General features: G+C 41.0%; 1 long non-coding RNA gene across 1 annotated transcript; it reads left to right on the top strand.

The window, feature by feature from the left end:
* Nucleotides 1-23263: 23263 nt before the first annotated feature.
* LOC149524163 (uncharacterized) lies at nt 23264-44532 on the top strand. Its single transcript, XR_016349801.1, has 3 exons — nt 23264-23570; nt 39259-39388; nt 42126-44532. It is a non-coding gene; the product is annotated as an uncharacterized LOC149524163 (long non-coding RNA).
* The last annotated feature ends 27557 nt before the right edge of the window (nt 44533-72089 follow it).

Here is a 72089-nt window from a genome sequence, read left to right as displayed (position 1 = left end):
TCTGTGTGTGTTTCACAAAATCACAGAATCATACAAAAATAGCAGGAGAGGCCTTCCCCTGATACTGAAGCCGATGTTCCCTTTTATTTTGTTTGTACTGAGTGGACTGCAAACTTCAGTGAGAACTATGCTTTAGATTATGGGCAAGCATACACTTGCCTAAAGATACAAAACCAAGGGTTGTCTGTTATTCTCCCTCCAAAGTGTATATGTTGCGAGATGATAGAGAGAATTTAGGATGTGACCCAAAGTGCCTCTGGCAGCCCAAATTGAAAATGCCAAAGTCTGGGCAGGCTGCAAAAAGGAGACTTTGATTTCCTCAAAATTGGTGTTTAACACAGTAAGTAGATTTACCAACCAGTATAAATAGTGCTTTTACTCCCTTACAGTGGTAATCAAGCAGCTGAAAAAAAAACCCCACACAGCCCACTTTATTGCATTTGTGTGTCTGGGTCCCAATCAGCAAATAGGTCCAGTATAGTGAGAAGTTACTTAAAACTTTATTCATTACATAAAATGTACTTCTGATCCCCCAAAGGCCTGCCACATTACAAGATCAATACTAATTTAGAACTTACACAAAATATCACCCTGTCAGCCAATCCATTAGTATCTAAATCCAAAAGAGAAAGGGAAGAGAGTTTTTAAATGGTCAGAGAAATTGGATACATACATATGACTTCCAAATCAATATATATCTCAGGTTCTTAGCAGCTTTGCTTTGTTGAGTTTGAAAGGTTTCAGTTCATAGAGAATTTACCCCAGAGGTGAAAAGCAAGACTGAAGACAAAATGGAGGTGATGCAGCTGACTTTTTATATTGTACATTTGTCCCCAGCACATAGGCAAGGAAAATTATTTGGAATGTCCTGTCCATTGGGCTGTCTCTACAGATTCTGTGGGCTCATGGGCACAGTCTCTGGCTTCTATCAATGAACAAAAATCATGGAAGCTGTGACCTGTCCCTAACTTTTTTTTACTAAAAGTAGCTCTGACAAATTGGGGAAGGAGGAAGTTCTAGCACCCTGCTCCCCCTGCAGTGGCTGAAGGCTTCAGAGAGCTCATCACCCATTGGTTAGGAAGGGTGAGGTTAGCTGGGAGGTTCAGCTCCATTCTTCCACAGCTGCTGAGCCACTCTGGGGTCACTCTGCCACTGTCGTTTGCTTATGCATGGATGGTGAGAATAAGGGGAGAGAGGAATGGTTGTGTGTGGAGCTCACTGGGGCCACTGCATATGGGAAGGGACTCTGTGAGCACACATTAGCACCTGACATTTGTAATGGTTTGCCTCCAATTTGCAAAGTTCTTTTCACATCCTATTCTCCTGAGAGCAGATCTATTAATGGGAGAAGATTTGGTAGATCAAAAATCAAACAAGGGCAGTTGCCATTTGGGTAATTGTCTGTGATGTAGACTGTAATTTGAGCACACCATCTTGATAGAAACCATGTCTTGCAAATATCCAAATCACATTAAGGCTAATCTATAAAATGGCTGCCCATAAACTCCTGCTTTATGACCAAGAAGAATTAAGCAAGGAGAGAGTACTCTACAGACAAGATAGACTCTAAGTAAAAGGGTTGTGTATGTCTGGGATTGAGGGACCATGTGGGGTGGAGTGTTGGGTGTGCAGAAGACACTGCTCCATTGTGGCTCCTTCCCAGTATCTCTCGCAATGGCACCGGCAGCCTTAGGAGCTCATCCAGGGGTCTATTCGGGGGTATGTGTCAGACTACACCTTCCCCAGGCTGTGGGTGCTCCCAGGAAGGGGTTCCCCTGGTCAGAGTGCTCTCTCCCATTGCCTGTCAGCAGCAGCAGCAGCAACCTCCAACTGCTTGTTAAACTAACTGCCAGGGAGTGAGGAGTGGGAGAAGTCAGCACTTCAGTTCCATCTAACCACAGTTCCAGATTCAAAGGGGCAGCACGGAACCTGACCAGGCCATTCCCCACAGCTTCTGCTCAAAGGGCATCCCAGAACTAATGCCTCTTTCTATCAAGCTGTGGTGAGCATGTCCTTGAGACCAGAAGCGGGGCCATGTGCAATTTGTCATGGGGTGCCAAGAGTACAACAGGATCTTAAAGGGCCTTTCTGGGTCCATGCAGAGGAAAGAGAGCAGTACACTTTCTGACCTGCATGGCATCTGTCAGATTGCTCTGTGGCCACATGTGCACACAGTTTACAAGGAACATTGTTAGATCATTTGTGACAGCTGTTTGTCTAAACTATTCTGCAAAAACTCCAAGTCCATCAATGGTTACTAGCCAAGGTGGGCAGGGATAGTGTCGCTAGATTCTGCTTGACAGACGAAATGTGGCCAGCAGGGATTGATCACTATGGGTGCGTCTACACTGGGCCACTTATTCCGGAAAATCAGCCGCTTTTCCGGAATAAACTGCGAGCTGTCTACACTGGCCCTTGAATTTCCGGAAAAGCAACGATGCTCTACTGTACAAATTCAGCCGCTATTCCGGAAACCGTACGCTGCTCCCGCTCGGGCATAAGTCCTTTTTCCGGAAAAGCTTTTCCGGAAAAGGGCCAGTGTAGACAGCTTTTCCGGAAAAGCAGAAAAAACGGAAAAAAGCGGTTTGGACGCTGGGAGACCCCGTAGGAGCCGCGGACTTCCTGGTAAGCCCGAGCTGTTAAAGGGCTCTCAGGCTGCTGGGCGCACGTGCCAGGAGCCTGCCTGGGTCAGCTCTGCCGCTGCTGTGCTGCCCAACACTTTTCCTTCAGGCTCACCGCACCATGGCAGCTCCTGCTGGAGAGCCCCCTGGACCCCCAGCGGAGGAGGCCCCCAGGGGCCGCAAAAGGCGGGCCCCATCCTGGAGCCCCAGGAAGCTGGAGGCCCTCATCGAGTTATGGAAGGAGGAGGAGGGTCTCCACGACCTCCATTCCCAGCGTCGGAACGCCGATCTGTACACCCGGCTTGCGCAGAACCTGGCCCAGCAGGGACACCCCAGCCGCAACTGTGAGCAGGTCCGCTCAAAAGTCAAGGAGCTGCGGCTGGGGTATGTCAGGGCCACTGAGGGCAGGGGGGCAGGACCCGACGCCTGCCCATATTTTGAGGAGCTCCACTCCTTTCTGGGAGAGCCCGCCCCTCAAGCCCCACCGGTCCCCGTGGACACCTGCCAGCGGCCACCCATTAACCGTCCCACCGAGCCGGAGGAGGCAGACGACAGCGGCAGTGCATCTGGTGAGGAGGCCAGCGTTGCCACCCAGCAGGCCCCCTCCAGCAACTCCTCCGAGGACGGGGAGGAACCCACTGGTCAGTCTGTGCAGTTTGCACTCCCAAGGGTGGGGGGCGGAGGCTGGGAGGTGGGGAGCCAGGTGCCTGTAGGGGGGAGGGGGAGAGCATGTCACTCAGGCCACGTGAGCTGCACGCTGCATAGCATGAGGACAGCAAGCAGCAGGTGCAACCACGTGCAGCCTGGTGACCGAGCGGCACGTGACCACGGCAGGCAGCTGCAGGCCACGCCTGGGACCCTGCTGCTCACACACATTCGGCGGGACCAGGGGGAAGGGTGGATGCCGGCCCGAACTGGCCAGGGCCCCAGGGACTCAGCCCAGAGCCCGCAGCTCCGGCAAGGGTGCAGAACAGAGAATGGCACACTGTCCCATGCCTGGCTGTGAGGCACAGCCAGCTTCTAATTGGGTAGACCGCAGCGTCACGGTCCTGTGATCGTGGCCCCCACCGAGCCCCTCGCCTGCTCCCGGTGCCTTGGCTGGTTCCCCAAGGGAAGTCCCCACTGGGGCCACACATGTTCCTGGGCTACCGGGCTTGCGGGAGGGATCGTGGGAGGGAGAAGGGCCCCTGACTTGTCCTGCAAGGATGGGACATCCCCCCACCCCCTAGTCACCCTTCTGGTTCCGTCCAGGAGATATCCCACACGAGGGGATCTGAGAGCCCAGACCGCCTCTGCCAGATGTGCTCCCAGGCACTGCATGGGGATGCATCTCGCTCCCTGTCAAACAGCAGTGATTAACCCAAAAGCTTTTCACAGTCTCCACCGGCAGGGAGTTCCACAGCTGCACTAGCACCCTCCCGCCCTGCATGGGGCCAGGATACAGAGCGGTGCTTACAATACCCTGGAGGGAGGACCCTACTCCAGGGGCAGGCAGGAGGGGAACCGAGTGGGCCCAAGCCACACAACTGTGGGGTCACCTGGGCTCAGAGGTGGAGGGCATGCGGTGTGGGGACAGTGGACGGCCTGCCTGACTGACCCATCCTTTCTTCTCTTCCTTGCAGCGGGACCCAGCACCAGACCCTCCATTGCGGCAGCAGCGCCACCCCCAGCAGGCCAACCCCGGAGGCACAGGCTCCGCCAGAGGGACCAGCTGCTTCGGCGCCACGTCCATGCTGTGGAGGCAATCCAGGCCTCCATCGAGGAGCGGGTGCAGGGGGACCTGCAGTGGCGGCAGGATGCCTGGGCTGCCTTCCTGGCCGAATGCAGAGGGATGCGCACCACAATGGACACTCTCACGGCACATATTGTGCATGCCATTCACTATGGCATGGGCGGAGCCCAGGCCCCCGCCATCCCTCCCGTAGCACAGGTCATGCCCCCTCCCATCCCAGCTCCTGGCCCTGTTCCTGCCCCTCCTCCTATCCCAGCTCCTGACCCTGTTCCTGCCCCTCCTCCTATCCCAGCTCCTGACCCTGTTCCTGCTCCTGACCCTGTTCCTGACCCTGTTCCTGACCCTGTTCCTGCTCCTGACCCTGCTCCTGGCTGTGCCCCTGCTCCTGGCCGTGCCCATGCTCCTGGCCGTGCCCATGCTCCTGGCCACCTCCGCGTGCAGCCTGCCCCGACGCGGTCTGCCCAGCGTGGGCAGGCTGGCCCCCGGAGGAGCGTTCGCAGGGGCCGCCCATCCCAGTAACTGCCTCCCCCCGTCCCAGTTGAAGGTCTCCCCCCCCTCCTGTCCCAGTTGAAGGTCTCCCCCCCTCTCCTGTCCCAGTTGAAGGTCTCCCCCCCCTCCTGTCCCAGTTGAAGGTCTCCCCCCCCCCCTTGTAAATAAACAGATCTCTACTTTGCTGTTCATTCCTGTGTTGGGTATTGTGTAACTCTAGGTAGTGTACGAAATGATGTGAGATGCCAAGTAGCCACTTAAATGTAACATGGTGGCAAACTGTGGAGAACGAAATCTGTACTCTATTCACTGGGGGGAGGGGCCTTCGTAAGTGGTCAGTAGTTTGTGGCGCAGAAATAAATGATGACACTTTTCAGTAACATGTAAACCACAAAATATTATTAACATAGATAACAAACTAGCAAGAACGGTTACAAGATGCACACAACAGAGATAATTAAACAAACTCTAGGCACAGGGAGGACGATTGTGGTGTTGCTGGCCACCTCGATCCTTTGGTCCTTCCGGGCCTCAGGAGAGGAACAGCCAAGAGATCCCTCGACGGACGATGACGGTGTTGCTGGCCACCTCGATCCTTTGGTCCTTCCGGGCCTCAGGAGAGGAACAGCCAGGAGATCCCTCGACGGACGATGACGGTGTTGCTGGCCACCTCGATCCTTTGGTCCTTCCGGGCCTCAGGAGAGGAACAGCCAGGAGATCCCTCGAAGATGTCAGTGATGTGAGCCTTCTGCACAAGTCCCAAATCCTGTTGGCTGTTCTTCAGGATGGCGATGGTGGCCTAAACCATAGCCTAACTTAAAAGAAAAACCCTAACTACGCCCGACGCACCCGACGAACAGACTCGATGATGGCCGCGATGTGCTGTGACCCGACGCTTTACTATACTATGGGGGGGGGGAGGTAAGGGGAGGAGGTGGGGAAGGGTAGGAGCTGGGACGGAGTACTCTGGGGTGACCCAAGCGACCCTGCTAGGGGGCTTGGGAAAACATGTCCACCAGGGCCTCTCTAATGCGCACCGCCTCCTGGCGCGCCTGGCGGATGGCAGCTGTGGCGGGTTGGTCCAAGGTCTGTGCCTCAGCTGCCACCCATGCAGGGAGGAAGGCCTCCCCACTGCGCTCCACAATATTGTGGAGCACGCAGCACGCGGCCAGCACCTCCGTTGCATTCTGCTCACCCATGTCAAGACGGGTGAGCAAACAACGGAAGCGGCCTTTTAAGCGTCCAAATGCCAGCTCCACTGGGTTTCGGGCCCGGTTGAGGCGGTCGTTGAACCGGGCCCGGTTCTGGTCCGGCTGCCCCGTGTAGGGCCGCATGAGCCAGGGCATCAGGGGGTAGGCCGCGTCCCCGATGATGCAGATGGGCATCGGTACATCCCCAACAGTCAAGTCCCACTGGGGGAAGTAGGTGCCTGCCTCCAACCTCTGAAACAGTCCAGAGTTCCGGAGGATGCGGGCGTCGTGTGCCCGGCCGGACCAGCCGCCGTAGATGTCCAGGAAGCGGCCCCGGTGATCCACGAGGGCCTGCAGGACGATGGAGCAGTACCCCTTTCTGTTCATAAAGTGGGCTGCTCGATGCTCCAGGGCCCGGATGGCGATGTGGGTGGCGTCCAGGGCTCCCCCGCAGTTGGGGAACCCGAGGGCAGCGAAACCGGCCATGATCTCATCGACGTCGCGCAGGCAGATAATTCTCGGCAGCAGGACGTCATTGATGGCGTGGACAACCTGCAGAAGGGTGCAGAGAAACACAAGGGAACACATTACATACAGCCAGGGGTGAGTGTGCGCTCCCTTGGGTCCCCCCCCTTGATTCCCTCTGTCCACTCTGTACACACACACACACACACACACACACACACACACACACACACACACACCAGGGCCCCCCATGTCCCCCCCACCAGTGGGCCTGTGCAAGGGAGGGATGGCTGAAACCCCTGGGCGACCCAGCCTGGAGTCTTGGATGTCCCTGGGCCTGGAGTGGAGCACCCTCCCCCCATCCCACTCCCCCTGGGACTTACCTGGATGACGATCACTCCAACGGTGGATCTTCCCACCCCGAACTGGTGTGCCACCGAGCGGTAGCTGTCCGGTGTGGCCAGCTTCCACAGCGCGATGGCAACCCTCTTGTTGACGGGGATGGGTGCCCGCAGCCAGGTGGCAGTTCTCTGCAGCACGGGGGTGAGCCAGGTGCACAGGGTCAAGAAGGTCCGCTTTCGCATCCGAAAATTCCGGACCCACTGGTGGTCGTCCCATAGTCCGAGGACCACACGGTCCCACCAGTCGGTGCTGATGTCCAAACTCCAGAGTGGCCGGTATACGGTGGGGTGCTGATGAGACAGGGTTGCCAGGGCCCCCCTGGTGAGGGCGTCCAAGGCGATCTTTGCCTCCTGGTCCATGAACAGCAGGGCACCAGCCTGCAGCATGAGCTGCAGCCAGCGGAACAGCCCCAAGAGGGGCCCGACCAGGCACATGGCCACCCGTGGCTCCATAGTAGACAGAGCTGGGCAAAAAAAAAAACCGCAGGGAAAAGCAGTTGGGGGCCAAAGGGTGGTGTCCCCAAAAGTCAAAGGGCACCCACAGACCTGCGAAGGGTGTCAGTCCCTGGAAGAGGCCCCAAGGCACGGGAGCAGGAGACCAACGGCTGCCCGGCGAGACCCCTTTAAGCACGTGTCTGAACAGCGCTCTGGCCCCGCCCCCGGAAAGGGCTGGTGGCCTTTGCCCTCTTCAAAATGGCTCCGGGCTTCTGCTTTTCCGGAAAAGCGCGCCGCCAATGTAGACGCGCTTTTCCGGAAAAGCGCTTCGTTATGACGATAACTCCGGGGCCAATGTAGATGCGCTTTTCCGGAAAAACTGAAAACAGATTAGTATTCAGTTTTAAGCATTTCCGGAAAATCATGCCAGTGTAGACGTAGCCTTGGAGATTGCCTGTTCTGTTCTCTCTGGAGCACCTGGCACTGATCACTGTCAGAAGTCAGGATATTAGGTTAGGTGGACCTCTGGTTTCACCTGGTATTGTCATTCTTATGTTTTCCTAGGTAATCTGTTCAAATGCTGAACTATCCTTAGAAATAGAAGGCTTTTCCTAATTACTACCTAAATCTCTCTGAAGGTTAAGCTGATTACTTCCTGTTCTAGTTTGTTTGAGCAGCATGTAGCACATTGTGTCCTCAAACCTACCATCATATAAATATTACATAACTAATTATTTTATTATATTTGAGGAGACAAGCTATTTATTTGCTTTTGAGTTTTTGTTTTGGTTTATTGCAAAATGTAATATTCACAATGATATTGTTTTTTCTGGTTAAAGAGAAATGTTCTACATTTACAAAACCTATTCAAATAAATTACTCCCTACTCCAAATACTTCTGTGCTGTAACCCATGGGCAATGCCAAGATACAGCATGAAATCCCAAAAGGGAAACATGTTTTCATACATTTGACAGCTACCAAAATTTAAACAATGTGTTACTCAATAGATGTAGAGAGATTTTTGATTATTTGTCAACAGTGTCTGAGTGGTTTAAACTATATTTCTTCCAGCAAAAAGGGAAAATATGTTCAGTATTCAGGTTCTCACTAATGAAAGAAATGTCAGATATCATCAGAGCAGAGAAATGCACTGTAATATCATGCTTGTGTTTTTCCTACCATTTAAAAATAATACTTAAAAGATCAAAATGTATTTCCATTAATAAGTAAGGTATAGCACAATTTTCATTTTGGACAGGGTGAAGGACTCTTAAATCGTGGTATTTTTATGAAAATGTGGCCAATAAAGCTTACATACATAGTAGATCTAACATTGGCCCTAGTGTGGAGAAAAATGTAGTCATGATAAAATGAGGTAATACAGTAAATAAACCTACTAAATGCATGATTTTTTCTTCATCAAAGAATGCTTATTAAACATGTCCATTATTTTGACAAGAATTTGCTTTAAGTACTGTAGCATTTAGGAATGAAGAGTATGTCCATTATACTAGACTATCGTGTGTTCAGGTTGATGCCAGTTGAAAGATAATTTCCCCTTGATTTTCAGTTAGTTGTCAGATTCGGCTCTTGGTTTACCTGCATTCAATCCCACTGACTTCATTATTTCCGCAAGACTTCAGTGGTGAGTGCTTGTATGTGTCATAATTTGGTCAATTTGACTTTGATTTATAACCTCAGTGTCACAATAATATATCTATACATTATTCTTTCAATGCCAAAAGTATGGAGAGTAGGCACAACTCTACCACAGGTAATTGTGGTAATATGGTATCTTTGTCACACAACAATCTTTCCCAAGATCAGTAAATGGATAAGGAAGAACTAGCTGATGATTTAATATTAGCATTAAGAAGTTATTCTGGTAAACAGAGGGAGCTTATAGAGCCAAAGTCTTTGCCACTATAATTTACCACAATTCCACTGAAGTCAGCAAAGGAGTGCTAATTTACGCTGTCAGAAAGCTTGGCATTTGATTTTACCTAAGATTGTGGTTCAGGAAAAACAACCTTGTAGATATAATATTGAAGCAGTTGTTATCTGAGTTGCAAAGTGCTTGTGATCTGATTCATTTGAAAAATTCCTGGAAATGCAACTCTAAAGAACTTCAGCATTATCTTCTCAAAAACAGGAAAACATCACTCAAAAAGTTTCCACTGTCTTCTCTCTTTTATATCGCAGTATGATACTAAATAGAATGACCACAACAACAATTTTGTTAGAAATGTATCCACTCTTCTTCCTTCAGAAATAACTTCTGGTCTTGAGAAAGATAAGTTGAGTGAGGTAATATATTTTATTAGACCAACTTCTGTAGCTGAGAGACAGACGTTTGAGCTAAACAGCATTTTTCTCCAAGTATGATAAAGATACTAAGAGTGTCTCATCTTTAGTTATGTTCCTTCAAGGCAATTAGTCAAGTTATGTCTGGTTTCTACATTCACTTCTTGTTCCAGATTGATCAAAAGAGGATCAGATTTCTATTTCACTTGTAGTGATGTACATCAGAATAGTTCCATTGAGTTATCCAAAATTAAAAAGAAGACAGAATAAATTCAATAATTTAAAACTCATAGATTCTTTGCCAATGAGAGAGGACTTTTGAATATACATTTGGTCAGTGTTTTAAACATTGATGAAAGAGGAGGTATTTTTTTAAATAAAGTACCTGACACAATGCAGTGAGTCTGTCAAGAATAATACCCTAAGGATCTGAATTTGTGACCTTTCATTAGGCAGATAACAAAAAATAGCATAACATATTCCAAGAATTTCACACATTTCATGAACTACATTATTCAACAAATTTTATACATCTAGCTCTAATTACACTCAGACACGTAAGAGATGGGCCTTCTGTAGACTTCTCTAGCTGAATCATAAACAGCTGGAAAAAAATATAGCTTGCTCCAAAACTTTCCCTTTCAGGTATACAGATAATTGCCATCAAACATGTTTAAAAGTCTGAGAGGGGTACCGCATTAGTCTGTAAGTGCCAGCAATGCCCCTCTGCCATGTATATTGGGCAAACTGGACAGTCGTTATGACAAAGGATTAACGGACACAAATCAGATATTCAAAAAGGTAACACATTTTAACTTTCTCGGGCACCTAATGGATCTAATGGATCTAAAAGTGACTATACTGTTACAAAGCAATTTCAAAAACCAGCTGGAGAGAGAAGTTTCAGAACTTGGCTTCATATACAAGTTTGACACCAGTAATCAAGGTGTGAACAAAGACCTGACCAAGATGGGCCATTACATTCCATACTCTAATGACATAAAAAACTAAGCACCGTGTACGTCTAGCCCACTCTATTAGCCTCATTTAGCATACTTTGACAATATTTTTTCCTATTTTTCCCTTCTCTTTCCCTCACTATCCCCTCTCTTTCTCTGCTATTTATTTGTACCCTGGACCCCATGAAAGCTCATGATGCCATCTACATTTTTGTTAGTCTGTAAAATGCTGCAGAACTGTTTGTTTTTTTTAAAGTTTTGCTATCAAACAGGATTTTGAAAGTGGAAGGAGTAAAGTAGGAGACAACTATAGGATGATCTGAACTGTGTGAACCCTTTATGGTAAAAAATATTGTATACTATACAACATAACCAGGGTTTTCAGTGACCTAAATCATTGGGATAAAAACCATCAAAAGACAAATGTGACTGTCAATGTAGAATAAATCCATGAGATCATTAGCTATTACTATCTGAAGATTTAGTGCATGGATCTTGAAGAAGGATTGGTCATTGCTAGCTCTTAATGACCTAGGAAATTTGGCAAGGCTGTCTGCATCATTGGTTCTGGTGTGTTTCATCTCTCTAGGCTAATGTGCCTTTGGCTAGTATATTGTGGGGAAAAACTGCAGGCAATATTGTTTTCAACAGGAGTTCAATTAGAGAAGGACCATTTTAAGATGTTATTTGGACTCCACAAGGTATCTTGGCAAGGGGACACTGAATAGATGTATGGTCTCTCAGGCTAGGGCTATACTACTGTCTTCTATCGGAAAAAGCTATGCAAATTGCACTCTGCAATTTACGTAGCTTTTTCCGATCTTTTTTGTGGAAAAGGCTTTTCTACCATTTGGCCTAGTCTAGGTGGGGCCAAATGGCAGAAAACCTTCCTCCTTTCTGCGGCACCCTTATGCCTCATGAAACGAGGCATACGGGGCTCCCCGAAAGAGCCCGTTTGCTCTTCCACGAAAAAAAGTGGAAGAGCAAACACATTCCTTGGATGCAGAAGGGTTTTTGCAGGATACCTCTGGTATCCCACACAAATCCCATTGTCTAAACATAACCTCAGAGCATTCCTCCTGTTTGCCCAGAGTCATGCTATTGGGCTAGTAATAGTTGTTTAGGGGACTGCATATCTCAATGCAGCTGATGTCCAAGAAGACTTCTTTTTGTTTACAGGGACTTTACCCTTAGAGGCAGAGGCTGGTGGAGGTTTCTGCTCTAGTGTCTTGGAGCAATATGCATCTGTTAAACTAATTAGTGATATAACCTAGACTATCCATTATACTGGACAACATATGCATTACACCTGGCTTAGTAGAATCACTGAAGCAAACACTGGTGTATCTCATGGGTGTTATTTCAAATGCTCATACTCATATTGAACTTCAATATCGGGTGCTTTTGTCACCCACATGCTTTATATTGCTGCCCCTGACTTTTTCCTTCTATGTCTATGGGAAAGAAATGGTGCGAGGTGACATGGATCTGATGTGGATGCACTGTCTCCACACATTTGCAGAGCGTATGGCAGGACAAATTGGATTAGAACCTTTCAGAACAGAGTATGGTATTTATTAGGGTATGTCTACACTAGCTCATTAGTTCAAGCTAGGTAGGCAAATGAGGGTAACTGGAGTTGCAAATGAAGCCCGAGATTTAAATATCCCAGGCTTCATTTGCATGTTCCCAGGTGTCGCCATTTTTAAATCCCCCTTATTCAACGAGGAGTAACAGTTAATTCGAACTAAGGAGTTAGTTCGAATTAACGTTTAATTTTATCTAGCCGCGGGCAGTTAGTTCGGACTAAGAGGGATTTAAAAATGGCAGTGCCCGGGAACATGCAAATGAAGCCCGGGATATTTAAATCCCGGGCTTCATTTGCAACTCTGGTTGCCCTCATTTGCCTACCTAACTCGAACTAACGAGCTAGAGTAGAAATACCCTTAATCATGTTCAGTAACTGTTTTGAGGCTATTTTTGGAAGCATAGTGGCTAGCCACTCTCTGAGAGCTGAATAGAGCAAAGAGGAATAGAGGGAAGGTAATAAATGCAGGAGTTAAAGGCAGCCCTATGGACTCAGCAGCTGATCAACACAGTTCCAAAAAATGTTTCTTCTGTGAAGGCCGGGTCCCCAGACTCAGCCTTAGGGCAGGAGTGCAAGGCAAATACCTTGGGCCCCACGCTTTTGGGGCCCCATGCTGCTGAGTATTCACCATCCACCAGCCAGGCCCCCGGCCCTGCTCCCCGCATCCTGCTTTGGGCCCTGCAAGCCCTTAGGCCAGGCCTGTAGGTCCCCATGCCTGCTGACAGGGATGTATGGTGAAAGGAGCAGTTACCTTTCAGCCTGGCAATTCAAAAGGGCTCCCTGCAGTTTGATTAAATATATGCAGTTTATATTTGACAGGTTTAGTATATATCTAGGTAATAGAATCAGAATTCTTTTCAGGTCTGGAATTGATTCAGAAGACTTAATTTTCATGGCTGCTTTTATTTTCACCGATTTCAACTTGAGCCCACCTCATTTATACAATGTCTGAAGAAATCTAGTTATTTCAGGTACAACAAGCACTTCTGTTTGTTGAACTTGCAGACCAATAGATTTACTTGTTTTCAGGCTTGATTTAAAATCATACTCCTTTCAGGTCAACCATATCTGGGGACATTCCTCCATATTAGCACTGACTCCCTTCATGTACTCGAATAGGTCTGCTTGATTTTCTCCAGAAGATCTTTGCACTAATAAAGAGTAAATATGAAGAGATATCATTGAAATGGTATAGTAAGAGTAACTTAGCACTCTATTTGCCAAAAACGATTTGAGAACTTAAAGGGGAAATAGTTGAACAACTCTCAATATTAAAGGATATCCTCTAGTAGGTCTTTTTTTCTTTCTCTGAATGGCTGATACAGACGTCTACAAAACCAAGTCAGTAATAAATGCAATTTCTGGGAAATTTATCTAAGATTTAAACATGAAGTTTGCCCTTTTAGAGTCCTTTTTTTAGTAACTGTATGCTACTCCACATAAATTAACCCCTTCTAAATGCTCCTGTTTTCCTACACATTTAATTCATGTAGTAGACATATTTTCTTCAGTTTTAGATTCCATTTGGGAATAGAATATTAATCATCACCATGCTGTCATATTCTCAAATAAGAATTTAAGTATGTTCAGCCTCCCTTCTTAGGGCTTTCCTAAAAGAGCGTACTTGTACAGCTCCACTGTCTTCATTCAGCTTCTGCTCAATCCTGTAATGGGAACAGCATGGGTTCCACACACATCAGTGCCCCCAGAAAGTTAAAATGTAAAGGCTTGTGTGAATTCAATGATGATACCCTTTTGCAGCCTCTGTTTTTTCTCACAAACATACACCTTCTCACTTGTCCTTATTTTGCAGTGTTGACTTCTGACACCATGCAAAGTTGTGCTTCTGCTCCTGTTTCCATACCAATGGGAATGCAATGGCTTGAAAAGGTAACTTCAGAATTTTAGGAAAATTCACGAGATTCTGTACTGAAGTATGAAGTAGCAGCATGGAATTAAATGAATGTAGCCTCTTCAGCAAGGCAGTAAAATTTCATTGATCTCAAGGTTATGATCGCTGCTATTAAAGTCTCTTCTAGCACCTATCAGCAGGGCTCTGAACCTCAGCTCTAATTTTTCAGCTACAGCTGGTTCTGTCTGTCCCACTATGGCGACCTAAGAATTACATGACTTAATTCTATCTAGTTTGAACAGATGTTCATGGATCGATCTCCACAACATTTTTACACTGACTTTGGAGGTAAAGACAGCAGACTTGGAAGCAATCCAGAACCATCTTTGGTCAGTCTTTTTGGACCTATTTTAGCTGAACATGCCTAATTTTAGATTGTTGTGCTTCAAACAGAATTTCACCTGTACTTTTTTTTTTTAAATTCTAGAAGTCTTTGTTATTACTTATTAGTTGATTAGTGTTTGATCACTGCTGTACTTTTGTGTGCCTTTTCCTCCATTTAGGTACTCTCCAAGTGGTTATCTCTGAAGCATCACCACACTAAAGGATAGATTAAGGTGTCCAAATGGAAGCTAAGTGCCTAGAATTTCAGAGTTCATCTTGCATTGTCATATCAATGAAGCAAAAACACCCAACATTCACTCTCTTCTTTTGGTACCTAAGTGGGAGCTGAGGGCTTCTGAAAAATTTGCTAAAAGGGCTTGATTCAAAAGCCACAGAAATGTAATGGAAAAAAAAGTCTCTTAAACACTGGGCTTTAGGTCAGACCCACAGGCTACTCTATAGCTCTTCTTTTTCTTTTCTTAGGTGGGAGCTTGTTGTCTAGGCAATGCCACAGGGCTGCTTCATGTTTCAGCCCCATTATGATATGGGAACTCCATCACTGTGAAGTCCATAAATAGGTGTAGACTTGGGCTGAGGAGTTCATTCCTCTGGCACAATGGAACTTTCTATCATTGGGGTAAAAATCATCTGTGCAGGAGATAGAAAGTTCTTGTGGGGTGGAGCAATAGTCTGACACTGTGAAATGAATTCTCACTGGACCAAAGAGCCACTGTGAGCTTCAGTCATTTCTATTCTAATTCAAAGGTGAACTTATCTTCTTTAATACAGAGCTCTCTCTGCGTCTACTAGAGCTGCCCAGAGGATGACAATTCCATTTCACAATTTTTGAAATGCTGTTTTTATTTCCCTCTCTGTCTACCCTGGACACACACATGCCTTCCAGACAAACTCCAACATCTCTGTCACATGTTTAGATTTCAGGTAAATCATATTTCATCAAAAGTGTTCTGAACAGCTCTATTATATAGTGTGTTAAAAATCAAAACTAAATACTCCTCTTCACAGCATTCTTCTTTGTCTTCACTACCACACTATAATCGTGCAACTAGCTGTGCCGATGTAGTACTCCTGAAGATAAGCTATATTGACATGAAAGTGATCTTCCATCAATGTAGGTGCACAACCTCGCGGGGCGGGGGGGGGGGGGGCAGAAGGGAAGAAGCTATGTTGGCAGGAGAGTGTCTCCAGCTGGCATAGCATGGTGTAGACAGAACATTTAAGTCAATGTAATGTATGGCACTCGGAGAGGGGGGAGTGTTTTTTCACATTTCTGACTGATGCAAGTTGCTTCAACGTAAGCAGTAGTGTAAAGAACCCCTGAGACAACAAACATGTGATGGATGTTCATTACATTGTTTTACGTAGTACAGTAATTCTTCATTTAACACGTGCCCGCTTAACACGTTTTCGCGATAGCACGAATTTTTTTAGGGAACGTTTTTTGAATTACACGACTGTCCCCGGAATAACACGATTTCCCCAGCCAGCCCATTACTGGCGGCTTCCCCTGCCTCCCTGCAAAGTGGCAGAGGGTTTGCTGCTCATCGTGTGGTTCCCCGCTGACTCCCCCTCACCGGATGCAGTGCAAGTCACACAGACCTTTCACAGGAGCATACTCTCAACCCAACCCCCTTTCCCTCTCCTCCCCTCCCCTTTCCTTCCCCAGAGCCAAACACCTCCCCTCCCTGCTGTAACCCAGTCCCCTTTCTCCCCTAACCTTATGTCCCGGTCCCAACAGACACCACTGCTCCATAGTGTTAAATGAGGAATTACTGTACTATAAGAAAGACTCTAATAAATTCATAGCCATGAAAAAAACATCATGGAGAATCATAGAATACTAGAACTGGAAGGGATCTCGAGAGATCGTCAAGTCTAGGCCCCTGCCCTCACAGCAGGACCAAGCACCATCTACACCATCTCTGATATTTGTCTTTCTAACCTGGTCTTAAATATCTCCAGAGATAGAGATTCCACAACCCCCCTAGGTAACTTATTCCAGTGTTTAACCATCCTGACAGTTAGGAACTTTTTCCTAATGTCCAACCTAAACCTCCCTTGCTGCAGTTTAAGACCATTGCTTCTTGTCCTATCTTCAAAGGCCAAGAAGAACAATGTTTTTCTCCCTCTTCCTTATGACACCCTTTTAGATACTTGAATAGAATCTGATCTCTCTCCATGAAATATGCTTTTACCCTATACTAAACTGATTTCATGGGGGAGTGCAGTTTCTGAAATTGGGAGTCCTGACTGAAAGGGAGCTGCTGGGGAGAGAGAGGGGAACACAAGGTTATTTTAGCAGGGTGGCAGTATTGCCCCACTTACTTCTGTACTGTCTTCAGAGAGGTTTAGCAGCTGTTGGCAAGGAGCAGCATACAGGTAAAGGTGGCAATACAATACTGTTCCATCCTTATTTCTAGGCTGCTGCTGACAGTGGCTGTGTCTTCAGAGCTGGACTCCTGGTCAACAGATGCCGCTCAGCTGCCAAGCTCTGAAGACCGTACCATTACCTGTGCAGAATAAAATTGGAATAATTGGAGTTATTGGAGATTCATTAATAGTAAGTGGCTACAGTTACCATGTGGATGATACAAAATTAGTAGTAGAGGGGAAGATGTCTAGAAACCAGCCTTCACTATGCAGAAAAGCTCCACACTCTAAAACAGTTAAGAATCCATCTTATAATATTACCACTAACGTTACAGAAAGTGAATCAAATCCTGAATTTATACAGTCTCAACAGCATCAAAACTCCCATTCATTTCAATAGGATTGACAGGAGAGAATTCTGTGTACAATTGCTAGGCTATTCTCTTTTTGCTATTTCCAAATGAGGAGAAAGAAGAAAGAAATATAGACATATGGAAAGAGAGTGAGAGGCAGCAGAAATAAGAGCATTTTTCAGCATGAGACACAACAAAAAGTGCAGATCTCTGGAAACAATGCCAGCTATAAGTTATTGTTTTTCCATAGGCATGCTGGCCTTTACTAGGCAACCTTTTCTACTGCGATCATCCTTGTTATTAGGCACCTGCATTAAATTGCACTTGACTGGGTTAACAAATTAACCTTGTAGTGTATTTCAACATAATCTATTTGATGGAAGAGGATGACAGATTTTTCTAGTCTAGGGGGCTAGTGGAGCCTAAGGACTTAGGTGCAAATGCAGAGTCCTTTTAATGTCTATATGGCTGTATATATATTAATGTCTGTAATTTAGGTTGTTTTAGATGCTTAAGTGCCTGATTTTAAAGTACTTAAATGTCCAAGTGACACACACTGTGCCATTAGATACCTTCAGGTGCAAAAATTAGTATCAGAATTAAATTACTGATAACTGGTAGTTAAGCAGGTAGTGGGGTTCTTTTATTACTTTTACCACTGTTTTCTGTTGTAATATAAAGGTGTATTGGGTTGGAGAGTTCTCTATTTCATAGCTTACCTAAATTGTGCTTAGTTACATAACTAGTGGTGATTGTTTTTAATTTGTTTTGAACAGATAAACCCAGAGATCATATTTGGGTTTAAGGAGAAGGGATCATGCTAGTTTGTGTATCCAAAGACAGACAAATTTGCTATTCTGATAATTAAAGGGTGTGTGTGTATAAACATAGTCAAAATGTGAGATTTGAGGTCTAACAGTGGCTTACTACTGATTGTTAGGGGATGTAAGTGTGTTTTTGAAATTATTACATACTATTACCCCTTTTGGCCTGAGTAGCTAGTCAAAAGTATAGTCTTGTAGATTATTCCCACTGGAAAGAGAAATTGGTGTTAAAGTCAGATGTTTCTTCAATGTAATTGTGTTTCTTTGTTCAGTACCAAAGCTCTGTCAGAAAGTACTTTGGCCCAAAAGCTCTTTTTAGGCGTTCCCAGGGCTGTCCTCCATCCTTATCAAGGTTGTGTTTGAAGCTGCATTCACTGTTTCTAGGCGTCTCTGCTACTCTCCCATTCAGCTCTATTCATACAATACCAGGCAAAGTGTCTCCAGCCACGTTTTAAATTCTGAGTGGCCGTGGATGTGCCTTTGTTTTGTTCATAATGCTAGTATTCATAAAGGATCTGGTCTGTTTCTACTATTTTAATTGAAGGGCAACAATTACACTCGCTAGCTTCAATGAGTTTAACCTTACCTATAACAATGCTATCTTAAATCAAAAACTGGAATTCAGTTATCATTATGACTATTAAAATCCCAGTAATGATTAAAAGCTTTCTGTTGCTCAATGGATATAAATCCAACAGTTAGACTGGCTGTTTCTTATTATTTCAAACCAAATACCCTGTGTGTTATCCTCATTGCCACATGTGAGTATATTAGGCCAGATTTATACCAGTGTTTCCCATGCAGTGTGGAAATGTACTAGCACAGTCAATCTCCAACAGGTTTGCTGCGATTTTTTTTTTAAACTACATACAAAAACAAAACACCCCTTCCCTTGTGTGTTAATTTGTGTCAGAGCAAAATCACATTCTGTACTTTGGCTCTGTAGGATGAAACTTTCAAATATTAAGCATGTATCACAGTCTATTCTCAAAGTAAGGCTAAGATAGCAAATCTGAGTCCTGCAGAGAAAAGGAGGGAAAGAGAAGTAAGAGGGGAAAGCCACTTTCTGATAGTTTCTCTTCTTCAGGAAGAGATGACCAAATAAGATCTCAATCTCTCTCTCTCCTTATATCTGCTCTCTCCCTCCTGCAGCTTCTGGCCAGAAGGATGGGAGGGAAGGGGACAGAAGCCACTGCACTAGCCTGTAAAGGAAGTGAAGACCCTGCTACAGCCCTCCCTCAGGAAAAGCAGAGTTAAGGTGGGGCCTCTGAACTGTAAGGGTGGGAGATGTGCAGAGTAAATTTTGTTATGCACACCAAAGCATGTATGGATGTGCACCACTAGTAGAAACACATGCTGCTGACTGTGAGTGGCCCTGGATGCTCTGCTAATCTGCTAGATAGCACCTAAATCTCTCCTTTGTGGCTGCCCAAGTGCTCATCTTAAAGGGAACACTGAAAATGGGGAGGCCAGAATTGATGTGGATCGGAAAACAGAACTGGTAAGAGATGGGGATTGTGTGGAGCTCAGGGAAGAACTGATGTGATGGGGAGGAGCTGGGTGTCACTTTCTCCACTGAGTGCTTTTGTCCAACATTTTTATATTTAGCTTTATTGTTTGTTGGTTTTCATTGTTGAAAAATGTAATTCTGATACAAAACACAAATCGTGATCCAACATTAGCCACCATGGTTGTTTTGATTTTAACCCTTGTTCTGGTATTCTGATATTCTTGTTCTGGATTGGCTCATGAATATTCATGAGTTCATTTGGCGACAATATGGTGGTATTCATCAAAATAATGAAAGGATCAAGATATATTCCCCTCTCCCGCCACCCCTAAAAAAAAGGTTGGGAACCATTGCTCTAAACTATTTGCAGAAAGCAGAAATAACTCATGAATGATTTACACATTAAAATATAAATTCATCATGCATTTGTTACCACTAATAGCATTCAGCCAATGCTTGTTCTATAGACAGTACCTTAGCTACACCAGACCATGCCTGGTGCTTGAAATATTGGCACTTTCAAATCTTGCACTGCAGGAATAACTTTGTCCTGTTGGGCAATGGATGTTTTACTTCTTGCATTAGCGAAGTGATAAAGTTTATTTCATACCTTTTAACATCCCAGCAGGTGATTTTGTTGTGCTTAAAAGCACACAGAATTTATTTCAGGGAACAAGGCAATATGCTGTGTTTGTTTATATTACAAAATAAATATTAGACAGCAGTGCACACGCACTCTGCTGGTGGTATTATAGTTACCAGTGCTTATTGTTGCTCAGGTCGGCCTAGTGGCCTGCTAGATTGAGCACAAGTAGGAGAACTGGGCCTCAGCCAGACATGTCCAAAACTCTGTTTCAGAACGCATCCAAAGTCCCTTGGCTCTTGTCCATTTTTTTATAACAACAAATCCTTATGTAATCCTATGGAATATGCTGTGTTATACTTGCATTGTTAATTACCAACTCATTTGTTGCCTTTTTAAAAAATAGAGGTTTTTTGTTTTAACGTAATTTTTTTTTATTTTGCATTTTTGTTTTGAATTAGGGAGGATGCCTTTTGAGCTTTAGAGTTGTTAATTTGCACTTTCTCTCTGGGCAGTAGGGTCTTAGCATGATGTTGCTGACAGCTTGTTGCTTTACTTTCTCTTTATAATTTTGCTGGTAGTTGCTATATTTATTTACATTCAATACATACCTCATTTAGATACATAGAAAAGTACAATGATTTCAAAAGCCAACTTTTAAGAGGGCAGAACAAAGCATTCTCCAGTACTACTAAATCAGTAAAGAACACTGATTAAAACAATTTTACCAACTAAACTTAAAACTATTTTGTCCTTTATTATATCTCAAATCCATTTTACTATACAACTTGAAATCTAGGGTTTTTTTCTGATATGTAATCATCTCAAAACACAACATGCTATTTGAGAGACCCTGTTCATAATAAGCTTTTCTATTATGTATTATCTGGTGTCTGCACACAGTTTATAACTAAAAACAAAAGAAAACATAAATAACTTCCCCAATCCTTACATTTAATGTCAAATAGTTTTCTGAAGTTGCACCTGCAAATATTAAATAATACCCATTCGAGTGAAATTGAAAGAAAATGGGTGAATAAATGTATAATTATGGGCTTTAAATTCACAAAATGGGTATACGGGAAAAATTTCACTTTAAGAGTTTGTGTGAATGTTTCCTTTTATTGTACGGGGGTGGGAGGCAGACAATGAGGGAGGAGACTTAATGACTCTATATGCTATTACTAAAAGAGAGGACTCAATTTCCACCTGTCAAATTATCAAACAAGAAAGGTAGGAGTTGGCAGACTTTTTCTGTTGCATTCTGGGAGTGAAATCCTGTAAGGATAGACAGTTTTTAGAGCTGTTAATATGCTAGGATACAACATGTAGGGATGGGAGAATATTAATGTAAACTGAGATCTATGTTCCTCAGATGGGACATAATAAATAGGTTTGCTTTGAGAAAATACGGGAGGGAGAGAAATGTATATATTGTTTCTTGGATTGTTATTAGTTACTCATGTACAGTATGAAAGAAATTGCTCCATACTGATCATCCTTGTACAAGTATTATCCTGAGTAATACGTTAGTTGTCTGACTTGCAAATGGCCATGTTGGAATTCAAAGCTGACCAGTCAAGAGTATTTATCTGGAACACTTAACAGTTTCAAGATATTCACATGTTTAATTGACATCTAATGCTTTACTGGAAATATATCTTTTATTCTCCCCATAATTCTTTCTCCCACATCAGAATGCCCTTTGTGTACAACAGAGTAATCTTTGCTGAGAAGAAAAACTTCAACAACAACAATAGTCCTAGTTCTTCAGTACCTAAGAGACTTATAAAAATGTAGATGATATCATGAGCTTTCATGGACACAATCCACTTTTTCAGAAGATTAATTATAATGCTATATAGTATATCTGAAACTCAGCGTTACTTGGTTTGGGAGAAATCGGGACTGTACATTGTCATTCTTTGCTGTTTTAGTTTGAATGTCCTGTTTTGTTTTGCTGAAGTTGGTTTCAATAACACTTCATGACTTATGTTCCTTTAGAACATTCATGAAAATGGGATGTGTAAGTCAGAATACTATACTACTGAGTAACATTTAAGATAAATTCAATAACCCAATAAAAGCTGATTTCTTGCAACACTGAACAATTTGTAACTCACTTGGCTCTCATTTGTCCTATGACTGCAGAGGTGATAATTGCATGCTTAGTCTGATTTTTATTTTTTTGAAGCATGTTAACTACTTACAATAAACAGTTTGTTCAATATTTACTTTAGCTGTGAAACCTTAATCACCTTTTCCAAACCTGAAGATAATACATTTTGTGTAACTCAAAAGCTTGTTTCTTTCATCCACAGAAGTTGGTCCATTTAAAAATACTATCTGACTCACTCCTATAAGAGTCACCCATAGGTTACTCTCACAGGATTAAGTAAACTAGATACATAAAATACCATTATTCTACTTGTAATTTCCACAATATCATTTTATAGAACTTCTTGTAATAAATCATATAAATCAAGTCTTTTAAAGCAGATAATTAAATTTGTGGATGTTTGATTCTCAGAGTACATCTATTTTTAGTTTGAAACATATTAAGACTGAAAGGAAAACCATGAGATTGGAGAAGTAAGCTATTTTTGTGTTATATTTTAAATAAAATATAATCATGTAAGACCAGTATCTTCTGAAACTTTAATTATGATGGAAATGTGCAATCATATATTATACTTTCTCCTTCAGTAGTTCCAATTCATTTTGTGCTTTCCCTTGATAACCACTATTCCATTTGATGATCATTTACATAGATAGTCCAGGCCAGACTGGGTAACACCAAAGGATAAATATTCCATACTCTTTATGAAAAAAGGCGTTTTTTTAAATGTAATTTCTATACCTACTGTAGGTGAGATGACATTTTGCAACCCAGAATTTCAAATCAGGTAGCTGGTGTGCTTGCTTTTTAACTTTATATTGTGCTACAAGCAGCAGTAAATCAGACTTTCGTGGCAGACAAGTTATGGCCTCAATTCAGCAAGGTAATTAAGCATATTATCAGGAATGTGCAGTCACTATGCAGCCAATGAGTGCAGCTGGGCCTCAGCAGAACCATCTCTTTGGTGAAGGCAATCAAATGGCTTGCCCTAAAGCTAAGCAGCTGCAAATGATCTGGGGCTGTTCAACATCTACATCTGGTGGATTTTTCTGTTTCCCTGTGCTTGCCACACTTCAGTTCTTGTTCTTACATATGTCTGGCCTCCTTCCAGTCCTGTCCTAGCCCTGCTTCAGCTTTTCCTGACTGCAGGTATTCCAGCTCTGATCCTTGGCTCTAATTCTCTGGTCTGATTGTCTTAGACCTTATCTCTGGCATTTGGACTCTGACTGTTACACCAGACTGGCTCCAATCTGGTCTCTTGACATCTATGTGCTTAAAGTTACCCATATACGTTCCACAGATTCCAAGGCTCCCCAACAAGCAATCAAAAGACCTTACAAATGAACACTCTCAAATATGAATTACAGGGTAAGTATATGCAGAGACTGGCTTTTAAAATCAGTGAATAGAAACGATTACTGTCACAAGAACATTAGTAGTTCCAATATGTATTAAATGTAATCACTATGTTTTATTCTCTTTTGGAATTTTTGACACAGTTTCTGTGTTTCCCATGTTTAGTAATGATCCCCATTTGATTAATGGACTTTCATCTCCATTGTGTTGCACAATAGCTAACAAAGAGTAGTTTGCAGTGGGAACTTTTGATGTTCGTGTCTGGAGAGCTGGCTGGTCACATGATACTTTTTTTTCTTTCCAGAACAAAGAAACAGAACAGGGGGAAGAGGAGAATTCAGCCAAAAGTAAAGTGACTAGTGAAATTTACTCTTTATTCTCTGCCACATTCATAGGGGTAGCAATGAAATGTACCTTAAGTGATAAGACTTGTGCTGTGTTCAAAGGGATGAATTTCACCCACAAATAACTTGTTTCAAATAACATAGTGTTAGAGTGCTTTTTTTGAAAGAAAAAAGGTGCTGGTACTCCAGGCTCAAAGTTTTTGAGTGGGGGGGGAAAAAAGAGGGGAGACTTGTTGAGGGGAAAAAAAAGCCAACGGGGCTGTGTCTAGATGCCTGTATGCCAAAGGGGAATCCCATTCAATTAAGATATGATGGGAAAATAGGTGCTGGCATGCATACTATCAAAAAAAAAGCACTGGTGTATAATACCACTAAAAATACTTTCCTAATATAATTTTTCGAAGGGTGCGTCTAGACTACGTTCCTCTTTCGAAAGAGGAATGTAAATGAAGGAAATAGAAAAGGCAAATGATGCACAGATTTACAAATCTTGTGCTTCATTTGCATAATCACGTCCAAACACTTTTTTGGAAGGTTTTTTTAAAAAAAGCAGTCTAGACATGATTCTTTCGGGGAAAAAAAACCCTTTTTTGAAAGAACCTTTATTCCTGAAAAAATTAGGTTTACAGGGTTCTTTCGAAAAAGGGTTTTTTCCCCCCGAAAGAAAGAACCCTGTAAACCTAATTTTTTCAGGAATAAAGGTTCTTTTGAAAAAGGGTTTTTTTTCCACCTGAAAGAATAGAGTCTAGACTGCTTTAAAAAAAAAAAAAAAAAAAAAACTTTTTCAAAAAAGCGATTGGACTCGATTATGCAACTGAAGCCTGAGATTTTTAAATCTGCACTTCATTTGTATTTTCAATTTCCTTCATTTACATTCCTCTTTCGAAAGAGTAATGTAGGCTAGATGCACCCCAAGACAGTAAATGCTGCAGACACCACCGGAATGTTATGCCACCATTAAAATATGTCCCACTATGGTCTTATGCTACCACAAGTGTAGACATAGAGCAGATAAAGCTATGTGCCATGGTAATTACTCAGGGCTAGTCTACACTGGAAGTGCAACAGTGGTGAAGACACTCTATACTGATCGAAGAGAGCTCTCTTGTCGGCATAATAAAACCACCTCCACTGGACGCGGTAGCTACGTTTGCAGGAGATGCTCCCACTGATGTGGCTTGTCCACATCGGTGCTTAGGTTGGTGTAACTTATTCACATCCCTGAGCAATGTAAGTTATGTCAGCTTCTATTGTAGACAAGCCCTCAGAAAGGGAAGAGTATACTGCAAACTCTTAAGGCTCATCGTATAGATTTTTAAATGGAGAAGAGTCTCTGACTTTGCACAGAGGAAATGTGGTGGTGACTGGGAACTTCACAGGGTCATAATATCTGTGTGTGAAACCATTTCTAGTTAGCTGTGTAGAGATAAGATGACAACGCAGAGATATGACCCCATTTGGGGATCCATGGTCTTCCTGGCTCTGTTGGCACTAGGGCTCTGTATGAGCCATATGGCCACTCTCTCTTCATTGTTCACACCCTTCAACATCTCTTGATTCTTTTGAAGGTGATTCCATAGTGATTGTGAACGGATAGCAGGCAACCTCCAGTGTGAGGAGAATAGAGCTTCTTTAAGACTAGAGACAACATACCACAGAGATGCTGCTTCCAACTTACATATTTCCCATTTGTGTTCATTTTTTCTCTCCTTCATGTGTAAATGGAAGAGAGCATCTGACTTATTTAAAATAAAGTTTCCTTTAAAGTGCACCATATACAGAATCAAACAGAGAGCGATTCAGGCACAGAGGTCATATGCATTATCAGCTGAAGAAGTATATTTCCTTAATTATTATATATAGATATTGGATTCCTTCTCTGTTAGGATGTCACTCAAACATGTGGTTTAAGCCATTGATTGGACAGAACAGCTCTTGGACATAAAAGCCATAATCCTATTGCTCCTGTTTCAGATTCATGGTATAATAATACTATAAATTGACTACTACAATAGATGGAATGTGTTATAAACAAAATTTAAAAATCTGTCAAGTGATCCAAACACATCATACTCAGGGAACCCTGTTAAGCTGCCAAAGAAACTTAAATCTTCTTATCCCCTGGAAATATGGGAGGGTTTTAATGGAGATACAGCCTGCCCTCTTTCATGATGGAGCCACTGGCCCTGAGGGATAAGGATACTTTGTGGTCCTGGTGTGTGTAATTTGTGCAAACAGGAGGCTATTTAACCCTGAAAATATACAATGCTGTGTTTCCTGTTTCTCAGGCATCAGAGTTCCCTTTTTGCTAATGTGATACTGTAATGCTTGTTTTTGTATTTTGGTGATTAATACAACAGAAAAGGAATTTATTTTATTTCAAGATAAAATCTCATTTTTATATTGATTGTATTGTCTTATTTTTCTAACTTTACACATGGGTTAGCTAACTTCTCATTACCAGAATTAGTGTTGATCTTTAGAGTTGCATTTCTGTGTCTGTCTTCTGTGTGTGTATGTATTTTCCTTTCAGAAATATACTTGGCATTTCTGTGGGCAAGAAGGGATGAAACCGAATGGTAAATAATAGGAAACAAACTTCTCTTGACCACAGCAACCTTTTCTGATCATTTAAAAGTAAACAACCTTTCCAACATGTAGATGTAGGAGAACCAAACAGCAAGATATCTGAGTGCAATCCTTTATTTGTTGCAACATCAAAGGAAGATAATTCACAGAGATTCAAGGTTGGATATTATAATAATTCCCAAGTATTAATTTTCTAAAGTACTCTAGTGACTTAGGAGCCAAAGGACTATTCGCTTGCAATGGGATTTGTGCTCTTAGGGTACATAATGCTTTTGGACAACCTCACCCTAAATTACTACCTCGAGTCATGGCTTTGCCATGAGGCTCATGTATGTGGCAGCACATTGTTTTACTGTCCCAAGAGCAGCTTGAGAGTAGACGGTGACCTTGAGTCACAATCTGCCTCCTGGCACCTGCCTGCTTCAGGGGGCTGTATTCTACATCTGGACATGTGGCCGAGTGTATGTTCTTTGTTGTGCCAGCACTGCTGCATCACCTAATACACTGTGAAGGGAGGCAGCATTTGAGCTGCATTCATCCCCCTTGCACAGACACCAACTCCCTGCTCACATGGGCAGCAGGGGGATCAGCAACTCTCAAGTGCTGCTCCCCTGCCTCCCACTCTGTGAGTAATTGGCACAGAGTCTAAGGAGTGTCATGTGGTTTGATTTTTTTTTTTTTTTAAGATCCAAGGGAAACCAGTACACTTCAGGGCTACTTAACTACTTCCTTATTTATTGCAAGCTTTAAGCAGTTAATACAGTTACATGCCTTAAGAACAATTACTATACAATTTAAACCTTAAATATTATAAATTCTAAAGCAAATAATACAGCGCAAAACAATGCCAAAGCAATTGCTAAAAGATCTATTATATACAATAATAAACCCTAATTCATTTGCACTTTACCCGTATTCTACCTACAGTGCCAGGCAGGAGGTCATGGTTCTGTCTTTTCCCTCCAATAAGATTGCCTCCACTGACATAGCTAGTTTGAAGGGCCTAATCACTTCTAGTTACATCGAGTAGAATCTGTGGGTCAATCCTGCCCATTTCCTCCCATCGATTTTTCTTACTAAGCCCAATTTATAGCAATAAGAGACTTTGTGGTTCTAATAATATTTACCAATTGATTATGGATTGTGCAGGATACATAAAATGCCCAATGCCCCTATTTGGGGTACACCCTGCTACTCAGGATGTTACTGCTATGTGTGCAGTTAACAGTTTCATGGCTACATCTATACTTTTTCTTCATCAGAACAAAAGTACCAGCACAAGACCGCTTGTCCTGTGTGTGTTCTTGACGTAGTCTCAGGTACCATGCTTAATCTGCATTGTTATGCAAAACATTTCCTGAGTCATACAGCTTTCTTTATTAACCCAGCCTAGCCTGCGTGCTGTTACACCAGACTTGAGACAGGCCAGAAATTCACACTTTGGACAAGGCAGACATCACCATTTATTGCCAAGGCAGGGTAGTGCAGGCTCCCCCACAGGGAGGCACCTTATAGTCATATACCACCTGTGTGCCATGATTGACCCTATATAAATTGATCATGTGCAGAGGATTTTTTCTAGTTTGATAGTTAATGCCATATTCAGCAAAGTAGTGACAGAATGTTTAAAGCAATATAGGTCTATAAAATTTCACTGGGAAGTACCATCTCCATCTGAGGTGAACAATGTAATAGCTTCTTTTATTAAGCGATAGCTCTGTCCATATGACCTAAAGTGATGAGAGCAGCAAATTTCCCTTCCCTTCATATTACTGCTGCTTCTTTCAACTCCTCCTTGGTTTGTTTTATATCTTAACATTTATCTATATGCTTAGGCAATCTGTGTGCTTGATCTCATAAGCATGATCTCAGTAATAGTTTACAAGTTTTTTGTCTCGCCAGTTCTCTATGGCTATGTCTAGACTGCAGAGTTATATCTTTTTCTGCTTTTTTTCGGAAGAGGCTTTTCTGAAATTTGGCCCAGCTACACCGGGAATACAGGGATGAGGAATCAGGGGCAGATGAAAGTTTTGCGGGGCCAGGGCAGCACAATTTCACGGGGCCCCTCTCACTGGGCATCTCCTCTCTCACCTGTGTTGCGTGGTATTTCAGCATGCCACGCATTCACTCCTCCACCGAGCGGCGCACGGTGCCGGGAAATTTAAAGTGCAGTATCCCACCGGACCAGTCTGCCCCGAGCGCGGGGCCCGGGGCAGTCTCCCTACTCACCCTGCCCTATATCCGCCGCTATGACGAATGCATATAATGAGGAATACAGCAATGTCAAAAAAACATGTCTGCTTTTTTTGGAAACTGTTCCGAAAAAGTGGATGCATTCCTTGGATGCGACAGAGCTTTTCTGGGATACCTCTGGTATCCCAGAAAAGCTCTGCAATGTAGACGTAGACTATCTCTCATTATTTTTCAGAGTATTTTAGGTGCCTACTCAATACTTTAGGAATTTTAGTACTATTCAAATTATTTTCCAGGTTAATCTCTTTCAGATCACTTTGTAATACATAATGTAAACAGAAACCTATATTAAAGAACATTATTAGAATTGCAAAGTCAAATATTCCAAAGTTAGGAAATGTCATTATTGAGGTTGCCTATTCTCTCTTAATTTGTTCCCTTTGTGCATATTCATTACAACTCTATATCTGGTTACAAGGTCTCATTCAACTTTTCCAGAGTGGAGAGTGGCACTAGCTCAAAATAAGCTATGCAATTTGAGCTATGCAAATCGTTTAGCTTATTTTGAGTTTATTTCAAGATAATCTATTTTGAAATTTGTCGCTATATACACAGCACTAAATTTCAAAATAGACTGCTATTCCAACAAGTCTCTTAATCCTTGCGGAATGAGGTTTACTGAGACATTGGAATAGCAGGCCCATTTTTTCAATTGCATTTGAAATAATCGGTGTATTGTTAAGATGCAGAAAACGCTGTTTTGGGATATCAGACGTATCCTGAAGTAGCGCCGCTCTCTAGAAACGTATCCTAAATAATCAGCTAATCATTATTTTGTTTTTTCCTCATTTAGTCATGTGGAAAAAACATTGTGATCTTTTAATTAAAAACTATATCACAATTAGAAGTGAGCACATAATTGATTTTTAGTTTTGTAGCTGAACTGAATAACAATACTTAAAGAACCAAGGTAGGTTTTTTTTTTCTTTTGGTTTCTTGATGAAACAAGAGAATGTTTGTTTGGGTTGTGGAGCCTGAAGAGGGCTCCAGTTTATGACCAAATACTTAACCAGGTGGGCAAGATGTGGGGGTATCAGTGTTGATTTTTGGATTTGTCACAACTTAAGTCTTGTATACCACTGGCCATGAAGTTTTGTTGCCTTGTTTGTAGGGTCAAATTGCAGTATACAGTACTATCTTAAAAATGTATTCTCTCTAAAACAGGGGAAGGGAACCTAAGACTCGGGGGTGGGGGGGCAGATGCAGCCCCTGAGTTGCCTGAATTTGGCTTCAAAGCTTAGGGCTTCCCATAGCATTGGGGAGCCTACACTGGCACTCCAGCTCCTCTCCCCCCCCCCCACCCGCTGCCTCCCCACAGACCTGACCCTTGACTGATTTTTCTGTGTGTCAGCAGCTCTTCGCCCCAAAAAAGTTCCCCACCCCACTCTAAAAGTCACAGTTTGGGGAAATTGATTAAGGTTCAAAAACATAGGACTTTGTTTCCTTGTTCAGCATGTGTATATATGGAAATGAGAGAAGATTCAAGGTCTGTATGCTGCTAGCTAATTTGCATCAGATGGTGTAGTGTTCATGTTACTAAGACTTTTTGAAGGGCAAGTTTGCTGAAGTTTAAATCAGGCAAGACAGAGGAACTCTAGGTTACAGCAATGATCTTAAGAGTAAGAAGAATTTGAGTTATTAACATGATTTTCAATATCTTAGCCTTCAACCTCATACTTGTGAAAGCATGCAGTAATTATCTAGAAATGAAGTCCCTCTAGTTTTATTGTATTGTAAATGAAGAGTGGGCAATTGTTTAATTTGTGGCCTAATGGATATATATGCAGCTTAAATTGTAGTTATTATAGATAATATAACTCTTAATTGCAGAAGAAGAGACAGTAAATTGCAAGGCTGAATTAAAAACACATCAGCGGTAGGTTACACTTTTTTGTTGGTAATTCCATGACACAGCTTCATTTAAAAAATGTACTTTAAATAATTTTCCATGGCCATAAAACAAATTGGCATATACTGACATAAGCAAAGTTCAAACATGCTAAATTTGGAGGGGGGAAAGTCACTTTAACCAATGGCTACGTAGAATCACTAATTTTAAATAGCTGGACTAGCATTTTGGAAATCTGAATAATTACTGTGTTAAGAACTGACAAGATACTAAGACACGGTTGATCTTTTCACTGCAGTAGATTGTGTTAGGTGCAATGTAGGTTTCAGAGCATAGAATCCTATTTCCATCTACAAGTTTCAAAAGCTGCAGAAGCTGCTGAAGTAGTTTGTATGATCAATTATCCTGGAAGAATGGGAATCTTCAAACTACAGTAAAACTCTGATGGGCCGGCATCTGACGGTCTGGCACTCCTGATGGTCCGGCACCATCAGGAATCCGGAAGTGCTCCGGGCAGCCGGACCATTGGAGCTGCTCTGCCCCCAGCTTCCCCTATTCAGCCGCTGCTAAAACTGACCAGCGGCTGAATCGGGGAAGTGGGAGGCAGAGCAGCTGGGGCGCTGCCGGGTAGGTCCCCTAGCACTGCCCCTGGGGCTGCAGGACCAACCGGGCACCACCCCAGGTGTCCCCGATTCAGCCACTGCTGAAACTGACCAGCGGCTGACTACAGGAAGCCCAAGGTAGAGCTGCTCTGCCCCGGGCTTCCTGGAATCAGCCGCTGATCAATTTCAGCAGCAGCTGACTTGGGGACACCTGGCGTAGAGCAGCTGGGGTGCTGCCAGGTTGGTCCCCGCAGTGCTGAGGTGCGACGCTGCGGGGACCAACCTGGCAGCGCCCCAGCTGCTCTGTCCCAGGCATCCTGATTCAGACGCTGCTGAAACTGACCAGTCTCTGACTCCAGGAAGCCCGGGGCAGAGCAGCTCTGCCTCGGGCTTCCTGGAGTCAGCCGCTGATCAGTTTCAGCAGTGGCTGACTTGGGGAAACCTGGGGCAGAGCAGCTGGGGTGCTGCCGGGTTGGTCTAGTAGCGCCGAGGAGCGGCGCTGCAGGACCAACCCAGCAGCACCCCAGCTGCTCTGCCCCAGGCATCCCCAAGAGCAGCTGGGGTGCTGCCGGGTTGGTCCCGCTGTGCCAAGGGTCGGCGCTACCAGACCAACCGGGCAGCACTCCAGCTGTTCTGCCCCAGGAATCTCTGATTCAGCCGCTGCTGGTCAGTTTCAGCAGAGGCTGAATCAGGGACGCCTGGGCAGAGCCGGACTATCGGAAGGGGGAGCTATGAAGGGTCTAGGCTGGCATCCCCCCCCAACCCAGACCCCTCATAGCCCCCCCTTCCGATAGTCCGGCATATCTGATAATCCGGCACCCCGTGGGTCCCAAAGGTGCCGAATTATCGGAAGTTTACTGTACATACTGAAATTATTTTTTCTGCCCAAAGCATTATTTTGTACCACATTAAATATTTGTTTCCTTAGGATTCAGAATGTATCAAATACCACAATAAATTAGGTCAAGTAAATACTATACAATACCGCCATATGTGATGGGAAATTCTAACAACAAATGAACTTAAAAAATTTTGGCAAAAAAGCGCTCTCTGTTTAGTAGTCCCTTGCAAGCTTAGCAGAATACTTTTCCAATAAAGTATACAAGTTTTTTTCCTGGGGTATGAATAATCTCCAATAAGATGTCTGTATCTTAAGGTAAAGTAGATTACAACTGGCAACCATGGGTAAATAGATTAACTACTGAATGGATTTTTAGTTTCTTATGAAAATTGCCTCCTGAAGACCTGTCAGTATGCCAGTCTCTCAGAGAGACTGTGGTCTGCAGCTTGTGTCAATCTGATTCATATACAGCAAAAAATTGCAGCTACTCTGATTAGGAAAAATTCATCAGCTATAGTTCATTAAGTGAATAACGGGCCCTGACACATGCATTTTATAGCGCTCTTTGCGATCAGGCTTCTATATATGAAAAAATTAGGAGTAGAAATGATAAATCCTATCTTCTCTTTATCATTCATTATATATACTTTTAACATGTACAGAAATGAAAGCAGACAAATAATGCTATCTTAATACATTAGTACTCCTATAGAGACTCTGGCTTGATAATTTATACAGTAAATTATTCCTAAGAACAATATTGCATATTAAGTATACAGTGCAGAACAAACTATGCCAGCAGAGCCAGGGCCAGATTATCCATTAGGCACAGTGCCTCGGGCTTACAAAAAATTTATGGTCTATGAAAAATGTAGGCCCTAAAAAAATTCATAATTGATTCAAAAACAAGAGAAGAAAACTGCTAAAGATAAGATACATTCCCTCTTCCTGGATTGCCATGTCATTGCATGTGTTCTGAGAGAAATTGATCACATTCAGCTAGAAGTTCAGTTGAACCAAGGTAGTTTCTATGGTTAGACACTTCATGTCCCCACGAAGGGCTAGTCTGCGTTGAGCAAGGAATCTTATTACAGCAACTATTCTCTTTAGGGCTTCAATCCAGTATTTACATGATCTTTCCATCACCTTCTCCAGTTTTGCGTCAATTCTGGAGGGACTTCTGATGCTGGAGCATCATTGATAGTGCACCAAGACGATCCTTCCACTGATCATGAGTAGTTATTCTAGTGACCACATTTTTCCTGTCATCAAATCCTGTTATAAATTGTTTAGAGTACTCACTGACACAGTGTAGTTTGCATATGTAGCAATACACTTTACCAGTTGTGGGAGAATAAATAAGCCATTCTCTTTGGACAATTTTCCCATTTGCCAGTCGACTGAAAAATATTCTTAGCATTAATATCTTTTCTTTTCACCAAATTGTCTATTTTGCAATGAGAAATTGGAATCCAAATTCTGATAAGGTGTACTTTCTGCAAAATATTTTATGAAACATGGAGTGATTTTTCCATTCAGCTGGATCAGAACTATATTTAATGATGTCACAAAATCTGATGTTTTCTTTGGTGTCTCTGTTTCCGTTTTCATCACATCTCCTGCCAGTACCGTCATGGCCATTTTTGAAGTGGACTGAGTGACCGTTGTTTGTTCTTTACTTGAACTTGAATGTTCAACACCACTTTCAGTTACATCTGATTCAACATGTTCTGAAGCTTTGTTTTCCAAGTCTGATATTGATGGATTAATGGGAGAGCTTGCACTGTCACTCCCCATGTCTTTTCTCATGAAATTCAGCAGAGAACCCCTCATCTTTTTTAAAGCTTGTTCATTTTTTCTTTTTCTTTCACTTTACATATCCAGAACCATGCTTTCTCTTGTAGCTGACATATTCAATCAAATTCAAAGATACCCTGAAAATTAAAAAAAGAAGAAACTTGATGATATTAAACACATTCTTAACTCTATTGTATAGCAAAAATATAAAATGATATCTTACCTGTTTTTAATATTTGTATCTCTTCAAAAACAGTCCTTTTCAAGTATTATTTAATCACTTTATTATCAGGTCTAAATAAACAAACTTTTATTACTTAATTACCAAGGCTCCCTGTAAGCTGAGCACCAGTGTGGCCTTGCAGCTGTTTAATGACCCCCTACCCAAGAGCTCAGGTCCTGCTTCACAGGAAGTTGCCTTACTTGGGAAGGGGTAGTTCTCCCTCTGCATCAGCAGCAGTTCCAGGCTGGAAATGGAGTTTGCTTCTTTCAGCTGATGGGGAGTGGATGTAAGGAAGACGGGGGCAATAAGTGGCTGTTGAGGTTGGAGAGGGGGAGGAGAGAGGCGTTTCCTGGCTGGGCTGCAAGAGGATAGGATTGGTGTGATTACAGTAGCTGGGTCTGGCTGCAGTTTCATGTAAGAAACCCAGCACTTTCTAGCGTGCTGGGCTGGGAGGGGAGAAAAGTGGAAGCAGACTGCATTGGGTAGGTAGTTGGGGGTAGGGAATGGGGTGAGTGGATGCTGGCATCTGTGTGGTGAGGTAGGAGGAGTTTGTTGGGGTGTCCTGACTCACTTTTGTCTGGGCTGCCACTGCTGGTACAAGAGAGAGACATATGACTCTCTCCTGGGCTGGGGGAGGGGAGGGGAAGCAGGCTGCATGGGGAGGAGGTTATTCTGATATACTGGGGTATGGGGGCATGTGGCTATATGAGAGATGGGGATGCTGCTGTGGAAACGTCATCGTGTCATTAATGCATCAGAGAAATCTTAGTCAATTATATCTTCCCTTTTCTTAAGGCTGGAATGAGGAGGAGCCGGTATTAATACCAATTGGTTGGTGACATAATTACAAGATCTTAAATATGCCAGGAAAATATGATGGGGGGGGGGGGGGGAGAACAATGGTAGACTTGTAGAGCAAACACAAAGCAGTGACTCCTCAGTAGTTCTAGAATATTTTTCAACTAGTATCAGGAGGGAAAGATAAAAAGATTGCTTTTGGCCATGTTGAATTTATTAACAAGAGGCAGTCTGCCTGGAGATGTTAGCCTGAGCTAAACATTAGTTTGTCTAGAGGGAGACAGATCCAAAGCAGACAAATAAAGAGGGTGGAGAGATTCTGCATTAACATATCTTAATGCAGGAGCTAATTTCACTGGTATTGGTGTTTTTCTGTTGTAAGTCACTTACAAGTTTACATAGGTGTTAGTGGCTTAAAGGTATGGAAAGAAAATGATTATTTGAACAGATTTTTTGAGTGTTGTAGATATCTGAAGACTTTAATATCTACAACACTCCAATGTAGACAGTAAATTGTGAAAACCGGAAGAATTTTACCATGGAACCTGTTAATTTGTTTGGCCTTTCAATTAGAGTTTGATTCCAGACAAGTGATTTCTATTAAATTTTAGAATTTGTTTGGGGAGGGACATTAAGGCCAAATCTTGTCTATCTTGTATAGTTCTGGCTCTTATGAGTCAATGGGCATACTAGGTGTAATGCTAGGTATGTTGTAGGATAAAGACTGTGTTTACAAGCTCCTTAAAAATGGATCTCTCTACAAACTCTGAAGCCATGTGTTATAGCGCTGCTCTGCAGCTTCTAGTCTGAGTTGGTAAGACACACAGTGTGAAAGTTTCAAATAAGGATAACTTTTATGTTTTTACAGTTCTCTGTTTCACTTACATAGTGATCCTAAACATTCATTTAAAATACCCATCACGAATCATCTGATGTTTTACTTCCCTTCCAATTTTTACATTTGTGGCTTTATTCACTTTCTATGTGGCTTTATTACTTATTTTTATTATTCTATGTTTGTGTGTCGTTAATCCAATTAAGAGTTGATATCCCAGAGAAACTGCACAAGCCTGAGTGCATGCCTTTTTCTTCCTTTCCAGTATAAGTAAATATTGTAATAATATTTGCAAGGAGAGCATGACTGTTTCCGTTGACCCATAGATTGCTTTAGCATTTTAAAGCTGAGTTATGTGTGGCTAATACACATTTTGGCATGATTTCTAGCTTGAGAAAGGATGATAAAATACATGTAATCCCAGGGTAGTGTTAATTTTCTTTTTATTTGATATTAAATAAACATCATTATCATTGCTCCTTGTTAATTATCCCTTGTTTTAAAACTTTTGTCTTCCATACCTATGAACTGTTTAAAATATATATTTATGTCTAGGTTTTTTGTTTGTACTGGTGGTGTACATAAGAAAATTCCACCCACCCAAGGATGGAAAATGTTAGAGGGAACACTGCTTATTACTACAGTGTTTTCATTTCACAGTTGCATTTCAGAAACCCTAGTCTACTACTAAACATTGTTTCTGGCAGAAACACATGGCCAGCCTCAGCTAATATACTGTTGTTTTGCAAAAGACCTTGAACAATCTTGAGCATCCATAGCAATCACAGCTTAAATGTGAGAGTGTTCAGTCAGTGTGGATGCTCTTTTTCGAAAAAGCAGATCGCTTTTTTGATGCACTTTTGCGGTGTGGACGCTTTTTCAGAAGAAGTTTTTTTCAGAAGATCTCTTCTGAAAAAAGCTTCCTCTGAAAGAAGCCTTCTAGTCTAGATGTAGCCCTCGAGTGGCTCATGACCCAGAGTGTCACCCTCAGGACAGAGTGGTAAGAAATAGGTCACAAGCCCCAAACTGTTTAAATGTTCTATACTGAGATTTCACTAACCAAGTATCTAGTGTAAACTCTTCTATCTTAAATTGGAGTCATGGACACTCCTCTTGCATACTCCTCTATCTTTCTACCTAGGCATGTTGTGTGTGTGTGTGTGTGTGTGTGTGTGTGTGTGTCTCTCATGTATGCACACACACAAATGAGCCAGTGTTAGTTTTCAAAAGGTAATATATGCTGCTGCAATATGCTGGTTTTCTATGTCTTCTAGAGCTAACCCAAGAGAAGTAGTTTGGGGATCCCTTGCTTATGCTTAGAAATGTTGCCGTCTCCAAATTTCAAGCAACATAGTGATGCAGTTTGTTCTAGTCCCAAAATAGCACCACAGTCTAGACATACCCTAGCAGTCCCTTATAGGCATTAGTGGGCAAAATCAAGAGGTAAATACAAACAGTGGTGGGGAATTTAGCATGGAAATTCAAGGAGAATTATTAGGCCAAGACCAGAGCTTCTAAAGTGAGGGGGGGGAGGGCTGATACTTACAATAAAGGGTAAGTGCAAAGAAGCCTCAGGGTTTACTCTGTGGGGGAGATGGAGTGTTACAAATATGCTTATATTTTGTTCCTGTGGGTCCATTGGTGGAATTTAAAGACATGGGATACCCTGATTGTGGGTCCATAGCCTTGCCCTACCAGCTACAATAGAGAAATAACAAAGTTAAAAATTACTTAGACAAGTTAGACATCTTCAAATCACCAAGGCCCCCCCCCCCCAAAAAAAAAATCCTAGAGTACTCTACTTATTGATTGAGGAGATATGAGCCTTTAGCAATTATTTTAGAAAAGTCACAGAAGATGGGGAGATTCCAGATGACTGGAAGAAGGCAAATATAATGCCAATCCATAAAAAGGAAAATAAGGATAACTCAGGGAATTAAAGATCAGTCAGCCTAACTTCAATGCCAGAAAGGTAATGGAGCAAATAATTAAGCAATCAATTTGCAAACACCTCCAAGATAATAAGGTGATAAACAGTCAACTTGGATTTGTCAAGAACTAATTGTGGCAAACAAATCTAATAGCTTTATTTGACAGGGTAACAAGCCATGCAGATGGAAAGAACTTATAGATGTTGTATATTTTGACTTTAGTAAGGCTTTTGATATTGTTTCCTGTGACCTTCTCATAAATAAACTAGGGAAATGGACCTAGATGGAGATTACTATAAGATGGGAGCATAGCTGTTTGGAAAATCATTCCCAGAGACTTCAGAGGGGTAGCCAAGTTAGTCTGTAACTGGAAAAAATTAAAAACCAACTAATAGTCTAGCAGTATCTTAAAGACTAACAAAATATGTGGCTAGTATCATGAGTTTGTGAGTACAACCTGCCATTCATCTAAAGAAGTCGGTTGTACCCACAAAAGCTCATGATACTATCTACATATTTGGTTAGTCTTTCAGGTTCTGGTAGACTATTCATTGGCTTTTAAGTTTTTCCATTCCCAGAGAGTAATTATCAGTGTTTCACAGTTCAGATGGAAGGGCATACTGAGTGGAGTCCCACAGGGATAGTCCTGGGTCCAGATCTGTTCAATATGTTCGTACGTTATTTAGATGACACAAAGTATACAGTTATAAAGTTTGCTAACAATGTCAATCTGGAAGAAGTTGTAAATGCTTTGGAAGATAAGATTAAAACTCAAAATAAACTCTTTGGCACTTTTCCTACCAAATGTTGTGAAAGTTTTTCAGGAGTGATTCTTGTCTCCTCCTTCAATGGGATCAGTTTTACTTCTAGAGTATTCTCTCCCCCTCCGAACCCCCCCATTTCATTAAGGGGAATGAAGAGGAAAAGAGTCATGCTGGTAAAATCATTCATGATGCACGAGTTACCGGTTTCTGTTCTCATGGATGACATGTTCTTGGCTCTTCCATCCAATCAGTGTTCTAAAGAAATTGTTACTTCCAAGGTTACTTCTCTGTAGTGGGGGAATAGTGATAAAAACTCACATGCAAAACCTCATATCAAAATTCTAAATTATAATAATCCTATAGTTCAAAATGCTTATTTATATAATCCATGGATCTGAAAATAAAAAATGGCTTGCAGGAGATTTACCTATTTTTGTTACAGTAACAGGCTTCTGTGGAATAAATGTATTTTCTTCTGTATTCATTTCTTACTACTGTATAACCTTTGTTGTCATCATGTTTACGAAGTCAAAACTCGTAACTCTTTGATTTGCTTTTTTTCCTATGAGGAAAAAGCCAGTCATACCTCAACTCTGTGACTGGTTTCCCACCTCCTTAGTTGTTAACCTATCCATAGCTATTTCAGTCTGTTGCTGTTTCTCTGAGTTATGTAATTCAAGAGGTTTTATCATCCAGCTTCTGTAACAATGATTTCTTTTACATGCTGCCTTTGCTGCATATTTAAGATGGGTACAGCATCCATGTATTTAACGTTTTGCATAGGTTCAACTGGTATGAATTTACCATGGATACAAACTTCTCCCAAATTCCCCTTCTGTAAATGAGCTTTAGCTTTTTTCCTTTTATCTTATAGATGCGTGCATATTAGCAAACACGTTTACCATCTTGGGGGATACAGTTTCAGGAGACTACCTACTGGAGGACCTAGAAAGCTCTCCAACCTGGACTATTGCATATATGACACATGGTCTTGCCAATGAAAGGTAAGCACAATCTAAATAAACAAACTGTCCTGGTAATTATTTTAACTGGCATTCTCAGGTACCCATAATTTTTAATGGGACAGTCTTAATATTTCAGGGACTGCCCCAGCTGCTGTCAATTCCCTTTTAATTTGTTTTGATTGTTTCCTCTTTATAATACTAGCACTTCTGGGGTAGCTGCAGAAGTGGCCTAATTACATTTTATCTAAAGATAGATGTGATGGAAAGGATGCAACCTTTATATTGTTGAAAATTTGTCAGGAGTGGCTGACTTCTCCTGTCTGAAATATGCAATGCTGACTCTTAGGCCCATAAATCTAACAATATTATTAGCACCAAGTGCTAGTATTGGTTCTTTATTTTATCAATATTTCAATACAACCTATACTGTAGTTCTTGAAACCCAGGGGAAATGGACAGGATAGCTCTGTGGGAAAATATCCAGTAATTAAATGTATTCTATACAGTAGCTAGAATGAATGAATTGAATTAAAGGAAATACAGATCACAAGGCTGCATATTTTCTCAGAGCAATGCCAGCCCACCCATATCCCCTGTGCCATATCAGTTTCTACCAAACTATATGCAAAAGTATAGTGTGTAAGGGTAGAATACATCAAAAACAGGCTGCTAAATATTACCAGGAGGGAATTCACAGTGGCCTAGGAAAGACTGGTAATTTAATTGTATCGATTTTAAATGAAAGTGACTTTGAACCAAGGGAGACTAATGTGAACAGTAAGCCTAATTGCAGATGCCCCAGTACATTATTCAGATAACTCCTCCCAGGTGGATAATAGAGAACTTATCAAGAGAATAGAAAATTGTACTTTCTCTTGCCACAAAGAAAAGGAATCAATATTGCTTCTTATGTTCCAATCCTCTAACAGAATTAGAAATGGACCTATGCTTCCAGGTTTTAGTAATTCTACTGAAATAATTGTATATGAACAGTTTTACTCATTAATTTATTCTGACTAAAATTAAAAGGCTCTGGTCCATCTAAGAGGAATATACAAAATGGTAGAAAAACTCTACCAGGAAATTCTGGTCATGAACACTTGTGATTTGATATGCCTTAATCATCAGTGTTCATTACTGTGTCTAAAATGAACTGGTGAAAGGAATGAAAATAAATAATTAACACTTATTTTATTTTGTTCAAATCAAACACTTGAGTCCCGAATAAACAAAGACAGCTATTCTGTGTCATTTAAAACATCAATTTCAGTGATACTTTAAGCTTACATTATACCCTCCATGCAAACTTCTCCAGGCATTTTAGTTACTTAAATGAGTTGTAAAAACTCTCATTTTACAGGTGAAGAACGGATGCATCAGAGTTTAAATGAATTCTCCAAGATCATAAAGGAAAAGTGCAAGCTAGGAATAGAGTAGGACTCCAGTCATATATTTTCCCTCTAAAGCTTCCAAACTAAGCTTCTTCCCTTATGCTTTGGTAGCATATTGCCTCAGGCTCACACTGGACTCTTCATTAATCTTGGCGACAAAGATTGCAACAATAGTGAGGTCAACCTTGTACCATCTCCAGCTTTCCTCTTTGATCCATGATTATAGCAAATAGAAGCTTTCTGAATAAACAATAGTTTTTTCTTTTTAAAAATACTGATTGAAACTTGATTTTTTGTAGAGCGTTTGACAGACTTCAATCCTAAATCCGATAAAGCTGACTGATGAAAATTTGTAATTGAGACCGTGAACCACCTTCTCCAGAATAGCCTGGAGACTGGGGGACTATAGTGCTCAATTTGAACTTGGGGCACACTATCCTGGGCAAAGGTACTAACCACCAGGTTGTTGGGGTTCTCTCACTCTCTGCTCTTGGAGCTGTTCCATTTTGTATAACAGTTCACTGGGCCAGAGTGAGCAAGTGACAGATCATAACCCAGTGGTTAAGACAGTGTCTAAGTTCAGGAGATGCAGGGTCAAATCCTTGGTTTTCCCTCCCTCTCCCCCAAAAAGGATATTTGAAATTTCAATATTTTTGCAGAATGAGAGAATCATTTCCCATGCAACCTATCCATTATTTTGTCACCTCTGGATTAGACTATTGGAACTCATAAAGTTATTATATTTTGATGCTTACCAACCATACATTTCAAACCATTATTTTTAGACACACCATGAATGTAGTTTTGAAAATTAAAAATTCTACTAAAAATTTCAGGTGCTAGTTAAGTTAGAGTTTTGAAATTTTGGCAAGCTCATCCATGAGAAGCTATTGAAAACAGTCAAAAGAGTGGGGAAATCACTGTTGAATGCTATCCTTCCATCATAGGTTACTATATAGTTATAGAGGGCTATGCTATAAGGTAGACTTTAGCCTTGTGCAAGCTCAAGCTCACATCTATAGAGAGACGAGCAGGGGAGTGAGGGTCCCCATAAACATGGAGCACAGAATCATCTCTGTATAATCTGTGAAAAATATTTTTTTTGCTGTATATACAAGTTAAATCAATTACTGCATGTTTGTACAGTGCCTCAGACAATGGCATCCTGGCTTGGTTCAATGGAAATGTTCAATAAGATGTATGACTTTATTATGTGTGCATCCAAGTCTTTCACAGTTTTTCAAAAGCTCATTCTTATGCACTCCTTCAGTAAAAGTCTACTGAAATCTCAATAGAAATGTATGGAATTCTAACCCAATAAAAATGAGGAAATGTACAATATGAGCAGAACACATTGTAATGCTGATATTATTTTCTCTGAATAGATTCTTCCTGTCTGCTAATTGGCCAAAGAGCCCATACCTAAGAAACAGACAACTGGGAAATAGAGCTGTTCAGAACATCTTCTCTGGAAAGAAATGTTGATGAAATAGACTATTTAATTAAAGCTGGAATGTGTCATGGGCATGTGGGCAAGAAACTTGCCTTTGAATGGCTTTCTTGTGGGTTGACTAAAGGGAGACTGATTGTGTAGGTGACTGATTAAGGAAGCAGAATGGGATGTTGAAGGTGCAAGTTCAAGTCTCTAGTTTGCTTGTTTTTGAAAGCTTGACAGAGGAGAGATTTGAGCCTGGATCTTCCATAGCCCAGACCAGCAATCCATATGCCAGGATGAGAGTGGGGCATGCATGTGCCTTAGACATTGCTGCCAAAATGAATTTTATCTTTCAGCTAGCTCTACTAGGAAATTATCAATAGGATAAATAAAGCCTGATCTGATCCTGAGCTAATCCTTACTAATATGCTTATTTTTAATAAATAACAATATTTAGCTTTCCATCTTTGAAGAACTTCACAAACTTTAATTAATCTGTTCATGATCATTGGGAGGCTAGAATTTCTTTTCATCTCACTCTTACAGAGAGAAATGAAGCAGGCAGGTTAAGTGATCTATCTAGGGAAAGAATGAGATAATTAAAACTAAGTTGGGACTCCTGATTTCCTGTGCTCAAACCACCCCTCTTTTTAGACCTGGTCCCCTTCTCCCTTATGGGGCCTCAGACCAGCATCCACTGCTGTAGATACACTGACATACCTACATGCTCAGTTGAAAGTTGTGCATGTTAGTGTTAGCATTTTCCTGTACAAACCCCATTGGAACACATGTGTTTATATGTGGAAAAAATGTAATCACCCTTATACATAGGTGTTAATGCAAAGCTAAATCAGTGACTTCAGCACCAAAAGACATTAAATACTTTTGGCCACACGTACCTGTTTCATTAGCAATAACTGATGTGGTAGGAAAGCAATCTTTATTAAGAGTGCTGAGTGACCAAATGCCATCCCTCTCCCTCTGGACTAGGAAATAAGACTTGTAGGCCCTTTACAATTCAATAGCACGACGGTGCTGCTCTCTCTGCACTCCCTCAGGGGCAAAGACAGGAATACCAAAGACCAGCCAGCATTCATAGAGCACAGCACATCTGAATAAAATCATTTACCCCCCCCCCCCACATACAACAGTAAACCATCTATATGCATCCTAAGTTATCTAGTGTCACACTTCTTTCACATAAAAACACTAGTAGGTTTTCAGTCTTTAAAACCTTCCACCGGAGTTTTGACATCTTCCGTAAAGTTATTGGATCAAAATGAGAAATTTCCTAAATGTGGATAGGAAAAGATCCTGTTAACATCAAAATTACATGCGGGTGGGGAGGAATCCACAAGCAATTCAGAAGGCAAAATAGTCCAAAACTTCAGATTTTCTGAAGTGTGGACAAACACCCTGAATAATGTAAATATGTGATATCCTTGTTATAGTATCAAGATGACTTTTGTAGATAGTCACTTCTATTTTACACAGATTAAACCTCATCCAGCCTTCACTCATTCAGGTCCTTATCTTGGCCGGGCCTTGGAAATGTCAAGATACTGCATCATTTGTATATAAGGAAAAAGATACATCAGACATACTGATATCCCAATTGTCCTAACAATCTAATTATTGCCACAATAGATTTACATATTGGGCAGAAAAGACTCAGGATGGAGCCTGTGGAGGGGTCCCCAGCCCCACTGTCTTCTCCCCAAGATTAAAGCAGGCCCTGAGGCCTAGTCCAGCACAATCACAGGCCCTGAGGCCTAGTCCACACCCTGAGGGAATGGGATAGGGGGGTCCGGACCCTCCCTCTCCACCGTACCCCAACCCAGGGCCCTATTAGAGGTGGGTAGTTCCCACCACTGGCTCGGCGGGGAGTTCTCCCCGACACATGCCAAGCCCACTGGGGGGTTCCCTGCCTCTTGCCCTGGGTTGCTTCCTACCCCAGCCCTGTGGCTGATGGAGACCCCACCTGGTGAAGCTGGGCTGGCGGCAGCTGCAATGTTGGCAGGTCCCATGTCTGGGGTAGCAGCAAAGGGGTTGTCCACCACGGCGGGGCAGGCGGCCCTCGAGTTGGCATTGTGGGTGTGCTCGACCCAGGGACAGAAGCAGCAACGGCAGCAGTCCCAACGGCTCTGGTTCCAGCTGTAGGTCCGGCTGTGGCTCTGGGGTTGGGCCGGAGCTCCTTCCTCCCGGGAGGTCAGCTCCAACTGAGCAGCCTGGCAGACTTTTATACTGGAGCTGCACTGCGAGCATGCCCAGCAGGGCTGTGGGGGAGGGGCATATTCTACCCAATAGATGGGCTCTCAGCCCCCCTGTTCAGTGCGGGGCAGGCCAGCCCCATCACAGAGCCCTTCAAAACCCTTGTGTTGCTGTCTGAATGCACAATTTCCTAACATCACACTTTATCTCTCTCTCAGAGGAAAGACTTAGACCGTTAAAGAATCACGCCTAACCTTGCCAGTATATGTAGGTGAATTAACAAAAGCTCATTGCTGACAGTATCAAAGGGTGTATCTAGACTACAGAGTTTTGTCGACAAAAGTGGACTTTTGTCGACAAAACTATACCTGCGTCTACACTACCGCTGAGTTCTGTCGACATAACGTCGACAGAACTCAGCAGTTTTGTCGACGCTGGTAAACCTCATTTTACGAGCCATAACACCTTCTGTCGACAGAGTTTCTGTCTACAGAAGGTGTTATTGCATGTAAACTGTCCTTTGCATCTACACTACCATGTCGACAAAGCAGCTTGCTTTGTCGACAGAACTCAATGTAGTCTAGACGCTCTTTGTCGACAGAAGTTTTGTCGACAGTATCTGTCGACAAAACTTCTGTCGACAGAAGCCTGTAGTCTAGACGTACCCAAAGGGAGCTGAAAGACTGAAAGGAATTAGCAAGGAAAACTTCATTTTATCCCATTGCTAGAAGATGCTGATTAACAAATGAAATTAGAGCAGTTTCTCCTTGATGCCAAATGACAGTTTTGATCAGATAATATACAATCATAAATATTAATATTGTCTCTACTAGCAAATTATACAGCTTAGCATCTTTATTTTCATCTCCCATTTTTTCCTTTTCCTTAGTATTTCGGTCTACATTAAATATTACTGTACCTAAGATTAGTTCTCTTTTTTTCCTCCTTATTAACAACTCTTCTCCTGCCCTTAGCTTCTCCAGCAAGAGTATGCTGACACAAAACTTGGAGCTCTGTCATTGTGCAAAATACAAGATGACTAAATTTGCTTGGTATTTTTGAATGCCTGGTGCTCAGGAAATATCACATCATGAACAGTCATGAAAAATTTACTCACAAATCACTGTAGTCTTAGAATTCCTTTCATTTATATGAAAAATGAAAGAGCCACACTTGAAACAATTATATTGGGAACATTAAACTGATATGCATATGTATGATCCCACTATAAATAATATGATATGGATCCGGTCTTCCATAGAACTGCATAATTTTAATGAGATGATAGGGTGTTGAGGGCATGCGGTATCTCATAAGAAGTTAGCTATCAAAATATCTGTCTCTCATAGTAAAATAGTCAAGTAAAAATGCATAAAATAGACTATTTCAATGCTTTCAATGGTCTTGTTTTTCTGTTGGTAACTTCTTGTTTACCACCATGCCTAATCAGCCCTTATTATTAACCTGAAATACTCCAAAATTTGTCAGCCTAAGTGGAAGCCTTTTGTGTGTCTGAAGAAATTTGACCATAGTGGATTGGCCCAAGCACAGGAAGAATGACAACAGAATTTCTCTTTTCCTAATGTAGAATGATTATTTCTTTACTTTCATTTAGTTTAGGAACGGTGTTTTAATCATTTGATTGGAAGTTAAGGCTTGCTCTGAAAACTCTTTGCATACTATAAGAGATGAGGGTTTTTTTCTTATTTTATGAGAAAGCAAACACAATTCTATGTATGCAGTCCTTTATATTGTTATACTTAATTCTTATTTTTTAAGTGTTAAGAACATTTTGTTTGTGTGAGAGATCTTGTTACAGATTTTTACTCCCATGATTGTTGAAGTACAGTAGTATATCATTGTGCTTAAACATTCATTTTTCTATTGCTGATTTCGGAATGTAACTTTTTATACTAACAGTAAAACAAAATAAACTTGTTTTGAAATTGTTTGCTTTGCAAAATTTAATAAAAAACCCGAGGGATAGATACTGCAAAATGTACCATCTTTCTGAAGATTTCAGAACTATATTAAAAGCATTTTTTAAAGATCTTATCAGCCATGCTTCAATTAACTGTTCTGCAGGATCTGCAGATTGAATTATATTCGAAGTCTATTGTAATCTCAGGAGGAACCATGTACAAGATTGGTCTCTTGGCTGACTGCCAAAGCAGAAGCATAATGTAATGAAAGCCAGACCAAATAATGCCAATTTGACAGTGCAATCACAAATTCTTGGGTAATGAGACTAATTAGCTTCTTTTCTTGATGCTATGATGATCCTGGAGGCTTTCTTACACGTGTACAAGGCAGAAGGAACAAGGAGTTATATTTCTTAAAGTCTGAGGTGATAAATGGGTGGCAATGAATCTTTCAAATATCAAGACTGATTAAATGGTTGTATATTACTAGTGCATATGTAGAATATTATTAGCTAATAATATTTTAGTCTAGAGCAACTTCTATTTTATTTTTTAATAAGCATTGTACTTGGAGATGTGTTGAATCATTTGGTTGAAGTGTGAGAAATTCCAAATATTGAGGAAAGAGATTAAAAGACTGTACAAAGTCCATAGAAAGCAATCCCTTGAAATAGGGATTTCTGTTTCCTTTATTCAGCCCTCTGAATACCCTGAATACACCTATCACTGGAAAACCCTCACCATTTAGTATCTGTTCTATCACAATATGTTTGGATCAACTCAATCATGCTGTGTGATTCTATGTTCCTGCAACATAATAAAGAACAGATTATCCAATTTAGTATCCAAAGAGTCATTTGGGAATCTAACCAGGAATTTTGATGGTTTAAGGGAGGGAAATCCCATTTACGATACGTAACAAAATACCATTACATGCACTACTGTTACAAAGTCACAATATCTCTAGAGAATACAGTTATTTCCTGTTCAATATTAAGAATCTACAGTGGGATTTCATGTACTATTGTATCTTACATATGTAAAAATATTTGCTTGTACTTCAATTAAAATCAGAGAGAGATATCAAATTATGTGCTTGCTTGTACTATTAATTTTAATAAATAGAAATACTTGTAATGAGGAATGGTTTATAATCCCATTTAGGTACACTATAGAAGGCTTGTGTCTATCAGAAATTTCAAATCTGTCACATTTATTTCTGTTGTCAACATTGTGATAGAATTAGTCAAAGAAAGTCACATTTAGATTTCATGAGCGCGTAATACAAGCTATATTTTGCAGCTTAAAATTGTTATCTGTTAACTAATTTGAAGTGTTTGTTTTAACATATGAATGTTTCAAAATTAGATAACTATAAAATGCAACACGTTGGTCATCATTTGCAGTACCTCAATTACAGTCAATGGAGTTACACTGGGGATGACTTAATATCTGAAATAAAATAAACACAAATATAGCATCACATAGCATCACTAATTATAAAGACTAGTAGGAACAGGAATAGGAGTCAGACTAGAATAGCATTGCACATGATGGTGGTGCAGTTTATCTAGAGACCATGACAATTTTTCCAGAATTTATTCTTTCATTAAACTTATACTTTTGGCTTATGGCTTTGAAGAATTCCATTCAAAGAGAATTTGCTCTGTGCTGACTGAATTTTCAGATAGTCCTAGTTAGTGGGTCAAGCCCCTCCTGCTAACTTCTGTGGATTTAGGGTAGGGGTAGATTTGACTCAATAACATTGGCATAAGGGTGGCATTTGGATCTAAACCTCATTTTTATGAAACCAGGACAATGAGATCTCTGTGCTCTTCTGATTACTAATAGTGATGGGAAACAAAATGCTAATAAACTGGCTGAAGGGAAATATCTAGATAAATGAAGTGACTCAGAAAAACATTTGAATGAATGGACTAGTTGTATGAACATGCTTCCTGAGATGATGTAAAACTTTCTTTGCTAGACTGAAATGCACAACATTAAATAAATACTTTATAAACTATAATCAAATTAACCCTTAATCTTCTTTGTTAACTTACATAGATTGAGTTCCCTGAGTTTATAAGGCATGTTTTCTTTTCTTTTACTCACTCTTGTGGCTCTTCTCTGAATCTTCTCCAGTTCATTAACCTCCTTGAATTGTGGGCACCAGAACTGTTTAACTATAGGTCACATCAGTACTTGATACAAAGGTAAAATACCTCCTACTCGTGATTCTCCTATTTATCCAGGACCTCATTAGCTCTTGTAGCCATTGCATCATATTGGGATCTCATGTTCACTATGCACCATGACTCCCAAATCTTTTTCAGAGTCACTTCTTCCCATGATAGAAACCCGTCCTATAGGTATGAAAGCTTCAGGGAGGTAGTCAAGTTAGTCTGTAACTGGAAAAACTTAAACAACAAATAGTCATGTAGCACCTTAGAGATTAACAAAACATGTAGATTGTATCACGAGCTTTCGTGGGCACAACCTACTACAAGTCTAGAAGCATGAGTTAGTTTTCCATCCTATATGCATACATTTACATTGAGCTATATTAAAACATTGTTTACTTATATCCAAGTGATCTAGTTCTCCTTGAATCAGTTAGCCATCCTCTTATCAGTGATGATTTTATGTTTTCTTCCACTTCATTGGTAAAAATATGAAATAGCATAGGACCATGAACTGATCCCTCCATGATCCCATTAGAAATACATAGACTTGATGATGATTCCCCATTTATAATTACTTCTTGAGACCTCTTGGTTATTTCATTTTAATCTCTTTAATGTGTGTCATGTCAATTTTATCCTTCAATTTTTTTAATTCAAATATTGTACAATACCAAGTGAAAAACTTTGCAGAACTACAAAAAGAATGTATGTGTGACAGTCCTATTATCTTTTTATCTTTGGCATGTAATATATTTCATCTCATTGGTATTTCCACTTGAGAGAACAAACAGAACCCTAAGTGAATGCAGAGAAATCAGCACAGTGCAATGCAATTCAATGGTGCAAATCTCTTGAGGAGCAATGAATCCCTGTGTTTGCTGTGGAACCAATTGTGTGGGCTTCCCTGAGCCTCCATTAAGAAATGTGCTTTGGGGAATAAATGTAGGAAGAGCAAGGGCCCTTGAGATTCACCAGACCCATCAGTTTGACCAGTTCACGCTTCACTGCCATGTGGTGTGCAGCAGCTACAGGGTTCATTGGAGCAGTGAGGAATCAGAATTGCTATGGAGTGTTTCATGTTGTAACTGGAGATGGAAGAGTTCCATTCACTGTTACTTATATCGGGTTCCATATTTTTCATCCTTCAGATTAGGTGTTCTTGGACCAATTTTTGTCCCTTCATTATTACCTAAATAACTAAGGAAAGTAACATGTGTATTTCATATTATGGCAAAATTACACTGTTCAGTCTTGTCTTCACTGCAGAGTTAACTTGCACATTTAGGTATTGCTGCTAACCCAGCTCCTGTTCACACATACAACTGGCCTGAGTGTGGTACCTGTAGCTTTGGCCTGAGCTGATTGGCATATCCTGGGATCTAGGTTAAAACGCAAATTATGCTTAGTCTTAGGCCTGTTGTCTGCTCTGCTTGCAGTGAAGATGCGGGCTAAACTATTTTAGTGCTGATAGGCTTCTAGTGTCTTTGCACTGTTACCTCTGTGTGCCCAGGAGGACAGCTGAATTTTCTTACAGATCACTGTGAAGGAAGCAGAGTGGCACAGCTGATTGTAGCACAAAGAATCATGGGATGTGCCACAAAAAGCACATATATGTACTGGTTACTGGCTTTAAAGCATAACCCAGCTGCTAACTGCTAATCATCAAAATTCACACTGCAGGGAAGACAAACAACTGGGTTTTGTTATTCCGGCAGCACATAGAAGAACAGTTGTTCTTCTCATTTTTAGCATGGACATTTGTCTTTGTCTTTTCAGAAGTTTTTTGTTTTTTATTTTTTTCAATTTTCCATCACTAGAATTGTTCAGAAATATTATTTCCAGAATATAAATGCATATTGCTGTGTAGATATTTTCTGCTAAATTCAATTGTCGTCAGTAGTGTGTTTTGAAAAAAAGAGAGAAAATAAATGATTCGCAACCTTCTGATCTTCCTGAGCCATCCATTCTCTTTGTCCTTGGTTCTTCAGAGAATGATAATAGTGAAAAATCTGTAAACACTCCTTCCTCATTCAGCCTTCTATCTTAGGGGCCAATTCTCACCTTTGCTTGCACAGAGAGAATCCTTTCTAACAATGAAACATTCTTGCTACTGCACAGTTAAATGCTGCAGATGGAATGGAGGGGACTTCTTAGGACTATTATAAATATGTCTGGATTGTGGTTAGGCAAACACAGGGCTTCTAAAATGACTAATTGCTGGAGTGCTGTTGAGAGATTTACTTACGTCAATGGAGTGCTAAATGGGAACTCCCAGTCTTCCAAAGGACTGAACTAGACTTTCTCAGAATAGGTGTGCTACCTACATACTGGAGATAACGTGTGATGGTTTTGGCCTTCAGAGGTTTGAGGAGCCTTAAAAGCTCACATTCTGTCAGCTATTGAATCCACATAGACCAAAAATGCATTCTTATCAGAGGGACCACCTGATGTTGCTTTTTGGACCATTAATATGCTATAGGAGTGTCAGTGTAATACTGAGAAACTACTATTGAGTTATCTCATTAAGGAGACTTGATACAGGGCTGGCCCAGCCATTGGCTTTTGAGAGTCTTATAAATGTTTGGATTCTTTGCAACTCCAACAACCTAAAAACCTTGGTCACTATAAATAATAAACAGTACCATCTTGTAGCGAATATAACCCGTGGGTTATATTCGTTTTCACAAAACCCGCCCCCTGCCCTTCCCCTGTGTGCTATACTCATGTGTGGGGCATATAGGGTTTTATTTTACTCAGTGGAAGAGGATCCCCTCCTCCCATCCTTTCACTACAATTGCCAGGCTGGGGTTAGGCTTCCAGTCCGCGACTGAACAACGTGGGGAAACTTACAAGGGGCGCAGTAGCCAGGAATGCTCTGGAGCTGGGGCAGAGGCATCCCCAGCAGAGGAACAAGGCAGTCTGAGCAGCGTAGTTTTCTAAGAGCACAAGGCCAGATGGGACTACTGCAATCATTTACTCTGACCGACTGTATAACTCAGGACTTTAGACTTCCCTGAACTAATTCCTGTTAAAACTACTGCATATCTTTTTGTCTAACATACAGATTAGATGTTTTTCTTTTTCACTGATGGAGAACCCACTACAGTCTTCGGTGAGTTGTTCAGTGATTAATTACCTTCTCTTAAAAAATGATACATTATTTCTAGTTTTAACCTGATCAGCTTCAACTTTCATCCATTAGCACTTGATATTTTTGTCAGTTAAATTGCAAAGCCCTTTTTTGGTTTGTCTGAATGCAGAAGGAGATGAAGGGAGATATTTTGGGGAGTGAATAGCTACTCACAAAGCAAAAAACAACAAAAAAAACCCCAGTCTTCAGCTCAACCAGTTTTAGTTCATTAGTGGTGATGTAGTCAAACATGTCTTTTGTTTCCTTTATAGTCAAAAATAAATCTACACAAAGGACACTGAGCTATTTTTATAGGGGGGGAAAAGTAAAACAATCCATATTTTAACTTCTATTAAATTCACAAAATAAATTAACTGAAAGAATAGAGATTTTACCCATTTACCCCCGGTACAATAAATAATTCAGACATAAATGTGCCTTTAAAGTTAACATATTTTGTCCATTAATTATAATACTTGTGATTTTCTTCCTCTATATTGTGAAATCTGTTCTAAATTAACATCAGTATTACAAAGCAAATTTTAGCAAGGCAGAGCAAGCTAGAAAATGGAAATCTTCTAAAGTCCCTGGACCTGATCTCGCAATAGCCAAATGATTGAGCAAAAGCACAGCTGAAGGAGAGGCCTGTATTGGAAAACATTTAAAGAGACTATAGGTATCAATTCACCCAAAAGTAGCATGAACTCTTCTGGAGCTCTTTTGGGTTATAAATAACAAAGCACTGACCTGTGTTGTAAACACTCATGCCTCCCTGTACTACTGCTCTCCTGCCTCCACAACTGTAAGCATTCAAATCCCATTTGATAGCTTGATCAATTAAAATGCCTGATGTCTCGCTACTAATGAAAGCCATGTTATCTACACTATATATCCCCGATCTATGGCCTTAGTGAGTAAGATCTGACAAGAATTACTTGAAAATTTCTAAGGAATACCATGGTGCTACTGGAACTGAAAGTGATGTTTCAATAGCTAACATTCTCTTCTCCTCACCAGAAATTGAATCAATACATCAGAGTAATATTAATTGTCACTGAGATGTAGCAGCATGATAGATTCTAAGGAACCTGCCCAAAAATGAAGAGCTGCTCGCCTGGCCATCTTGGCAGAGAGACGAGGAAGTCCTATTATTTCTAGCCCAGGGCCTACATTTTCTGAGGCACAGAACAATTACGGGCAGGATAGTGACTTATAAGAGACTAAATTGAAATTTTTGTTGTTACTTAAAGAGAGAAAATTCTAGGCAACTGAAAATTTGGATCTGTATTGTGTATGTGTTTGGAAACAGTGCCAGAATGCTGTCTTCAATATCATCTTTCAGATGAGACATAAAACTGTTAGCTAGTGGTAGTTATTGAATATCCTCTCACACTTTTTACCTTATTATTTTTAAATGTCTATTTGTTTTTTATGAACATATTATAAAGGTTTTATTGCTGTGTACACAGCAGTGCATTAACTTTGAAAGAGTACCTGATTCATAAATGTTAAGGCCAGAATAGAGATCATATTGTCCCTCATATAACAGAGGCTGTAGTGTAGGCTGTAGGATTTTCCTGAACTAGTTCAAACTTCAGTGTTTCATATAAAAAAATCTATGTACTAAACAGTTGTGGTAGATACCAACATGAATGTGTAACTTGTATATCCATTTTTAAAAATGTCATGTTAGATAGATTTACTTAACATAACATAAGAGCTTCAGTGTCTATTGGAAAATTAATCTACATTTTAAATATCACTTCTGTTTTAATTTTAAGCAGTTTATAAATTCATTCATGTATTGACATTAGTTGAGTGATAATAGAATAACATTACCATTATTTCTACCTATGACCAAATTTGACAGATTCAAATGAATTGTCATGAGACTAAATATTAGAATATTATTCATTTTGTGTTTAGAGAGCAAATTATTCTTGTATCATATAAAATCCATGAATTAGTCTTCTGTTTGTCGACAGTTTTTCCAAATTGCACAAAATGTTGTTTGCATATATAGACCAGTATGACATAAACATTCAACAACCATAACATGCAGTTGTTAAAAAGTTAATTTTCTTTCTAGTTTTCAAACTGACCAATAGAAGGAGACCATTTTATGAATATAATGGAAATGTATATCTAGACTGCGTTGCTCTTTCGGAATACCAGAAGTATCCTGAAATAGCAATGCCACGTTTTTAAAAGCACCCACTATTTCCCGAAACTCAGGAAATAGTGGGTGCACTATTCTGGCATCCCTGTAACCCTCGTGGAATGAGGGTTAAGGGATTTGTTGGAATAGTGCCTTATTTTGAAATTCATAAAGTCTATTGATTTAGACTCTGAATAAGCCACGCAATTTGCATAGTGCAAATTGTGTAGGTTATTCAAACAGAAGGATGCTATTTAGATGTACCCTAAGTGGGGTAAGACAGAGCTAATGTTGGTTATGCTCAGGAGATGCAGAAAACAGAGCATATCATAGTTGCCTCTTGAATGAGGGTGTGGGACAAGGGTCCTAGGAAAATATAGTATCTGACTATGTAAATAAGGATTTTATCATGCATACACAAATGGGAGCCAAAACAAGTTTACACTGGCATCTGCATTTCTGCCATGAACAATTGTTGTTTATGAGATATATACAAATATTTAACAAAAAACATCAACTGTAGATTCACTTCTTGGGAGCTATTATTTCCATAAAGTGATTCATAACTACCAAAAGTAAAAACGGATTTAGAATTAGTAATTTTCGTAAGGGGTTGCTAGTGGTAGTGGGCAGAAATCTCCACTCTTATTATGTGTTTTCTTGAATGTTCGGAAAAATTTAAAAATAGATACCTGTTTTTTTTTCTGTTTAAAAGTAGACAATTTTCTTCCGTTATTTCTGTTTGTCATTCAATAATATGCTTCATCTAACTGAAGCATTCAGTACAGGCAGTCCCCGACTTACGCGGATCCGACTTATGTCGGATCCGCACTTATGAACGGGGCTTTTCTCGCCCCGGAGCTCACGGGCGGCGGGTCGCCACCCGTGTCCTCCGGGGCGAGAAAAGCTTCTCCGGTCTCCCTGGTCTGCTGGGGGGGGGGGGGGTCCAGCAAAGCCGCTGGGCCACCCCAGCAGCCCAGGAACACCCGAGCAAAGCCGCCGCCTGGGCGGCTTTGCTCCCGGCCAAGCGCGCCCGGCCTGTCCCGCTGTGGGTGTGCTCCAAGGCTTTGCTCTCCGTCTCCCTGGTCTGCAGGGAGATGGGGAGCAAAGCCTCAGAGCAACCAGCAGTGGGACAGCCGTGGCGCGCCTGGACTGTCCCGCTGCCCGCGTGCTCTGCGGCTTTGCTCCGCGTCTCCCAGGTCAGCAGACCAGGGAGATGGAGCAAAGCCGTGGAGGACTTGGGCGGTCCCGCCACCCCCGTCTCCCTGGTCTACTGGGGGGGAGGTGTGCAGCTAGTGCCCCCCCCAGCAGACCATGCTTTTCTTGCCTACCCGTAGGGTAGAGCAGCTGGGGGCTGCCGGGTTGGTCCCGCAGCGCCGCTCTGGGCACTACTGGACCAACCCGGCAGCACCCCAGCTGCTCTGCCCCAGGCATCCTGAATCAGCCGCTGCTGGTCAGTTTCAGCAGCGGCTGAATCAGGACGCCTGGGGCAGAGCAGCTGGGGTGCTGCTGGGTTGCTCCAGTAGCGCCGAGGAGCTGCGCTACTGGAGCAACCCAGCAGCACCCCATGTGCTCTGCCCCAGGTGTCCCCAAGTCAGCCACTGCTGAAACTGACCAGCGGCTGACTACAGGAAGCCTGAGACAGAGTTGCTCTGCCCCAGGCTTCCTGGAATCAGCCGCTGATCAGCTGGAGCAGCAGCTTACTTGGGGACGCCTGGGTTTCTTAAGTTGAATCTGTATGTAAGTCAGAAGTGGCATCCAGATTCAGCCGCTGTTGAAACTGATCAGTTTCAGCAGTGGCTGACACCAGTTCCGACTTACATACAGATTCAACTTATGAACAAACCTACTGTCCCTATCTTGTACGTAACCCGGGGACTTCCTGTAATTCCTTCTGATGTAGAAACAAAGCACATGAAGATGCTATTTTAAAAAGTCAATATCTTTAGCAGTTGGGCATTTTAAGAATTCAAAAGGAATAGAATAAAACCCACACCTCTCAGAGTGTCCCATTACGGTATGGAATATTCATGTGTGGAGCTCCCTCAATCTTTCCTGTTACTGTTTCAGTTTGCGTTAATATTTAAAGAATCAGAGCAGGGGGACTTGACCTGGGTCTCCCACCTAGGTGCCCGAACCACTCAAGCTCTTTTTCCTCTCTCTCCCAGTGACTATACATATATTTATCTAAAATGTAACAGCTTGCACAGGAGACAATTAGGACGCTGCCACATAAGGACAGCCTGTAGCTCAGTGGTTAGAACACATATGTAGGAGATGTGGGACATCTCTGTTCAAATCCTTCCCCATGGCCCCACAGCTACCATCAAGTTCAGGGAGGAATTGAACCTGGGGGCCCCACATCTGAATATGTTAACTGGATTAAAAGTCATAAAGTGATGATGTCTTATCTCATTAGGCATTCTGATTTTGCAACACTTGTACTTTTAGTGTAATTCAAAATATCAACATTTTCCTTGGGATGAAATATTTCAAAATATTTCAGTTAAAAATATAAAAACATTTAATGTTGATATTACTGATCAAAATAGTTTTTTTCAATATTGCCAAATCAAGATGTTTCATTTCAGTTTGTTGGACCAAAGCTCAGTGTCAGTTCAACCTTCAGTTGTGTCTGTCTATAGTGTTGTGAGCCTATGACCGTTCTTACAATAGCCATTACCCCTTTGCCTCCAGTGAGAAGAAAAGAATCTTGCTGGGGCTTAAGTGCCAGCTCCTCATGCTTCCAGTCTGTTGGCTACCTAAACAGTCCTCTCTGGGCTATGCCAGCCATTATTTTTCCTTGCAGATTAACAATAGGTGCACTCCCATCCCCAAGTCCATAACTTGCTTCCTAAAGACTAAGCTTCGACAGGTTAAACTGTTATGTCATCCCAAATGTGCTGTGCAGCATTTCCATCTAAAACGAAGTCTAAACTGGGTCTTGACAGTGTTGTAACTGTTTGTCTCAGGGTGTGAAAAAACTCCCCCCGTTCCCCGAGTGCAGCAAGTTACAGTGCTTTAAAAAGCCAGTGTGAACCAGGTTACAGTGCTGGGAGATGCAGTCCCAGTGCTGTTAACTACTCCGCTCATGGAGGTGTTTTATATAAATCCCTCACACAGTGTTCATGCCATGGCAGCACTTTCAGTTTAATGCTATGGCAGCTTCATTTTAAACTTTTAAGTGTAGACAAAGCTGTATATTGATTGATATTCTGTATTCATGAATGTAAATGTGCTGTTAACTTGGTAGAAGATAGAGGTGTCTCCTTGTTTTCTACTTATATTTCCAAAGGGGTAGCTGTGTTGATCTGTAACTTCAAAAACCACAAGTGGTCCTATGGCTCCTTAGAGACTAACAAATATATATAGTAACATGAGCTTCTGTGGGCAAAACCCACTTCTTTACATCATCTCATTGCAACCCTTTGTGATTCAGTTTTTGGTGTCTTGCCTCCCTGTTAATTTTGTATGTAAATATGTAATTGTGTTGGTTTTCAATGCTTAATTTACATGTGAACTGAGAAGGATGGGTGAATACACACCCTTTGTCTGGCAGAAACATTTTTGTTAGCTTTACCTAGCACACAGACTTAAAAACATTTTTCCGTGTAAATACACAACTGATTCAATGTCATCCATACTGGCATCTCACAACAACTGTGAGGATCAGTATAACATAAGCTTTCATTAGAGAACACACATGACATAATTTAAAGATTAATATAATGAAATCTGTATAGTAAGTGTATGAGTTTGTCAGGCCTAGGAGGAGTGGCTGTACAAAATAGTGAGCCCTTTACCAGTTGGCATCAATGAGCCTCTGTATGACTGGGACCTTATGGAGTTTGTAATTCATATGCCTTTTACCTCATTCTCCCTTGTGGGCACGGTTATGCGTCTGGATTATATTTTCTATGATACATCAGATAGATTGGTAAGAGGGGGAACTCTGGAGTATCATGGCATGTGTGGTTATGGTCTAGATGCTGAAGATTAGGGATATGAGTCCACCTGACCTACAAGTGCCATGAAACACATGGCACCATAGGCAGATGCAGTTTAATGTGCACCTGACACAAAATGAAATAGTTTGACAAATTCAGGTCAAACCAATCCAAAACAAAATATTGGTTTTTTTTCTTTTTTCACAATTGGAAGCCTTAGTTAACATCAACATTTTCCCTGGGAAGCTTTAATGTTGCAGAAATTACATTATCCATCAAAAATATTTTTTACAGAAAATTCCCAACAAGCTCTAGTGTCCCCAAGTAATCCTTAGATCTCTCCCATATAAGAGCTCATTTTTGCCCTCTAACTATAATGAGTGAGAAGTGTACACATTTAACTAAGTTTAAGCTGTAAGTGTCAACTTCTTTGTTACACCAGTGCAATCACTTTTGCTTCAGTTGGGGTTTGCTGGTAGAAATGAGAGAGAGATTTGTCTTGTCTAGCTCAGCTTACACTATGCACTCTGATGTGATGATATCACAGCACAATGAGATATGGCTCTTCTAGAGCATCTGTTTTTTCTTGTCTATGAATAGGGTAGATCTCATCTGATTAATTTATTTGGTGTTAAATCCATAGGGCCAAATCCTTGACTGGTGGAAACTAGCACTAGAATTTGTCCCATGATTTATAGGTGAATTAAAATGGATTGATTTGCGAGAATGTGAACAAAGCTGATAGAACATTCATAAAAGCTTATGTAAGGCTGCAACCTGCTAATGACTGTGGATAGAGTTCATCAGTAAGCATTTTAATGTGTTTACTTGAGCAACTGGACAGGCAGCATAGTGCCTACTGAATGCTTATTTGGTTCCTATATTTAATTTAAAATGAATGATCTGCTAGTGGTAGAAGTAAACAGACATTTTTACAACATTTCTGGGGCGATTAAGAATATTAGTGTTCATATTAAAAGTTGCGGCTCTTGTGCCCAAACTACCAACTGCAATGCTAATGTCTTCTGGCTACCAAAGTCAGTCTGTATTTATCATATCTATTTCTGTCTTTTTGATTCTGCCCTAGCAGCAGTTCTGCAGTAGCTGCAGGCTAGAAAATTAGCCACAAGATCCATGTCTGTGTCTTTGTCTTTGTGTCTCACTTCATTAGACCTGTAAGAATGTTTAACTGATATTTTTTCTCTATTTTCTCATGTCAACCTAGTACATTATAGGGACATGTTGTGAGAGGAGTGAGCAGTAATGACATACACATGCATTTCTCATTAGCTCTACAGCAGCATTTTACTTTTATTTTTTTCTTTGCTATTACATATGTATTGAAATATGCTGGCATTCTCATATTGACTTGTGGCTACCACCGTGCATGAATTATATTGAGAAGGTGCATATAACTCCACTGTCTATTGGACAATGGAAATCACAGTGTAGGTGTTATTTATTGTTCTCTCTTGTGGGAGACCATAGACATACTTTCGCAGTGAAATCTCAGGGTCATAAATCTGTTGGCTTACATATTGATAATATAATAAGGTGACAGACTGAAAAATGTGTCTAAAATCCGCACTTATGAATATTACGTTTAGAACTAGAGGGACCTGTTGAATATCACATTTCTGTCTGAACATGTTTTTATTTGTTATAGTTACAATTAAACTATATCAAACAAATGTTTGTTATCTATCAATGGAAAGTTAGAGAAATAAGGTCTGGATTTTTTTTCTGTTTGTGTACTTGGAAAATTTGACAGCACTTTCAGAATGGGCAGCATTACAGTTTTCCCTCAATGGATAATTCAGTCCTGACCCTTCATCAGGATCCTCTGGGCCCTGGGGAGAGTCCCAGTAAATTCAGTGAGGTTCTACATGAAACAACAAATCTACACTAGCTGGTCCCAAAGCAGGATTGAAACGTTAGCTAGCCTGTTCCTCCCCTTTTCCCCCAAAAGAACAGCCAGTTCTGTACAGATTTTTATGCTCCCCTCATGGCTGTAGTTGTTAAATACCTTCCAGTGGTTCCTTCAGCAATATGGTTAATATTTTCTGTGTGATTTGCTCTCTCTCTTCCTTTCCCTGGGGGAGAACTGTGAGTTCAAGCCAGTATTGTGTTTCAGTGCTTTTTATTAAAAAGAAAACAGAGGCAGACACACCTTCTCTGTGCATGCTGCTGTGGGCTTATGTTGGAAAAGGGAAGGGCAATGAAATGTACCTTGCACTTAGAGTGATTGTTTTTACTTCCCCTGGGAGTTTGTTCCACAATCTTGGTCCAGCCTCAAGAAAACACACAGATGAGCTTTAACACTGGGTTAGAAAGTTCCAAGGTGCCTGTGAAGTAGAGTTCCTGGACGGAGTCCTTATTCTGGAGCTTTAGACTGTCTTTTAGATATTCTGGCTGCCAGGGCTGGAGACAGACTTCGCCATGTCTTGAGAAATGTATGGGGGCAGGGGGAGGCTTAGCTCTGGGGCCCCCAGAGGGGTGGGGCTAGAGGCAGCCAGCTTTCAGCACTACCTAGACTGTACTGTGCCTCCCCTAGCCAGCACTCAATGCTGACCAGACCACATTGCCTGGGGCTCTGTCAGTGGTGACTCAGAGCTCTGGGACCTATTAAATTGCCAGGCCACAGGGCAGATGCTTCCTTTTTCCCCACCCCCACCCTCCCAGTGAGCAGCCCTGCTGGTCACTGCTGTCCATCAACCAACTTGAAGATGAAGACTAAGATCCTTAACTTGATGCTTATGAGAAGCCAGTGTATGGGGGAAATGATAAGTTTGATGTATTTATGGTAGCCCATATTACTGAAACATTGTGATAAAGTTGTTCTGAAGTAGGTGGGGCTTACTTAGAGCTGATGGTAATGTTTTATTTGATACATTTCAAAGGAGAAGTAGAGAAGCCCTTATTCTTTTTTAATGATTTTTTTTTTTAAAGGGAGAATACTGTATTTCAAAAGAACAGGAAATATCATATGTTATCACAAGTTTATGGATTTTTAAAAGTGTATGAAAATCTAAAACCCACAAGTGTATATTTCGAAAATGATACAAAATGCCAGGTTTTAAATCATATTGAATTAATTGCTTTATAGATCCATGCCTGAGATCTAGGCCACATATTCTACTCCTCCCTAGTGCTATCCTGAAACACTTCAGAGAAGGTTTGCTAGGTAGGGACTTGGAAGCACTAGGAAAGAATTGGTAACATTTTCAGTTTGCTGTTGGGACAATCATTATTGCCAAGTTGATTCGTAAAAAGAGGGGAAAGCTTTCTTTTAACTCAGAAGCAGGCCAAACGTATTCCCCATCAAACCTTTCAAATATTTCTTTCACAAATAGTGTTCTCTAGCACTTACTTTATTGCAAGTCCTTCTGTATTTAGTTACTGCCTATTGCTTGCCAAAACAAGTGAAAATAAAATTAGGGGTGATTGGGGAAAAAAAAACCAAGAAAATTATTTTTTAGCTTTGAAACCATATAGCAGTTATGGTTTATAGTCCTGTAGTGAATAATTTTCTTTTTTATAATTTCCTGCCTTATTTCTGTCAGTTTCCATGCTGGATTCAGTGAACACAAACTAGATTAATCTGGTAACCCACATTTCTTGCTCTCACTCCCACTCCAAAGTGATGCCTAGTGAACTTGTAAATTCTATTTGCATGACAAACAAATTGAAAAGTGGTTTCATTTTTGGGTGTGTATGGCAGACCTTGCATAAGGTATGTAAATTAGTGATATTTGTGTCTTAAAAAAATAAAGCAGGGTGGAATCATTGTGGAGTTTGGCAAATTCACACTTGTTATGCTGCCCTCACAGTTACATGAGCTACTATAAAGCTAATAAAAGCAAAGATGTCTTGAAGTTCCCAGTCTTTTCTGGGTCTGCTTGATACGTACAAGTGACCTCTGTATCTCCCAACAGCGCAGGCAATTCCATCCAACTCATCTACTGTTGACAGATTGGGTAGCCTGGGAGCTGCCTGAACTGGCAGAGAGGTGATATCCTACAAGGAGCTTGTAAGGTTTCGTATTGTAAAGTATTAAAAGCTACTTTAATCTGTCATGCAATCCTTTTTGTTTCCATAATTTCCCAGCATTTCAGTTTATCTCTGTGACCCAGGCTCTGTCTTATCCATAACATCTGACTGCGGGAAAATGCATAAATATCAGATTAGGAAAGATTGCATTTCAATATAGTGGGCTAAATCAAATCCTGGCATCCTTCTTCATCCCCTCCCATTGACTACTCCATAGGAAAGGAAGGAATCCAACAAAGCCCTGAGGAAGGAATCCTCAACAGAGATCCCATCAGAAGGACAGGGCTTGCCCTTTCCCAAGGGGTTTTCTGGTGCTAGGGCTTGGTGCTGTATTCTATATCACGGGAAATAATCAGAAGGTGTCTCTGCCTGTTTGGCCATTGTCTACCTCTTACCACAGAAAGATCACCCAAGCAGTTCCCATATAAGCTGTTACCGCATGCACAGGTCTGGAAGGGATAATGTGGACTCAATTGTTAATATATGTTCCTGATTCAGACAAACACTTGCAGAAATGTTTGCTTGCCGACTGTAAATTACAGTCATCAACACACCTGGTGTTTTAAAGGTGTATTATTCTAATGGAAAAAAATGATTAAACACATTCTTGATACATTGGCCTATATTGCTCTCCTGTCAGATGCTAACCCTGGAGTGCAGCCTGTTTCTCAGCTGTGTACTTACTGTGCAAACTAGAGATGCTCTCAAACTAACCACCCAAATGTACATTCAATATTGGTTCTCATTTATCAATATTACAGGTGTGTTGTGTCAAGTCTTACAGGAAATATTAGCACAAAATGTGTCCTTCCCCTGTGCTGTGCTTCCTCCATCTCCATGGCAATCTCCTGTGCAGGATCCCAGCCACGACTTCAGTCCCCTGACTCAGAGTCCTCACCTGTGCTTCTAGCAATAGTAACTCCTCAACTCACCTGTGAAACAATCAGTAGAAAGAAGATAAACTGCACCCCCTCAAATGATGTCACAGGACACCTTGTTGTTTTTGCTGAAATCGACAAACACAGCTACCCCTTTGAAACAGCAGGTAGGTGTCTCTGGATGTAGGAGTTCTGGAATGCAGTCTGAGAATGCAGCTCTGCCCCTTCGCCAACGCAGGTCAACATCTTTAAGGCACAAGTGAGGCCATAAAGATGCTGGGTATTTCCTCATACAGGTAGCTGCAAATGTACACGTGACAATAAAAAGGCCAATCATTCAAATGGGTGAGGTTTCAACTTCCATAAGGTTAGTCAGAAGTAAAGAGCAGAATTTAGATAGCAACTTAAATAATGCATGGAAGATCACTTAATTCTTAGAGTAAAGGTATGCCGACTGGTACATGCCCATGCATAGCATTGCAAGACAACAACAACGCATTTAACATTGTAATTTATAGAAGCTTATTTTTATGGAGCAAATTGCTGGAAAGGAAGCTCTCTCTCCCTTGACTCTGGAAAGCTTGACGTTCACTTGATCCCCAGTTTGACCTCAGCTCTGGTTAATCTGTTAGGGGCATAGCATGGCTGAAAAAATATAAACGAAAAGGTTGTAATTGTTCACTACGTTTCCTGACTAGCTTTTTCTGTCTGTCTCAGCACTGAGTACTACAACAGATAACTCAACAGTGATTAGCTGTGTCTATATTGGGGATGGAGGGGAATGACATGGGGCAGGGAATTTTTTATTTAATGCATTATTATAAGTTTGCTGCAGGGATTCCAGAAAGAAAATACTATCCCATATTCTTTTACAAAAGGGAACTATGAAAGGAGGAGTCTAATCTTATGTGGAACTCAGTAAGGAATCTAATCTCATTGCATGAAGCAGACTTTATTACTTACTTGGACATTGAAAAAAGTTATAAAAGCAAACAGCTTAGCTCACAGTTCTTTGTTATATTATATACTCATGCTTCTCAATTGCTTAAAAATAGAATAGTTTGCTTGATGTGTTTATGTTGTCTGGGAATGGGAACCTGGAATTTCTAAATTTCAGTACTAGCTCTGCCACTTACGAGACGGATGTAAGCAAATCATTTAAGTTGTTTTCAAGTTTTGATGTACCTCAGATTAAATATCTACATCCATATTAGGCATCTGAATGCAGTGGCCTGATTGTCACAGATGTGGAGCCTCCACAAACTTTGACTTGACACACTCAGTTTCTCTTATTTCCCCTCACTCTCTTGTAAAACTGCAATAATAAAACTTTACATTTCCCCTCCATTAAACAACTTAGTCTGAGCTGCATGGAGGGATAGAAAAAACACATTTGAAAAGTTATGCAAAAAGAATTGGCAGTATATGGACATAGTCTGGATGTGAGGACCACGAGAAGGATCTGAGTCAAGGACAACACCCAGGTTATTGGCATGAGTGACAGACAGGAGGGTGATGTGATCCACAGGAGATGGCAGGAATGTCTTGAGAGAAGAAGGGAAATATTAAGAGCTTTGTTTCAATCATACCAAGCTTGACTTGATGATTAAAAATACATGAGGCTTTGTCAAAGAAAGAGGCTGAGATTTTACTTAGGCCTAGGTTGGAGAGGTAGATTTCTGTGTTGTCAGCATAAAGATAATCATTAAATTTATGTTTGAAGATGAGATTACCTAGAAATGAGGTATAGAAAGGAACAATTAGAGAGGGATGAAAGAACCAGAAGGAAAGAAGAAGTCCTCTAAAAAGGACAAGATTTCACGAAGAGCATGATTTACAGTGTCCAAAGCAGCTGACAAGTCTAGGAAAATGAGGTTGACGTATTGGTTATGAAATCTGATGGACTAACAATCTGGTGGAAAGAAAGGGACAGTTCATGTGAAATTATTCACAGGCAATGCTGAATCAGCCAGTTTTCAGGTGACTTAGACTATTGCTGTGTTGTTAATATGGAAAGGATAGAAATGTATTTTTATTTATTCACTCCATCTATCCCATGCTCTATGTATGTTATGTAACATAAACAAAAGCAATTTCACAAAGTTAACCAGTAGAATAAAGTAAATCTTGGAAGGCTTACATCATTTGCATAATATATATGGATATTAATAAACATGATTAATAATGACAGTGCTTAAGGACCCACCAAAATAAGAGTCCATTGCACTAGACATTGTACAAACTCAATGGTAGACAGTCTCTGCCTTGCAAAGCTTTACAGAGTAAGTTAAATGATGACATGATGACAGCCTATAAGTACCAACACCTGGAACAAATATTTGGTAATGGACTCTTGACAGATATAAAAAAGGAGATCACACAGTACAGTGGCTGGAACTTGAAACTAGACAAGCTCAGACCGGAAATATGACTTTTACTGATGAGAGTAATTGACCACTCTGAAAATTTGGCAAGAGTCAGGCTTACCAATGGGGGAGGGAGACAAAAGGGAGAACTGTCCAGGGCCCAGTGATTCAAAGGGGCCCCAAGCCCTTTAAATTACCACTTGTGCACTATCATGGCATTCCAAGAGGCTCTTAGGGGTGCCTGGGGAGACAGTGCCCCCACCCCTTGTGGGAGTGTGAACCTCACCTCTCCACCTTGCACAAGGGCCTCGTGTGGTTGTTGAGACTCCTCCAAGAGTCCCTACTTTTAGCTGCTCTGAAGCTGCTCTTACAGTTATGGACTCTGTCTGGTTCCTTCCCATGTGATTCCTAAAACCACATGGGAGAAGATTGGTCTTATTGCCCATGAACAGAAAGGGAGAGGTGTCACTAGCAAGGTTCTGAGTCCAAGATGTGTTGGGCAGTGGCCTCTATTTTGTCACTCACTGCAACAGACCTTTGTTTTGGAAGAATTAAAATATTTGATCAAATATGGGACCTTGTCTAAATCTTTCCAACAGTTTTGTAGTTCACATTATATATAAAACTGACTAGCCTACAGTAATTTTATACAGACATGCCTGCACTTGCAGGGAAATTATATATTCCCCTAAAAAAATTTCCTTCCTTCCTGTACATGTCCAACATCAGCACAACTTTCCCGCAGGCTAAGTTGAAAAGTGAGAGGCTGTTAATACCCCAGCCAGTTAAGTTTCACATGCATTCTCTCTTTCTGTATATCCGTTGGGTCTCAGCTCAGTCAGTGACCAGCTTACAGCTCCAGGCTATGTCTGTATTGCTTAGGCTCAAAAGTGCAAAACCAAATGTAAAAATAAAATTTCATACCATCAAACTGCAGAAAATGAAGCACCAGTTTATAAACTGCTGCCAACTTAGGTCTTCTACTTCCTCGAGGAGTTTAGTTATAATCTAAATCCGAGTTATTGGATCATTCTGCCACTACTGTTTCCATTCCTATTTCTGTAACGTACCATCCAAGAACATGTGGATGATAAATACCCAGTGATTGCTGAGAATGTAAGGAAACATACAAGATTAAGTATACGCGGAATGCCTTCTAGACCATTCTCCTCACTCTTTTTGCCAAGAAATAAATGGAAAAAGAAAATGTCTGCTGAGGGGAATTTATGGTGAAACAGCATGTGTTATGCTAAGGGCTGTTGTCATACAGTTGCATACGTAAATGTAGCAAAAGTACTCTCTCACTAGTATAAAAAGATAAAGAGAATACATAACAGTATTTATAAAATATTTATTTGGAAATAGATCTGGTCAAACAAACTCTTTTCCATAAAAAATTGTGTTCAACAAGAGACGATTTAAGAAAAAAATATTTTATTTCACTTGGAATATTTTGGTGGCTTATTGAAAAACTAAAACCCACCCCTTTTTTAATTTTTGAACACCAGAACTAAAAAAAATCAGTGTTTTGGGTTGCCCTCTTTTCTCTACAATCTGCTGCCCTTTCTCCCTCACCCTGAATGATAAATGGGAGGATGAAAGGTGACAGACATAACTGGAAAAATGTGAAAAATTTGGATTCAGCTGTCAAAAGTGAAATATTTTGAGCATCACTTTGAAAAAGACTGACAAACTTTTTTCCGGTTGTTCTCAGAATTACAGGCTGTGTAATCCTGTATTCTTATTGTTGTTCTGATTCTCTTCCCTCCCTCACTACCTTGTGTTTATCACGATCTGTTTATTAAAATCCTGGCACAACTAATGTCAATGAGAAATTAATCATTGATTTCATAAGGTACAGGATTTAATTCTTGAGCTCACCAGTGTATAGAGGAAGATTATCATATGGTCTATTATATTTCCACATGTGCAGCCCAGAAATATATTCTTTTGACAGACATATCACATTAGAAAGTTATGTTCCATGTTGTTCACTTGTCACTGCAACTTCTGGTGCACCATTTCCATTTTCCTCCCATTAATGCATTTGTGTGAACCCTGATTCCATTAAAGCCAATGACAAAACACTCTGAGTCCAATGGGGCCTGGGCTTCACCATTTGTGTTTTGGAGTATTTTCCCCAGAATTATCAGTTTGTATCTCTCCTTCGCCCCCTCCCTCCCGACATATTTCTGACTTCTCTATGTTCCTGTGTATATTTAATATTTATCAGCTTGCAGTTTAGCATTTTCTATAAATTACTGACACTTTTTTGTGTGCTCTAGATAAAAAGAACAGTTTTGTCTGATACCTGGGTATTACTAGAGCAGAAGGATTGAAAATATATTGATGAATACAGGGCAGGCCTGGGCAAAATACAGCCCACGGGCCACATCCGGCCCACCAAGCCACCAGAACCAGCCTGCAGCCCCAAGCACCATGCAGAAATGCAGCTTCAGCGCTCTGTTTTTGTTTTAAAACTGGACGGGAACGGGGAAGTTTTAGGAGCTGCCCCTCCCCCAGCACATTCCCATTGGCCTGTTTCTGGCAGAAACCAGCCAATGGGATCTGCTTGTTAGAATAACAGGTAGCTAAGAAGAATCATGCCGCCTCTCCTTGGCTCAGGTATTCATGAAGCACATGGCCAGACTGGCAGGAGAGGGATAAGGATCTTGCACAAAAAGGGGGGGTTGAGCAAAATGGACATGTCCACACTGCCTGTTTTTGCACAAAAACCTCTTGCGCAAAAGACATTGGAGATTATGCAAATGAAGTGTGACAAAATGCTAAGCAGCGTTTCATTTGCATTGCCTCTTCCAGCAGAAAACCGTAGTGTAGACATAGCCTCAATGTTTTGGTTTGGCTATTTATTTATCTAAAAGGTCAGTATAAGAGTATTAGTAATAATTTAGAAATGTTTTCCCTTTTCATAATAACCTATAGGAAGATAGAAACTAAACCTTTTTCATTAAAATGTTGCTCTGTTTTTATGCAGTGCTCTTCATTGGTTTTGGCATGCATTTCTTTTCTTTTTTTTTTAATTATCTTAATTATTTGTTGTGGAAAAAAACTGCAATTCTTTATATGTACAAACACTACAAATATATACAAGGAAAAGAAGACAGGCCAAACCCAGAATTACAAAACTCTGTGAGTGTCCCTTTATATGATTCTTCTATTAAATTGGAAATTTTGAATAGCTGCGTTTCTCTTCCTACTTCAAATCAAATCCATTCAAATGCAAAACAGATATATAGAGTCTGCTCTCATATACCTCTCTTTTACCAATTCTATTTGAATCTGATTTTGAAGTACATAGTAACACAGGATTTGACAAACTAGATCAGACCAGCGGAATCTGGTGTGTATGTTTGTGTTTATATGTAAAAATTCTTTAATAAGAAACCCCAAATAGTAAGCAACATTAAACAGATACATAAGATCTCAGCCACTAAATGAACAAAGTGAATTTATCTTTGTGTGGGGATGCTTAACAAGGCAACACATTCAATCTTCTTCAAGTAAACAGCTTTTATACCAATTTCTCAGATGCTAACATTTCCCCTTGCTGGTTCTTTATCCTTATTTTGTGTAGATGCTTTTATTGTACCTCCCACAGTGGAATTCAAGATATAATAGCAGAAAATTATCAATGTGTTTGCTTTAGGTTCAGAATTTCCAAGGTCAGGAAGGACCATCATGAACATTTAGTTTGGCCTTCTGTGTAAAACAGACCATAAAGCTTCTCAAAAATAATTCCTAGAGCAAAACTTTTTTGGGAAAAATTATATTTTTTAATGCTGACAGTAATGGAGAATTCACCACAATACTGGATAAATTGTTCAATGGTTTTCAGCTTCCAACTGTTGGTTTGTGTTATATGTTTCTCTACTACACTGAAAAGCTCATTATCAAATTTTTATTCTCCATATAGATACTTATAGACTAGAAGTAAGTCACCCCTTAACCTTCTCTATGTGAGGCCAAGTAAATTGAACTTTGTGAGACTATCACTATAAGGCAGGCTTTCTAATCCCTTTAAGCTTTCTCATGAGGCTTCTTCTGTACTGGAGGTCAGATTATATAATTACAATGGTTCCTTTTGCCTTAGCGTCTGTGAACCTTGACCCTTTCAGTCAAACATGAACTGATTCATAAATATGGGAATGTGACGCTAGGCAAATTAGGAAATTTGCATGGATGAATTTGATAGCTTTCACACAAAACATTGGGATCATTTGATTGAAGTTAAAATCAAATTAATAAATTAGGCATCTACTATGGACACTACTCTTTCCTCCTTCAAATCTTTCTCAAAATGTTGATCTGCCATGATGCATAAAAGTAATCTGCTAACAGTCTAATAAGAAATTGAAGGAGGCAGTTGGGCAAACTAGGTTAGAGTAGGTCAATACATATTTACTGATGTAATTACAAAAAGAAAAATTGCAAGCATGTATAAGACTAAATGTTCGATTGTTTTCTCTTTTCAGTCTTTGAATGTTGTTTGTTTTCTTTGGAACAGATACTATGCTGAGGATTCTGTCACAAAATCTAATATATTACGTGAGATGGGGGTGGGAAAAATTCCTGAAGATCCAAAGCAGAGGGCATGAGTCCTGTTCAAATACAAAATTGGTATCCACGTCTGCATCTGCAAAAATGAGCCACAGATACCTGCTGATATAAAGCAGATATCTGTAATTTTTCAGGTTTATAGATACAAAATTTGTAACCACATCCACATTTGTATCTACAAAAATGAGCTATGAATATCTGCATCCACATCCACGGGTGTAGATACCCAAAGATATAAAGCGGGTATCTGCATATTTGCAGGGCTCTGAGTAAATGGCTTCTTAGAATAAAAACAGATAGAGAAATGCCTGACTTCATGAAATATGAGACAGTTTCTGAATAACTTAGTCAAGTTGCTTACTACAGAATTCTTCCCAGATCTGCCCTCAACATGATTCCTACAATCTTTCATTGCTGCAGTACAATAATGACCTGTGACTCAAGGGAACTGACAAAGCTGTTGGGCAAAATTTATAAGGCATGTTGTTGGACCTAATTTGAGTGGAGTAATAGGATGGCATAGCTCACCTGTGTGCTGTTTGACCTCTTATAAAAACCTTCTCTTTGAGTAATCAGAGACCATTTAGGGGGCTTTGGTTAAAAGAGGTGTCTTCCAGAAGCACTTTTTATGATTGGTGACAAGGTATTTTTGCATGAAATAAATACTTCAGCATGAAATGGTTGTAGTTTTGTTTCTACCTGCTTGACCCCCATGCTATAATTACATTAGAAAAAGAATCAGAATACAACAAAGAATGGAGAACCAAATAAAGTTTGATGGCATTTTAAACCTATGTACAGGCATTGTGGGAATACAACTACTACTACTAGTAGAATAACAATTTATGAAGATAAAAACTCCAGCAGGAAGAACAGGAGCTTTTTCCTTATTATGTGCTGCTGAACTGCAGTCCACGCACAGCAAGAAAACCTATTTCTTCCAGAGAAAGTAAATTTGTACAATGCTCTCTAAGACACATGATAACTTAAATGTTGATCCAGTTATGAAGGCCCAAGTTACAAAGTATACCAGTTACCTCAGTTAAGGAAATCATTGCTTTATGGCCAGAAAAACTAAAATTAATAATTTTCAGAAATTGCCAACGATGGTTTTATTTTGGTTTGATTTAACAAAGGCTCTGCCATAAAGCATTTGAGGTTCTAAGCCTTTAAAATTATGCACTTAACATTTAGGATGGCACCACAATAACTTCAGTAAAAGGGAAAAACATAAGGTTTGCTAAAAGGAATAATTTTAATGACGTTTGTAATACTTGAGAATTAGTGCCAATTGGATAAGAACATTGATTCAATATTTATACTTTAACCTTTAGAATATTTGATGTTGTTGTATAAGTAATCAGCAAGCTCTTATAGGTATACTAGCCAGCCTGTTTCTCAATTTCCTATAGGAGTTAACAATTATAACTGAACAAAGCATGCTTGATCAATTTTATTTAAAAAGTCTACCATAATAGCAGTAGTATTCTGCTCTCTTAAAACCCCAGCCCTACCACAAACAGTGAATGTGCAGGAACAAAAGATCTAGGCCAGGATTATCATATTAAATTAAACCTCTACCCTTATAATGAAAACACACATGGACTTTGGTCATTTCCTTGTCCCTTTGTGGTGCCAAGCCACTCACCTTTGCTTTGGGTATGTGCCTTCTGTAAAAGGTATACTTGGGCAATTTCTGGTTGGTATAACAATCCTTAAAGGGCTAACTACTGGCTTGAAAAAGTAGAAGACAAAAGACATAAAGTCACTTTTTCACCCCCTCACCACAGTTCCTGCATTGTATCCACTTTGGGTGGACCTTATCCTTGAAACCTTGTTGACATGTAAAAAGATTTATTTTTGAATCCATTATTTGTGCAGCAGAAGTAATGACCTATTATGACCTATAGGCTGCATCTTGACTGGCAAGTTTTTCCGCAAAAGCAACTGCTTTTGCGCAAAAACTTGACAGCTGTCTACACTGGCCGCTTGATTTTGCGCAAAAGCACTGACGTTCTACTGTCCGAAATCAGTGCTGCTTGTGCAAATGCTTTGACGTTCCCGTTAGGGCAAAAGCTCTTTTCCGGAAATGTTTTTGCGCAAAAGGGCCAGTGTAGACAGGCAGCTAAGATGTTTTGCGCAAAAGCAGGCTAAACAGAAAAAAGCCCTATGGGTGCTCTGAGACTCCATAGCCAGGATCAGCTCTCGGACTTCCTGGTAACCCAAGCCTCCTTAAAACAGACACAGGCTGCTGAGGTCACCAGGCAGGACCCTTCCTCGGACCTCTGGGCTGAGGTCTTCCATGTGGCCCCTGCCATCCTCAGCATCCACCCCTCAGTAGGATAGCAGCTCCAGGGGGGGATCAGCCACCCACACCCCAGCGCAGGAGGTCTCCAGGGGCCGCAAATGAAGGGCCCCATCCTGGTCATTGGGGGAGCTAGACAGCCTGCTGGACCTCCAGCAGGAGGAGGAGGCCCTCCACAAGACC

The sequence above is a fragment of the Pelodiscus sinensis genome, chromosome 6, assembly GCF_052426305.1.
Source record: "Pelodiscus sinensis isolate ZL-2025 chromosome 6, ASM5242630v1, whole genome shotgun sequence".
NCBI classification, from domain to species: domain Eukaryota; kingdom Metazoa; phylum Chordata; order Testudines; family Trionychidae; genus Pelodiscus; species Pelodiscus sinensis.
The sequence above is the reverse complement of the archived record's forward strand: the minus strand, read 5'-3'. Positions and strand labels throughout refer to the sequence as shown.